Below are 72,089 nucleotides of genomic sequence, written 5' to 3'. Positions count from 1 at the left end.
GCTCTGACCTCTCATACTGATTCTGGCTCTGACCAGACTGATTCTGGCTCTGACCTCTCAGACTGATTCTGGCTCTGACCTTTCATACTGATTCTGGCTCTGACCTCTCAGACTGATTCTGGCTCTGACCTCTCATACTGATTCTGGCTCTGACCACTCAGACTGATTCTGGCTCTGACCTCTCAGTCTGATTCTGGCTCTGACCTCTCATACTGATTCTGGCTCTGACCACTCAGACTGATTCTGGCTCTGACTTCTCATACTAATGCTGGCTCTGACCTCTCAGACTGATTTTGGCTCTGACCTCTCAGACTGATTATGGTTCTCACCTCTCATACTGATTCTGGCTCTGAATTCTCAGACTGATTCTGGCTCTGACCTCTCAGATTGATTCTGGCTCTGACCTCTCAGACTGATTCTGGCTCTGACCTCTTAGACTGATTCTGGCTCTGACCTCTCAGACTGAATCTGGCTCTGACCACTCAGACTGATTCTGGCTCTGACCTCTCAGTCTGATTCTGGCTCTGACCTCTCATACTGATTCTGGCTCTGACCTCTAATACTGATTCTGGCTCTGACCTCTCATACTGATTCTGGCTCTGACCAGACTGATTCTGGCTCTGACCTTTTATACTGATTCTGGCTCTGACCTCTCAGACTGATTCTGGCTCTGACCTCTCATACTGATTCTGGCTCTGACCTCTCATACTGATTCTGGCTCTGACCACTCAGACTGATTCTGGCTCTGACCTCTCAGTCTGATTCTGGCTCTGACCTCACATACTGATTCTGGCTCTGACCTCTCAGACCGATTCTGGCTCTGACCTCTCATACTGATTCTGGCTCTGACCACTCAGACTGATTCTGGCTCTGACTTCTCATACTAATTCTGGCTCTGACCTCTCAGTCTGATTCTGGCTCTGACCTCTCATACTGATTCTGGCTCTGACCTCTAATACTGATTCTGGCTCTGACCTCTCATACTGATTCTGGCTCTGACCAGACTGATTCTAGCTCTGACCTTTCATACTGATTCTGGCTCTGACCTTTCATACTGATTCTGTCTCTGACCTCTCATACTGATTCTGGCTCTGACCTCTCAGACTGATTCTGGCTCTGACCTCTCAGTCTGATTCTGGCTCTGACCTTTCAGACTGATTCTGGCTTTGACCTCTCAGACTGATTCTGGCTCTGACCTCTCAGACTGATTCTGGCTCTGACCTCTCAGAGTGATTCTGGCTCTGACGTTTAATACTACTTCTGGCTCTGACTTCTCAGACTGATTGTGGCTCTAAACTCTCTGACCGATTCTGGCTCTGACCTCTCAGACTTTTTCTGGCTCTGACCTCTCATACTGATTCTGGTTCTGACCTCTCATACTAATTCTGGCTCTGACCTCTCAGTCTGATTCTGGCTCTGACCACTCATACTGATTCTGGCTCTGACCTCTCATACTGATTATGGCTCTGACCTCTCAGACTGATTCTGGTTCTGAACTCTCATACTGATTCTGGCTCTGACCTTTCAGACTGATTCTGGCTCTGACCTCTCAGTCTGATTCTGGCTCTGACCTCTCATACTGATTCTGGCTCTGACCTCTAATACTGATTCTGGCTCTGACCTCTCAGACTGATTCTGGCTCTGACCTCTCATACTGATTCTGGCTCTGACCAGACTGATTCTGGCTCTGACCTCTCAGACTGATTCTGGCTCTGACCTTTCATACTGATTCTGGCTCTGACCTCTCAGACTGATTCTGGCTCTGACCTCTCAGACTGTTTCTGGCTCTGACCTCTCAGACTGATTCTGGCTCTGACCTCTCATACTGATTCTGGCTCTGACCACTCAGACTGATTCTGGCTCTGACCTCTCAGTCTGATTCTGGCTCTGACCTCTCATACTGATTCTGGCTCTGACCACTCAGACTGATTCTGGCTCTGACTTCTCATACTAATGCTGGCTCTGACCTCTCAGACTGATTCTGGCTCTGACCTCTCAGACTGATTATGGTTCTCACCTCTCATACTGATTCTGGCTCTGAATTCTCAGACTGATTCTGGCTCTGACCTCTCAGATTGATTCTGGCTCTGACCTCTCAGACTGATTCTGGCTCTGACCTCTTAGACTGATTCTGGCTCTGACCTCTCAGACTGATTCCGGCTCTGACCTCTCATACTGATTCTGGCACTGATCTCTCAGTCTGATTCTGGCTCTGACCTTTCATTCTGCTTCTGGTTCTGTCCTCTCATACTGATTCTGGCTCTGACCTCTCATACTGATTCCGGCTCTGACCTCTCAGTCTGATTCTGGCTCTGACCTCTCAGTCTGATTCTGGCTCTGAACTCTCAGACCGATTCTGGCTCTGACCTCTCATACTGATTCTGGCTCTGACCAGACTGATTCTGGCTCTGACCTCTCAGACTGATTCTGGCTCTGACCTCTCATACTGATTCTGGCTCTGACCAGACTGACTCTGGCTCTTACCTCTCAGGCTGATTCTGGCTCTGACCTCTCATTCTGATTCTGGCTCTTACCTTTCATTCTGATACTGGCTCTGACCACTCAGACTGATTCTGGCTCTGACCTCTCAGTCTGATTCTGGCTCTGACCTCTCATTCTGATTCTGGCTCTCACCTCTCAGACTGATTCTGGCTCTGACCTCTCATACTGATTCTAGCTCTGACCTCTCAGACTGATTCTGGCTCTGACCTCTCAGACTGATTCTGGCTCTGACTTCTCAGACTGATTCTGGCTCTGATGTCTAATACTACTTCTGGCTCTGACTTCTCAGACTGATTCTGGCTCTGAACTCTCAGACTGATTCCGGCTCTGAACTCTCAGACCGATTCTGGCTCTGACCTCTCAGACTGTTTCTGGCTCTGACCTCTCATACTGATTCTGGTTCTGACCTCTCATACTAATTCTGGCTCTGACCTCTCAGTCTGATTCTGGCTCTGACCTCTCATACTGATTCTGGCTCTGACCTTTTATACTGATTCTGGCTCTGACCTCTCAGACTGATTCTGGCTCTGACCTCTCAGACTGATTCTGGCTCTGAACTCTCATACTGATTCTGGTTCTGACTTCTCAGACTGATTCTGGCTCTGACCTCTTATACCGATTTTGGCTCTGACCTCACATACTGATTCTGGCTCTGACCTTTCATTCTGCTTCTGGTTCTGTCCTCTCTGACTGATTCTGGCTCTGACCTCTCATACTGATTCCGGCTCTGACCTCTCAGTCTGATTCTGGCTCTGACCTCTCAGTCTGATTCTGGCTCTGAACTCTCAGACCGATTCTGGCTCTGACCTCTCAGACTGATTCTGGCTCTGACTTCTCTTACTGATTCTGGCTCTGACCAGACTGATTCTGGCTCTGACCTCTCAGACTGATTCTGGCTCTGACCAGACTGATTCTGGCTCTGACCTCTCAGACTGATTCTGGCTCTGACCTTTCATTCTGCTTCTGGTTCGGTCCTCTCATACTGATTCTGGCTCTGACCTCTCATACTGATTCCGGCTTTGACCTCTCAGTCTGATTCTGGCTCTGATCTCTCAGTCTGATTCTGGCTCTGAACTCTCAGACCGATTCTGGCTCTGACCTCTCAGACTGATTCTCGCTCTGACCTCTCATACTGATTCTGGCTCTGACCAGACTGATTCTGGCTCTGACCTCTCAGACTGATTCTGGCTCTGACCTCTCATACCGATTCTGGCTCTGACCTCACAGACTGATTCTGGCTCTGACCTCTCAGTCTGATTCTGGCTCTGACCTCTCATTCTGATTCTGGCTCTGACCTCTCAGACTGATTCTGGCTCTGACCTCTCAGTCTGATTCTGGCTCTGACCTCTCATACTGATTCTAGCTCTGACCTCTCATTCTGATTCTGGCTCTCACCTCTCATACTATTTCTGGCTCTGACCTCTCAGACTGATTCTGGCTCTGACCACTCAGACTGATTCTGGCTCTGACCTCTCAGTCTGATTCTGGCTCTGACCTCTCATACTGATTCTGGCTCTGACCTCTTATACTGATTCTGGCTCTGACCTCTCATACAGATTCTGGCTCTGACCAGACTGATTCTGGCTCTGACCTTTCATACTGATTCTGGCTCTGACCTCTCAGACTGATTCTGGCTCTGACCTCTCAGACTGATTCTGGCTCTGACCTCTCATACTGATTCTGGCTCTGACCTCACATACTGATTCTGGCTCTGACCTCTCAACCGATTCTGGCTCTGACCTCTCATACTGATTCTGGCTCTGACCACTCAGACTGATTCTGGCTCTGACTTCTCATACTAATTCTGGCTCTGACCTCTCAGACTGATTCTGGCTCTGACCTCTCAGACTGATTATGGTTCTCACCTCTCATACTGATTCTGGCTCTGAATTCTCAGACTGATTCAGGCTCTGACCTCTCAGATTGATTCTGGCTCTGACCTCTCAGACTGATTCTGGCTCTGACCTCTTAGACTGATTCTGGCTCTGACCTCTCAGACTGATTCCGGCTCTGACCTCTCATACTGATTCTGGCACTGATCTCTCAGTCTGATTCTGGCTCTGACCTTTCATTCTGCTTCTGGTTCTGTCCTCTCATACTGATTCTGGCTCTGACCTCTCATACTGATTCCGGCTCTGACCTCTCAGTCTGATTCTGGCTCTGACCTCTCAGTCTGATTCTGGCTCTGAACTCTCAGACTGATTCTGGCTCTGAGTTCTCAGACTTATTCTGGCTCTGACCTCTCATACTGATTCTGGCTCTGACCAGACTGATTCTGGCTCTGACCAGACTGATTCTGGCTCTGACCTCTCATACTGATTCTGGCTCTGACCTCTCAGACTGACTCTGGCTCTTACCTCTCAGGCGGATTCTGGCTCTGATCTCTCAGTCTCATTCTGGCTCTTACCTTTCATTCTGATACTGGCTCTAACCACTCAGACTGATTCTGGCTCTGACCTCTCAGTCTGATTCTGGCTCTGAACTCTCATTCTGATTCTGGCTCTCACCTCTCAGACTGATTCTGGCTCTGACCTCTCAGTCTGATTCTGGCTCTGACCTCTCATACTAATTCTGGCTCTGACCTCTCAGTCTGATTCTGGCTCTGACCTCTCAGACTGATTCTGGCTCTGACTTCTCAGACTGATTCTGGCTCTGAACTCTCAGACTGATTCCGGATCTGAACTCTCAGACCGATTCTGGCTCTGACCTCTCAGACTGTTTCTGGCTCTGACCTCTCATACTGATTCTGGTTCTGACCTCTCATACTAATTCTGGCTCTGACCTCTCAGTCTGATTCTGGCTCTGACCTCTCATACTGATTCTGGCTCTGACCTTTTATACTGATTCTGGCTCTGACCTCTCAGACTGATTCTGGCTCTGACCTCTCAGACTGATTCTGGCTCTGAACTCTCATACTGATTCTGGTTCTGACCTCTCAGACTGATTCTGGCTCTGACCTCTTATACCGATTTTGGCTCTGACCTCTCAGACTGATTCTGGCTCTGACCTCTCAGGCTGATTCTGGCTCTGACCTCTCAGACTGTTTCTGGCTCTGACCTCTCATACCGATTCTGGCTCTGACCTCACAGACTGATTCTGGCTCTTACCTCTCAGGCTGATTCTGGCTCTGACCTCTCAGTCTCATTCTGGCTCTTACCTTTCATTCTGATACTGGCTCTGACCACTCAGACTGATTCTGGCTCTGACCTCTCAGTCTGATTCTGGCTCTGACCTCTCATTCTGATTCTGGCTCTCACCTCTCATACTATTTCTGGCTCTGACCTCTCAGACTGATTCTGGCTTTGACCACTCAGACTGATTCTGGCTCTGACCTCTCAGTCTGATTCTGGCTCTGACCTCTCATACTGATTCTGGCTCTGACCACTCAAACTGATTCTGGCTCCGACTTCTCATACTAATTCTGGCTCTGACTTCTCATACTAATTCTGGCTCTGACCTCTCAGACTGATTCTGGCTCTGACCTCTCAGACTGATTCTGGTTCTCACCTCTCATACTGATTCTGGCTCTGAATTCTCAGACGGATTCTGGCTCTGACCTCTCAGACTGATTCTGGCTCTGACCTCTCATACTGATTCCGGCTCTGACCTCTCAGTCTGATTCTGGCTCTGACCTCTCAGTCTGATTCTGGCTCTGAACTCTCAGACCGATTCTGGCTCTGACCTCTCAGACTGATTCTGGCTCTGACTTCTCTTACTGATTCTGGCTCTGACCAGACTGATTCTGGCTCTGACCTCTCAGACTGATTCTGGCTCTGACCAGACTGATTCTGGCTCTGACCTCTCAGACTGATTCTGGCTCTGACCTTTCATTCTGCTTCTGGTTCTGTCCTCTCATACTGATTCTGGCTCTGACCTCTCATACTAATTCCGGCTCTGACCTCTCAGTCTGATTCTGGCTCTGACCTCTCAGTCTGATTCTGGCTCTGAACTCTCAGACCGATTCTGGCTCTGACCTCTCAGACTTATTCTGGCTCTGACCTCTCATACTGATTCTGGCTCTGACCTCTCAGACTTATTCTGGATCTGACCTCTCATACTGATTCTGGCTCTGACCTCTCAGACTGACTCTGGCTCTTACCTCTCAGGCTGATTCTGGCTCTGACCTCTCAGTCTCATTCTGGCTCTTACCTTTCATTCTGATACTGGATCTGACCACTCAGACTGATTCTGGCTCTGACCTCTCAGTCTGATTCTGGCTCTGACCTCTCATTCTGATTCTGGCTCTCACCTCTCAGACTGATTCTGGCTCTGACCTCTCAGTCTGATTCTGGCTCTGACCTCTCATACTGATTCTAGCTCTGACCTCTCAGACTGATTCTGGCTCTGACCACTCAGACTGATTCTGGCTCTGACTTCTCAGACTGATTCTGGCTCTGATGTCTAATACTACTTCTGGCTCTGACTTCTCAGACTGATTCCGGCTCTGAACTCTCAGACCGATTCTGGCTCTGAACTCTCAGACTGTTTCTGGCTCTGACCTCTCATACTGATTCTGGTTCTGACCTCTCAGTCTGATTCTGGTTCTGACCTCTCATACTGATTCTGGCTCTGACCTTTTATACTGATTCTGGCTCTGACCTCTCAGACTGATTCTGGCTCTGAACTCTCATACTGATTTTGGTTCTGACCTCTCAGACTGATTCTGGCTCTGACCTCTTATACCGATTTTGGCTCTGACTTCTCAGACTGATTCTGGCTCTGACCTCTCAGGCTGATTCTGGCTCTGACCTCTCAGACTGTTTCTGGCTCTGACCTCTCATACCGATTCTGGCTCTGACCTCACAGACTGATTCTTGCTCTTACCTCTCAGGCTGATTCTGGCTCTGACCTCTCAGTCTCATTCTAGCTCTTACCTTTCATTCTGATACTGGCTCTGACCACTCAGTCTGATTCTGGCTCTGACCTCTCATTCTGATTCTGGCTCTCACCTCTCATACTATTTCTGGCTCTGACCTCTCAGACTGATTCTGGCTCTGACCACTCAGACTGATTCTGGCTCTGACCTCTCAGTCTGATTCTGGCTCTGACCTCTCATACTGATTCTGGCTCTGACCTCTAATACTGATTCTGGCTGTGACCTCTCATACTGATTCTGGCTCTGACCAGACTGATTCTGGCTCTGACCTTTCATACTGATTCTGGCTCTGACCTCTCAGACTGATTCTGGCTCTGACCTCTCAGACTGATTCTGGCTCTGACCTCACATACTGATTCTGGCTCTGACCTCTCAGACCGATTCTGGCTCTGACCTCTCATACTGATTCTGGCTCTGACCACTCAGACTGATTCTGGCTCTGACTTCTCATACTAATTCTGGCTCTGACCTCTCAGACTGATTCTGGCTCTGACCTCTCAGACTGATTCTGGTTCTCACCTCTCATACTGATTCTGGCTCTGAATTCTCAGACTGATTCTGGCTCTGACCTCTCAAATTGATTCTGGCTCTGACCTCTCAGACTGATTCTGGCTCTGACCTCTTAGACTGATTCCGGCTCTGACCTCTCATACTGATTCTGGCACTAAGCTCTCAGTCTTATTCTGGCTCTGACCTTTCATTCTGCTTCTGGTTCTGTCCTCTCATACTGATTCTGGCTCTGACCTCTCATACTGATTCCGGCTCTGACCTCTCAGTCTGATTCTGGCTCTGACCTCTCAGTCTGATTCTGGCTCTGAACTCTCAGACCGATTCTGGCTCTGACCTCTCAGACTGATTCTGGCTCTGACCTCTCATACTGATTCTGGCTCTGACCAGAATGATTCTGGCTCTGACCTCTCAGACTGATTCTGGCTCTGACCAGACTGATTCTGGCTCTGACCTCTCAGACTGATTCTGGCTCTTACCTCTCAGAATGATTCTGGCTCTGACCTCTCATACTGATTCTGGGTCTGACCACTCAGACTGATTCTGGCTCTGACCTCTCAGTCTGATTCTGGCTCTGACCTCACATACTGATTCTGGCTCTGACCTCTCAGACCGATTCTGGCTCTGACCTCTTATACTGATTCTGGCTCTGACCACTCAGACTGATTCTGGCTCTGACTTCTCATACTAATTCTGGCTCTGACCTCTCAGACTGATTCTGGCTCTGACCTCTCAGACTGATTCTGGTTCTCACCTCTCATACTGATTCTGGCTCTGAATTCTCGGACTGATTCTGGCTCTGACCTCTCAGACTGATTCTGGCTCTGACCTCTTAGACTGATTCTGGCTCTGACCTCTCAGACTGATTCCGGCTCTGACCTCTCATACTGATTCTGGCACTGAGCTCTCAGTCTTATTCTGGCTCTGACCTTTCATTCTGCTTCTGGTTCTGTCCTCTCATACTGATTCTGGCTCTGACCTCTCATACTGATTCCGGCTCTGACCTCTCAGTCTGATTCTGGCTCTGACCTCTCAGTCTGATTCTGGCTCTGACCTCTCAGACTGATTCTGGCTCTGACCAGACTGATTCTGGCTCTGACCTCTCAGACTGATTCTGGCTCTTACCTCTCAGGCTGATTCTGGCTCTGACCTCTCAGTCTCATTCTGGCTCTTACCTTTCATTCTGATACTGGCTCTGACCACTCAGACTGATTCTGGCTCTGACCTCTCAGTCTGATTCTGGCTCTGACCTCTCATTCTGATTCTGGCTCTCACCTCTCATACTATTTCTGGCTCTGACCTCTCAGACTGATTCTGGCTCTGACCTCTCAGACTGATTCTGGCTCTGACCACTCAGACTGATTCTGGCTCTGACCTCTCAGTCTGATTCTGGCTCTGACCTCTCATACTGATTCTGGCTCTGACCTCTAATACTGATTCTGGCTCTGACCTCTCAGACTGATTCTGGCTCTGACCAGACTGATTCTGGCTCTGACCTTTCATACTGATTCTGGCTCTGACCTTTCATACTGATTCTGGCTCTGACCTCTCATACTGATTCTGGCTCTGACCTCTCAGACTGATTCTGGCTCTGACCTCTCAGTCTGATTCTGGCTCTGACCTTTCAGACTGATTCTGGCTCTGACCTCTCAGACTGATTCTGGCTCTGACCTCTCAGACTGATTCTGGCTCTGACCTCTCAGACTGATTCTGGCTCTGACGTTTAATACTACTTCTGGCTCTGACTTCTCAGACTGATTGTGGCTCTGAACTCTCTGACCGATTCTGGCTCTGACCTTTCAGACTTTTTCTGGCTCTGACCTCTCATACTGATTCTGGTTCTGACCTCTCATACTAATTCTGGCTCTGACCTCTCATACTAATTCTGGCTCTGACCTCTCAGTCTGATTCTGGCTCTGACCACTCATACTGATTCTGACTCTGACCTCTCATACTGATTCTGGCTCTGACCTCTCAGACTGATTCTGGTTCTGAACTCTCATACTGATTCTGGCTCTGACCTCTCATACTAATTCTGGCTCTGACCTCTCAGACTTTTTCTGGCTCTGACCTCTCATACTGATTCTGGTTCTGACCTCTCATACTAATTCTGGCACTGACCTCTCAGTCTGATTCTGGCTCTGACCACTCATACTGATTCTGGCTCTGACCTCTCATTCTGATTCTGGCTCTGACCTCTCATACTGATTCTGGCTCTGACCTCTCAGACTGATTCTGGCTCTGACCACTCAGACTGATTTTGGCTCTGACCTCTCAGTCTGATTCTGGTTCTGACCTCTCATAATGATTATGGCTCTGACCTCTAATACCGATTCTGGCTCTGACCTCTCAGACTGATTCTGGCTCTGACCTCTCATACTGATTCTGGCTCTGACCAGACTGATTCTGGCTCTGACCTCTCAGACTGATTCTGGCTCTGACCTTTCATACTGATTCTGGCTCTGACCTCTCAGACTGATTCTGGCTCTGACCTCTCAGACTGATTCTGGCTCTGACCTCTCATACTGATTCTGGCTCTGACCACTCAGACTGATTCTGGCTCTGACCTCTCAGTCTGATTCTGGCTCTGACCTTCCATACTGATTCTGGCTCTGACTTCTCATACTAATGCTGGCTCTGACCTCTCAGACTGATTTTGGCTCTGACCTCTCAGACTGATTATGGTTCTCACCTCTCATACTGATTCTGGCTCTGAATTCTCAGACTGATTCTGGCTCTGACCTCTCAGATTGATTCTGGCTCTTACCTCTCAGACTGATTCTGGCTTTGACCTCTTAGACTGATTCTGGCTCTGACCTCTCAGACTGAATCTGGCTCTGACCACTCAGACTGATTCTGGCTCTGACCTCTCAGTCTGATTCTGGCTCTGACCTCTCATACTGATTCTGGCTCTGACCTCTAATACTGATTCTGGCTCTGACCTCTCATACTGTTTCTGGCTCTGACCAGACTGATTCTGGCTCTGACCTTTTATACTGATTCTGGCTCTGACCTCTCAGACTGATTCTGGCTCTGACCTCTCATACTGATTCTGGCTCTGACCTCTCATACTGATTCTGGCTCTGACCACTCAGACTGATTCTGGCTCTGACCTCTCAGTCTGATTCTGGCTCTGACCTCACATACTGATTCTGGCTCTGACCTCTCAGACCGATTCTGGCTCTGACCTCTCATACTGATTCTGGCTCTGACCACTCAGACTGATTCTGGCTCTGACTTCTCATACTAATTCTGGCTCTGACCTCTCAGTCTGATTCTGGCTCTGACCTCTCATACTGATTCTGGCTCTGACCTCTAATACTGATTCTGGCTCTGACCTCTCATACTGATTCTGGCTCTGACCAGACTGATTCTGGCTCTGACCTTTCATACTGATTCTGGCTCTGACCTTTCATACTGATTCTGTCTCTGACCTCTCATACTGATTCTGGCTCTGACCTCTCAGACTGATTCTGGCTCTGACCTCTCAGTCTGATTCTGGCTCTGACCTTTCAGACTGATTCTGGCTTTGACCTCTCAGACTGATTCTGGCTCTGACCTCTCAGACTGATTCTGGCTCTGACCTCTCAGACTGATTCTGGCTCTGACGTTTAATACTACTTCTGGCTCTGACTTCTCAGACTGATTGTGGCTCTAAACTCTCTGACCGATTCTGGCTCTGACCTCTCAGACTTTTTCTGGCTCTGACCTCTCATACTGATTCTGGTTCTGACCTCTCATACTAATTCTGGCTCTGACCTCTCAGTCTGATTCTGGCTCTGACCACTCATACTGATTCTGGCTCTGACCTCTCATACTGATTATGGCTCTGACCTCTCAGACTGATTCTGGTTCTGAACTCTCATACTGATTCTGGCTCTGACCTTTCAGACTGATTCTGGCTCTAAACTCTCTGACCGATTCTGGCTCTGACCTCTCAGACTTTTTCTGGCTCTGACCTCTCATACTGATTCTGGTTCTGACCTCTCATACTAATTCTGGCTCTGACCTCTCAGTCTGATTCTGGCTCTGACCACTCATACTGATTCTGGCTCTGACCTCTCATACTGATTATGGCTCTGACCTCTCAGACTGATTCTGGTTCTGAACTCTCATACTGATTCTGGCTCTGACCTTTCAGACTGATTCTGGCTCTGACCTCTCAGTCTGATTCTGGCTCTGACCTCTCATACTGATTCTGGCTCTGACCTCTAATACTGATTCTGGCTCTGACCTCTCAGACTGATTCTGGCTCTGACCTCTCATACTGATTCTGGCTCTGACCAGACTGATTCTGGCTCTGACCTCTCAGACTGATTCTGGCTCTGACCTTTCATACTGATTCTGGCTCTGACCTCTCAGACTGATTCTGGCTCTGACCTCTCAGTCTGATTCTGGCTCTGACCACTCAGACTGCTTCTGGCTCTGACCTCTCAGTCTGATTCTGGCTCTTACCTCTCATACTGATTCTGGCTCTGACCTCTCGTACTGATTCCACTTCTGACCTCTCAGACTTATTCTGGCTCTGACCTCTCATATCGGTTCTGGCTCTGACCTCTCAGACTTATTCTGGCTCTGACCTCTCAGTCTGATTCTGGCTCTTACCTCTCAGACTGATTCTGGCTCTGACCTATCATACTGATTCTGGCTCTGAATTCTCAGACTGATTCTGGCTCTGACCCCTCATACTGATTCCGTCTCTGACCTCTCAGTCTGATTCCGGGCTCTGACCTCTCATACTGCTTCTGGCTCTGACCTCTCATACTGATTCTGGCTCTTACCTCTCAGGCTGATTCTGCCTCTGACCTCTCAGTCTCATTCTGGCTCTTACCTTTCATTCTGATACTGGCTCTGACCACTCAGACTGATTCTGGCTCTGACCTCTCAGTCTGATTCTGGCTCTGACCTCTCATTCTGATTCTGGCTCTCACCTCTCATACTATTTCTGGCTCTGACCTCTCAGACTGATTCTGGCTTTGACCACTCAGACTGATTCTGGCTCTGACCTCTCAGTCTGATTCTGGCTCTGACCTCTCATACTGATTCTGGCTCTGACCAGACTGATTCTGGCTCTGACCTTTCATACTGATTCTGGCTCTGACCTCTCAGACTAATTCTGGCTCTGACCTCTCAGACTGATTCTGACTCTGACCTCACAGACTGATTCTGGCTCTTACCTCTCAGGCTGATTCTGCCTCTGACCTCTCAGTCTCATTCTGGCTCTTACCTTTCATTCTGATACTGGCTCTGACCACTCAGACTGATTCTGGCTCTGACCTCTCAGTCTGATTCTGGCTCTGACCTCTCATTCTGATTCTGGCTCTCACCTCTCATACTATTTCTGGCTCTGACCTCTCAGACTGATTCTGGCTTTGACCACTCAGACTGATTCTGGCTCTGACCTCTCAGTCTGATTCTGGCTCTGACCTCTCATACTGATTCTGGCTCTGACCAGACTGATTCTGGCTCTGACCTTTCATACTGATTCTGGCTCTGACCTCTCAGACTAATTCTGGCTCTGACCTCTCAGACTGATTCTGACTCTGACCTCTCATACTGATTCTGGCTCTGACCACTCAGACTGATTCTGGCTCTGACCTCTCAGTCTGATTCTGGCTCTGACCTCACATACTGATTCTGGCTCTGACCTCTCAGACCGATTCTGGCTCTGACCTCTCATACTGATTCTGGCTCTGACCACTCAAACTGATTCTGGCTCTGACTTCTCATACTAATTCTGGCTCTGACTTCTCATACTAATTCTGGCTCTGACCTCTCAGACTGATTCTGGCTCTGACCTCTCAGACTGATTCTGGTTCTCACCTCTCATACTGATTCTGGCTCTGAATTCTCAGACAGATTCTGGCTCTGACCTCTCAGACTGATTCTGGCTCTGACCTCTTAGAGTGATTCTGGCTCTGACCTCTCAGACTGATTCCGGCTCTGACCTCTCATACTGATTCTGGCACTGATCTCTCAGTCTTATTCTGGCTCTGACCTTTCATTCTGCTTCTGGTTCTGTCCTCTCAGACTGATTCTGGCTCTGACCTCTCATACTGATTCCGGCTCTGACCTCTCAGTCTGATTCTGGCTCTGACCTCTCAGTCTGATTCTGGCTCTGAACTCTCAGACCGATTCTGGCTCTGACCTCTCAGACTGATTCTGGCTCTGACTTCGCTTACTGATTCTGGCTCTGACCAGACTGATTCTGGCTCTGACCTCTCAGACTGATTCTGGCTCTGACCAGACTGATTCTGGCTCTGACCTCTCAGACTGATTCTGGCTCTGACCTTTCATTCTGCTTCTGGTTCTGACCTCTCAGACTGATTCTGGCTCTGACCAGACTGATTCTGGCTCTGACCTCTCAGACTGATTCTGGCTCTGACCTTTCATTCTGCTTCTGGTTCTGTCCTCTCATACTGATTCTGGCTCTGACCTCTCATACTGATTCCGGCTCTGACCTCTCAGTCTGATTCTGGCTCTGACCTCTCAGTCTGATTCTGGCTCTGAACTCTCAGACCGATTCTGGCTCTGACCTCTCAGACTTATTCTGGCTCTGACCTCTCATACTGATTCTGGCTCTGACCAGACTGATTCTGGCTCTGACCTCTCAGACTGATTCTGGATCTGACCTCTCATACTGATTCTGGCTCTGACCTCTCAGACTGACTCTGGCTCTTACCTCTCAGGCTGATTCTGGCTCTGACCTCTCAGTCTCATTCTGGCTCTTACCTTTCATTCTGATACTGGATCTGACCACTCAGACTGATTCTGGCTTTGACCACTCAGACTGATTCTGGCTCTGACCTCTCAGTCTGATTCTGGCTCTGACCTCTCATACTGATTCTGGCTCTGACCAGACTGATTCTGGCTCTGACCTTTCATACTGATTCTGGCTCTGACCTCTCAGACTAATTCTGGCTCTGACCTCTCAGACTGATTCTGACTCTGACCTCACAGACTGATTCTGGCTCTTACCTCTCAGGCTGATTCTGCCTCTGACCTCTCAGTCTCATTCTGGCTCTTACCTTTCATTCTGATACTGGCTCTGACCACTCAGACTGATTCTGGCTCTGACCTCTCAGTCTGATTCTGGCTCTGACCTCTCATTCTGATTCTGGCTCTCACCTCTCATACTATTTCTGGCTCTGACCTCTCAGACTGATTCTGGCTTTGACCACTCAGACTGATTCTGGCTCTGACCTCTCAGTCTGATTCTGGCTCTGACCTCTCATACTGATTCTGGCTCTGACCAGACTGATTCTGGCTCTGACCTTTCATACTGATTCTGGCTCTGACCTCTCAGACTAATTCTGGCTCTGACCTCTCAGACTGATTCTGACTCTGACCTCTCATACTGATTCTGGCTCTGACCACTCAGACTGATTCTGGCTCTGACCTCTCAGTCTGATTCTGGCTCTGACCTCACATACTGATTCTGGCTCTGACCTCTCAGACCGATTCTGGCTCTGACCTCTCATACTGATTCTGGCTCTGACCACTCAAACTGATTCTGGCTCTGACTTCTCATACTAATTCTGGCTCTGACTTCTCATACTAATTCTGGCTCTGACCTCTCAGACTGATTCTGGCTCTGACCTCTCAGACTGATTCTGGTTCTCACCTCTCATACTGATTCTGGCTCTGAATTCTCAGACAGATTCTGGCTCTGACCTCTCAGACTGATTCTGGCTCTGACCTCTTAGAGTGATTCTGGCTCTGACCTCTCAGACTGATTCCGGCTCTGACCTCTCATACTGAGTCTGGCACTGATCTCTCAGTCTTATTCTGGCTCTGACCTTTCATTCTGCTTCTGGTTCTGTCCTCTCAGACTGATTCTGGCTCTGACCTCTCATACTGATTCCGGCTCTGACCTCTCAGTCTGATTCTGGCTCTGACCTCTCAGTCTGATTCTGGCTCTGAACTCTCAGACCGATTCTGGCTCTGACCTCTCAGACTGATTCTGGCTCTGACTTCTCTTACTGATTCTGGCTCTGACCAGACTGATTCTGGCTCTGACCTCTCAGACTGATTCTGGCTCTGACCAGACTGATTCTGGCTCTGACCTCTCAGACTGATTCTGGCTCTGACCTTTCATTCTGCTTCTGGTTCTGTCCTCTCATACTGATTCTGGCTCTGACCTCTCATACTGATTCCGGCTCTGACCTCTCAGTCTGATTCTGGCTCTGACCTCTCAGTCTGATTCTGGCTCTGAACTCTCAGACCGATTCTGGCTCTGACCTCTCAGACTTATTCTGGCTCTGACCTCTCATACTGATTCTGGCTCTGACCAGACTGATTCTGGCTCTGACCTCTCAGACTGATTCTGGATCTGACCTCTCATACTGATTCTGGCTCTGACCTCTCAGACTGACTCTGGCTCTTACCTCTCAGGCTGATTCTGGCTCTGACCTCTCAGTCTCATTCTGGCTCTTACCTTTCATTCTGATACTGGATCTGACCACTCAGACTGATTCTGGCTCTGACCTCTCAGTCTGATTCTGGCTCTGACCTCTCATTCTGATTCTGGCTCTCACCTCTCAGACTGATTCTGGCTCTGACCTCTCAGTCTGATTCTGGCTCTGACCTCTCATACTGATTCTAGCTCTGACCTCTCAGACTGATTCTGGCTCTGACCACTCAGACTGATTCTGGCTCTGACTTCTCAGACTGATTCTGGCTCTGATGTCTAATACTACTTCTGGCTCTGACTTCTCAGACTGATTCCGGCTCTGAACTCTCAGACCGATTCTGGCTCTGACCTCTCAGACTGTTTCTGGCTCTGACCTCTCATACTGATTCTGGTTCTGACCTCTCAGTCTGATTCTGGCTCTGACCTCTCATACTGATTCTGGCTCTGACCTTTTATACTGATTCTGGCTCTGACCTCTCATACTGATTCTGGCTCTGACCTCTCAGACTGATTCTGGCTCTGAACTCTCATACTGATTCTGGTTCTGACCTCTCAGACTGACTCTGGCTCTGACCTCTTATACCGATTTTGGCTCTGACTTCTCAGACTGATTCTGGCTCTGACCTCTCAGGCTGATTCTGGCTCTGACCTCTCAGACTGTTTCTGGCTCTGACCTCTCATACCGATTCTGGCTCTGACCTCACTGACTGATTCTTGCTCTTACCTCTCAGGCTGATTCTGGCTCTGACCTCTCAGTCTCATTCTGGCTCTTACCTTTCATTCTGATACTGGCTCTGACCACTCAGTCTGATTCTGGCTCTGACCTCTCATTCTGATTCTGGCTCTCACCTCTCATACTATTTCTGGCTCTGACCTCTCAGACTGATTCTGGCTCTGACCACTCAGACTGATTCTGGCTCTGACCTCTCAGTCTGATTCTAGCTCTGACCTCTCATACTGATTCTGGCTCTGACCTCTAATACTGATTCTGGCTGTGACCTCTCATACTGATTCTGGCTCTGACCAGACTGATTCTGGCTCTGACCTTTCATACTGATTCTGGCTCTGACCTCTCAGACTGATTCTGGCTCTGACCTCTCAGACTGATTCTGGCTCTGACCTCACATACTGATTCTGGCTCTGACCTCTCAGACCGATTCTGGCTCTGACCTCTCATACTGATTCTGGCTCTGACCACTCAGACTGATTCTGGCTCTGACTTCTCATACTAATTCTGGCTCTGACCTCTCAGACTGATTCTGGCTCTGACCTCTCAGACTGATTCTGGTTCTCACCTCTCATACTGATTCTGGCTCTGAATTCTCAGACTGATTCTGGCTCTGACCTCTCAAATTGATTCTGGCTCTGACCTCTCAGACTGATTCTGGCTCTGACCTCTTAGACTGATTCTGGCTCTGACCTCTCAGACTGATTCCGGCTCTGACCTCTCATACTGATTCTGGCACTAAGCTCTCAGTCTTATTCTGGCTCTGACCTTTCATTCTGCTTCTGGTTCTGTCCTCTCATACTGATTCTGGCTCTGACCTCTCATACTGATTCCGGCTCTGACCTCTCAGTCTGATTCTGGCTCTGACCTCTCAGTCTGATTCTGGCTCTGAACTCTTAGACCGATTCTGGCTCTGACCTCTCAGACTGATTCTGGCTCTGACCTCTCATACTGATTCTGGCTCTGACCAGAATGATTCTGGCTCTGACCTCTCAGACTGATTCTGGCTCTGACCAGACTGATTCTGGCTCTGACCTCTCAGACTGATTCTGGCTCTTACCTCTCAGAATGATTCTGGCTCTGACCTCTCATACTGATTCTGGGTCTGACCACTCAGACTGATTCTGGCTCTGACCTCTCAGTCTGATTCTGGCTCTGACCTCACATACTGATTCTGGCTCTGACCTCTCAGACCGATTCTGGCTCTGACCTCTTATACTGATTCTGGCTCTGACCACTCAGACTGATTCTGGCTCTGACTTCTCATACTAATTCTGGCTCTGACCTCTCAGACTGATTCTGGCTCTGACCTCTCAGACTGATTCTGGTTCTCACCTCTCATACTGATTCTGGCTCTGAATTCTCGGACTGATTCTGGCTCTGACCTCTCAGACTGATTCTGGCTCTGACCTCTTAGACTGATTCTGGCTCTGACCTCTCAGACTGATTCCGGCTCTGACCTCTCATACTGATTCTGGCACTGAGCTCTCAGTCTTATTCTGGCTCTGACCTTTCATTCTGCTTCTGGTTCTGTCCTCTCATACTGATTCTGGCTCTGACCTCTCATACTGATTCCGGCTCTGACCTCTCAGTCTGATTCTGGCTCTGACCTCTCAGTCTGATTCTGGCTCTGACCTCTCAGACTTATTCTGGCTCTGACCAGACTGATTCTGGCTCTGACCTCTCAGACTGATACTGGCTCTTACCTCTCAGGCTGATTCTGGCTCTGACCTCTCAGTCTCATTCTGGCTCTGACCTCTCATTCTGATTCTGGCTCTCACCTCTCATACTATTTCTGGCTCTGACCTCTCAGACTGATTCTGGCTCTGACCACTCAGACTGATTCTGGCTCTGACCTCTCAGTCTGATTCTGGCTCTGACCTCTCATACTGATTCTGGCTCTGACCTCTAATACTGATTCTGGCTCTGACCTCTCAGACTGATTCTGGCTCTGACCAGACTGATTCTGGCTCTGACCTTTCATACTGATTCTGGCTCTGACCTTTCATACTGATTCTGTCTCTGACCTCTCATACTGATTCTGGCTCTGACCTCTCAGACTGATTCTGGCTCTGACCTCTCAGACTGATTCTGGCTCTGACCTCTCAGACTGATTCTGGCTCTGACGTTTAATACTACTTCTGGCTCTGACTTCTCAGACTGATTGTGGCTCTGAACTCTCTGACCGATTCTGGCTCTGACCTCTCAGACTTTTTCTGGCTCTGACCTCTCATACTGATTCTGGTTCTGACCTCTCATACTGATTCTGGTTCTGACCTCTCATACTAATTCTGGCTCTGACCTCTCATACTAATTCTGGCTCTGACCTCTCAGTCTGATTCTGGCTCTGACCACTCATACTGATTCTGGCTCTGACCTCTCATACTGATTCTGGCTCTGACCTCTCAGACTGATTCTGGTTCTGAACTCTCATACTGATTCTGGCTCTGACCTCTCAGACTGATTCTGGCTCTGACCTCTCATACCGATTCTGGCTCTGACCTTTCAGACTGATTCTGGCTCTGACCTCTCATACCGATTCTGGCTCTGACCTCTCAGACTGATTCTGGCTCTTACCTCTCATTTTGATTCTGGCTCTGACCTCTCAGTCTGATTCTGGCTCTGACCTCTCATACTGATTCTGGCTCAGGCCTCTCATAATATTTCTGGCTTTGACCTCTCAGACTGATTCTGGCTCTGACCTCTTATATTATTTCTGGCTCTGACCTCTCAGACTAATTCTGGCTCTGACCTCTCAGTCTGATTCTGGCTCTGACCACTCAGACTGCTTCTGGCTCTGACCTCTCAGTCTGATTCTGGCTCTTACCTCTCATACTGATTCTGGCTCTGACCTCTCGTACTGATTCCACTTCTGACCTCTCAGACTTATTCTGGCTCTGACCTCTCATATCGGTTCTGGCTCTGACCTCTCAGACTTATTCTGGCTCTGACCTCTCAGTCTGATTCTGGCTCTTACCTCTCAGACTGATTCTGGCTCTGACCTATCATACTGATTCCGTCTCTGACCTCTCAGTCTGATTCCGGGCTCTGACCTCTCATACTGCTTCTGGCTCTGACCTCTCATACTGATTCTGGCTCTGACTTCTCATACTCATTCTGGTTCTGATCTCTCATGCTGATTTTTGCTCTGACCTCTTATATTGTTTCTGGCTCTGACCTCTCAGACAGCTTCTGGCTCTGACCTCTCAGACTGATTCTGGCTCTGAACTCTCAGACCGAATCTGGCTCTGACCTCTCAGACTGATTCTGGCTCTGACCTCTCATACGAATTCTGGCTCTGACCTCTCAGTCTGATTCTGGCTCTGACCTCTCATACTGATTCTGGTTCTGATCTCACAGACTGGTTCTGGCTCTGAACTCTCATACTGATTCTGGCTCTGACCTCTCAGACTGTTTCTGGCTCTGACCTCTCATACCGATTCTGGCTCTGACCTCTCAGACTGATTCTGCATCTGACCTCTCATACCGATTCTGGCTTTGACCTCTCAGGCTGATTCTGGCTCTGACCTCTCAGTTTGATTCTGGCTCTGACCTCTCATACTGATTCTGGCTCTCACCTCTCATACTATTTCTGGCTCTGACCTCTCAGACTGATTCTGGCTCTGACCACTCAGACTGATTTTGGCTCTGACCTCTCAGTCTGATTCTGGTTCTGACCTCTCATACTGATTCTGGCTCTGATTTCTCATACTGATTCTGGCTCTTAACTCTCATACTGATTCTGGCTCAGACTTCTCAGGCTGATTCTGTCTCTGACCTCTCAGTCTGATTCTGGCTCTTACCTTTCATTTTGATTCTGGCTCTGACCTCTCATACTGATTGTGGCTCAGGCCTCTCATAATATTTCTGGCTTTGACCTCTCAGACTGATTCTGGCTCTGACCACTCAGACTGATTCTCGCTCTGACCTCTCAGTCTGATTCTGGCTCTGACCTCTCATACTGATTCTGGCTCTGACCTCTAATACTGATTCTAGCTCTGACCTCTCAGACTGATTCTGGCTCTGACCTCTCATACTGATTCTGGCTCTGATCTCTCATACTGATTCTGGCTCTTACCTCTCATACTACTTCTGGCTCTGACCTCTCAGACTGATTCTGGCTCTGACGTCTAATACTACTTCTGGCTCTGACTTCTCAGACTGATTCTGGCTCTGAACTCTCAGACCGATTCTGGCTCTGTCCTCTCAGACTGATTCTAGCTCTGACCTCTCATACTGATTCTGGTTCTGACCTCTCATACTAATTCTGGCTCTGACCTCTCAGTCTGATTCTGGCTCTGACCTCTCATACTGATTCTGGCTCTGATCTGTCAGTCTGATTCTGGCTCTGAACTCTCAGACTTATTCTGGCTCTGATCTCTCAGTCTGATTCTGGCTCTGACCTCTCAGACTGATTCTGGCTCTGACCTCTCATAATATTTCTGGCTCTGACCTCTCAGTCTGATTCTGGCTCTGACCTCTCATACTGATTCTGGCTCTGATCTCTCAGTCTGATTTCGGCTCTGACCTTTCATTCTGATTCTGGCTCTGAACTCTCAGACTGATTTTGGCTCTGACCTCTCAGATTGATTCTGGCTGTGACCTCTCAGTCTGATTCTTGCTCTGACCTCTCATACTGATTCTGGCTCTGATCTCTCATACTGATTCTGGCTCATACCTCTCATACTGATTCTGGCTCTGACCTCTCAGACTGATTCTAGCTCTGACCTCTCAGTCTGATTCTGGCTCTGACCTCTCAGACTGATTCTGGCTCTGACCTCTCAGACTGATTCTGGCTCTGACCTCTCAGTCTGATTCTGGCTCTGACCTCTCATACTGATTCTGGCTCTGACCTCTCATACTGATTCTGGCTCTGACCTCTCAGACTGATTCTGGCTCTGAACTCTCATACTGATTCTGGCTCTGACCTCTCAGACTGATTCTGGTTCTGACCTCTCATACCGATTCTGGCTCTGACCTCTCAGACTGATTCTAGCTCTGACCTCTCATACCGATTCTGGCTCTGACCTCTCAGACTGATTCTGTCTCTGACCTCTCAGACTGATTCTGTCTCTGACCTCTCAGTCTGATTCTGGCTCTTACCTCTCATTCTGATTCTGGCTCTCACCTCTCATACTATTTCTGGCTCTCACCTCTCAGACTGATTCTGGCTCTGACCACTCAGACTGATTCTGGCTCTGACCTCTCAGTCTGATTCTGGCTCTGACCTCTCATACTGTTTCTGGCTCTGACCTCTAATACTGATTCTGGCTCTGACCTCTCAGACTGATTCTGGCTCTGACCAGACTGATTCTGGCTCTGACCTTTCATACTGATTCTGTCTCTGACCTTTCATACTGATTCTGTCTCTGACCTCTCATACTGATTCTGGCTCTGACCTCTCAGACTGATTCTGGCTCTGACCTCTCAGTCTGATTCTGGCTCTGACCTTTCAGACTGATTCTGGCTCTGACCTCTCAGACTGATTCTGGCTCTGACCTCTCAGACTGATTCTGGCTCTGACCTCTCAGACTGATTCTGGCTCTGACGTTTAATACTACTTCTGGCTCTGACTTCTCAGACTGATTGTGGCTCTGAACTCTCTGACCGATTCTGGCTCTGACCTCTCAGACTTTTTCTGGCTCTGACCTCTCATACTGATTCTGGTTCTGACCTCTCATACTAATTCTGGCTCTGACCTCTCATACTAATTCTGGCTCTGACCTCTCAGTCTGATTCTGGCTCTGACCACTCATACTGATTCTGGCTCTGACCTCTCATACTGATTCTGGCTCTGACCTCTCAGACTGATTCTGGTTCTGAACTCTCATACTGATTCTGGCTCTGACCTCTCAGACTGATTCTGGCTCTGACCTCTCATACCGATTCTGGCTCTGACCTTTCAGACTGATTCTGGCTCTGACCTCTCATACCGATTCTGGCTCTGACCTCTCAGACTGATTCTGGCTCTTACCTCTCATTTTGATTCTGGCTCTGACCTCTCAGTCTGATTCTGGCTCTGACCTCTCATACTGATTCTGGCTCAGGCCTCTCATAATATTTCTGGCTTTGACCTCTCAGACTGATTCTGGCTCTGACCTCTTATAGTATTTCTGGCTCTGACCTCTCAGACTAATTCTGGCTCTGACCTCTCAGTCTGATTCTGGCTCTGACCACTCAGACTGCTTCTGGCTCTGACCTCTCAGTCTGATTCTGGCTCTTACCTCTCATACTGATTCTGGCTCTGACCTCTCGTACTGATTCCACTTCTGACCTCTCAGACTTATTCTGGCTCTGACCTCTCATATCGGTTCTGGCTCTGACCTCTCAGACTTATTCTGGCTCTGACCTCTCAGTCTGATTCTGGCTCTTACCTCTCAGACTGATTCTGGCTCTGACCTATCATACTGATTCCGTCTCTGACCTCTCAGTCTGATTCCGGGCTCTGACCTCTCATACTGCTTCTGGCTCTGACCTCTCATACTGATTCTGGCTCTGACTTCTCATACTCATTCTGGTTCTGATCTCTCATGCTGATTTTTGCTCTGACCTCTTATATTGTTTCTGGCTCTGACCTCTCAGACAGCTTCTGGCTCTGACCTCTCAGACTGATTCTGGCTCTGAACTCTCAGACCGATTCTGGCTCTGACCTCTCAGACTGATTCTGGCTCTGACCTCTCAGTCTGATTCTGGCTCTGACCTCTCATACTGATTCTGGTTCTGATCTCACAGACTGGTTCTGGCTCTGAACTCTCATACTGATTCTGGCTCTGACCTCTCAGACTGTTTCTGGCTCTGACCTCTCATACCGATTCTGGCTCTGACCTCTCAGACTGATTCTGCATCTGACCTCTCATACCGATTCTGGTTTTGACCTCTCAGGCTGATTCTGGCTCTGACCTCTCAGTTTGATTCTGGTTCTGACCTCTCATACTGATTCTGGCTCTCACCTCTCATACTATTTCTGGCTCTGACCTCTCAGACTGATTCTGGCTCTGACCACTCAGACTGATTTTGGCTCTGACCTCTCAGTCTGATTCTGGTTCTGACCTCTCATACTGATTCTGGCTCTGATCTCTCATACTGATTCTGGCTCTTAACTCTCATACTGATTCTGGCTCAGACTTCTCAGGCTGATTCTGTCTCTGACCTCTCAGTCTGATTCTGGCTCTTACCTCTCATTTTGATTCTGGCTCTGACCTCTCAGTCTGATCCTGGCTCTGACCTCTCATACTGATTGTGGCTCAGGCCTCTCATAATATTTCTGGCTTTGACCTCTCAGACTGATTCTGGCTCTGACCACTCAGACTGATTCTGGCTCTGACCTCTCAGTCTGATTCTGGCTCTGACCTCTCATACTGATTCTGGCTCTGACCTCTAATACTGATTCTGGCTCTGACCTCTCAGACTGATTCTGGCTCTGACCTCTCATACTGATTCTGGCTCTGATCTCTCATACTGATTCTGGCTCTTACCTCTCATACTACTTCTGGCTCTGACCTCTCAGACTGATTCTGGCTCTGACGTCTAATACTACTTCTGGCTCTGACTTCTCAGACTGATTCTGGCTCTGAACTCTCAGACCGATTCTGGCTCTGTCCTCTCAGACTGATTCTAGCTCTGACCTCTCATACTGATTCTGGTTCTGACCTCTCATACTAATTCTGGCTCTGACCTCTCAGTCTGATTCTGGCTCTGACCTCTCATACTGATTCTGGCTCTGATCTCTCAGTCTGATTCTGGCTCTGAACTCTCAGACTGATTCTGGCTCTGATCTCTCAGTCTGATTCTGGCTCTGACCTCTCAGACTGATTCTGGCTCTGACCTCTCATAATATTTCTGGCTCTGACCTCTCAGTCTGATTCTGGCTCTGACCTCTCATACTGATTCTGGCTCTGATCTCTCAGTCTGATTTCGGCTCTGACCTCTCATTCTGATTCTGGCTCTGAACTCAGACTGATTCTGGCTCTGACCTCTCAGATTGATTCTGGCTCTGACCTCTCAGTCTGATTCTTGCTCTGACCTCTCATACTGATTCTGGCTCTGATCTCTCATACTGATTCTGGCTCATACCTCTCATACTGATTCTGGCTCTGACCTCTCAGACTGATTCTAGCTCTGACCTCTCAGTCTGATTCTGGCTCTGACCTCTCAGACTGATTCTGGCTCTGACCTCTCAGACTGATTCTGGCTCTGACCTCTCATTCTGATTCTGGCTCTGACCTCTCATACTGATTCTGGCTCTGACCTCTCATACTGATTCTGGCTCTGACCTCTCAGACTGATTCTGGCTCTGAACTCTCATACTGATTCTGGCTCTGACCCCTCAGACTGATTCTGGCTCTGACCTCTCATACCGATTCTGGCTCTGACCTCTCAGACTGATTCTAGCTCTGACCTCTCATACCGATTCTGGCTCTGACCTCTCAGACTGATTCTGTCTCTGACCTCTCAGTCTGATTCTGGCTCTTACCTCTCATTTTGATTCTGGCTCTGACCTCTCAGTCTGATTCTGGCTCTGACCTCTCATACTGATTCTGGCTCTGACCACTCAGACTGCTTCTGGCTCTGACCTCTCAGTCTGATTCTGGCTCTGACCTCTCATACTGATTCTGGCTCTGACCTCTCGTACTGATTCCACTTCTGACCTCTCAGACTTATTCTGGCTCTGACCTCTCATACCGGTTCTGGCTCTGACCTCTCAGACTTATTCTGGCTCTGACCTCTCAGTCTGATTCTGGCTCTTACCTCTCAGACTGATTCTGGCTCTGAATTCTCAGACTGATTCTGGCTCTGACCCCTCATACTGATTCCGTCTCTGACCTCTCAGTCTGATTCCGGGCTCTGACCTCTCATACTGCTTCTGGCTCTGACCTCTCATACTGATTCTGGCTCTGACTTCTCATACTCATTCTGGTTCTGATCTCTCATGCTGATTTTTGCTCTGACCTCTTATATTGTTTCTGGCTCTGACCTCTTTGACAGCTTCTGGCTCTGACCTCTCAGACTGATTCTGGCTCTGAACTCTCAGACCGATTCTGGTTCTGTCCTCTCAGACTGATTCTGGCTCTGACCTCTCATACTGATTCTGGTTCTGACCTCTCATACTAATTCTGGCTCTGACCTCTCAGTCTGATTCTGGCTCTGACCTCTCATACTGATTCTGGCTCTGATCTCTCAGTCTGATTTCAGCTCTGACCTCTCATTCTGATTCTGGCTCTGAACTCTCAGACTGATTCTGGCTCTGATCTCTCAGTCTGATTCTGGCTCTGACCCCTCAGACTGATTCTGGCTCTGACCCCTCAGACTGATTCTAGCTCTGAACTCTCATACTGATTCTGGCTCTGACCTCTCAGACTGATTCTGGCTCTGACCTCTCATACCGATTCTGGCTCTGACCTCTCAGACTGATTCTAGCTCTGACCTCTCATACCGATTCTGGCTCTGACCTCTCAGACTGATTCTGTCTCTGACCTCTCAGTCTGATTCTGGCTCTTACCTCTCATTTTGATTCTGGCTCCGACCTCTCAGTCTGATTCTGGCTCTGACCTCTCATACTGATTCTGGCTCTGACCACTCAGACTGTTTCTGGCTCTGACCTCTCAGTCTGATTCTGGCTCTGACCTCTCGTACTGATTCCACTTCTGACCTCTCAGACTTATTCTGGCTCTGACCTCTCATACCGGTTCTGGCTCTGACCTCTCAGACTTATTCTGGCTCTGACCTCTCAGTCTGATTCTGGCTCTTACCTCTCAGACTGATTCTGGCTCTGACCTATCATACTGATTCTGGCTCTGAATTCTCAGACTGATTCTGGCTCTGACCCCTCATACTGATTCCGTCTCTGACCTCTCAGTCTGATTCCGGGCTCTGACCTCTCATACTGCTTCTGGCTCTGACCTCTCATACTGATTCTGGCTCTGACCTCTCATACTGATTCTGGCTCTGACATCTCATACTCATTCTGGTTCTGATCTCTCATGCTGATTATTGCTCTGACCTCTTATATTGTTTCTGGCTCTGACCTCTCAGACAGCTTCTGGCTCTGACTTCTCAGTCTGATTTTGGCTCTGACCTCTCATTCTGATTCTGGCTCTGAACTCTCAGACTGATTCTGGCTCTGATCTCTCAGTCTGATTCTGGCTCTGACCTCTCATACTGATTCTGGCTCTGATCTCTCATACTGATTCTGGCTCTTACCTCTCATACTACTTCTGGCTCTGACCTCTCAGACTGATTCTGGCTCTGACGTCTTATACTACTTCTGGCTCTGACTTCTCAGTCTGATTCTGGCTCTGACCTCTCATACTGATTCTGGCTCTGACCTTTTATACTTATTCTGGCTCTGACCTCTCAGACTGATTCTGGCTCTGACCTCTCAGACTGATTCTGGCTCTGAACTCTCATACTGATTCTGGTTCTGACCTCTCAGACTGATTCTGCCTCTGACCTCTTATACCGATTTTGGCTCTGACCTCTCAGACTGATTCTGGCTCTAACCTCTCAGGATGATTCTGGCTCTGACCTCTCAGTCTAATTCTGGCTCTGACCTCTCAGACTGTTTCTGGCTCTGACCTCTCATACCGATTCTGGCTCTGACGTCTAATAGTACTTCTGGCTCTGACTTCTCAGACTGATTCTGGCTCTGAACTCTCAGACCGATTCTGGCTCTGACCTCTCAGACTGATTCTGGCTCTGACCTCTCATACTGATTCTGGTTCTGACCTCTCATACCAATTCTGGCTCTGAACTCTCAGTCTGATTCTGACTCTGACCTCTCATACTGATTCTGATTCTGACCTCTCAGACTGATTCTGGCTCTGACCTCTCATACTGATTCTGGTTCTTACCTCTCATACTGATTCTGGCTCTGACCTCTCAGTCTGATTCTGGCTCTGACCTCTCATACTGATTCTGGCTCTGACCTCTCATACTGATTCTGGCTCTGACCTCTCATACTGATTCTGGCTCTGACCTCTCATACTGATTCTGGATCTGACCTCTCAGACTCATTCTGGTTCTGATCTCTCATGCTGATTTTTGCTCTGACCTCTTATATTGCTTCTGGCACTGACCTCTCAGACTGCTTCTGGCTCTGACCTCTCAGACTGATTCTGGCTCTGACCTCTCAGTCTGATTCGGGCTCTGAACTCTCAGACTGATTCTGGCTCTGACCTCTCATACTGATTCTGGCTCTGATCATTCATACTGATTCTGGCTCTTACCTCTCATACTGATTCTGGCTCTGACCTCTCCGACTGATTCTGACTCTGACCTCTCAGTCTGATTCTGGCTCTGACCTCTTATACTGATTCTGGCTCTAATCTCTCATACTGATTCTGGCTCTTACCTCTCATACTGATTCTGGCTCTGACCTCTCAGAGTGATTCTGGCTCTGACCTCTCAGACTGATTCTGGCTCTGACCTCTCAGACTGATTCTGGCTCTGACGTGTCAGACTGATTCTGGCTCTGACGTCTAATACTACTTCTGGCTCTGACTTCTCAGACTGATTCTGGCTCTGAACTCTCAGACCGATTCTGGCTCTGACTTCTCAGACTGATTCTGGCTCTGACCTCTCATTCTGATTCTGGCTCTGACCAGACTTATTCTGGCTCTGACCTCTCAGTCTGATTTTGGCTCTGACCTCTCAAACTTATTCTGACTCTGACCTCTCAGACTGATTCTGGTTCTGACCTCTCATCCTAATTCTGGCTCTGACCTCTCAGTCTGATTCTGGCTCTGACCTCTCAGACTGATTCTGGCTCTGACCTCTCAAACTGATTCTGGCTCTGACCTATCATATTGATTCTGGCTCTGAATTCTCAGACTGATTCTGGCTCTGATCTCTCAGACTGATTCTGGCTCTGATCTCTCATACTGATTCCGGCTCTGACCTCTCAGTCTGATTCCGGGCTCTGACCTCTCATACTGCTTCTGGCTCTGACCTCTCAGACTGATTCTGGCTCTGACCTATCACACTGATTCTGGCTCTGAATTCTCAGACTGATTCTGGCTCTGACCTCTCATACTGATTCTGGCTCTGACCTCTCAGACTAATTCTGGCTCTGTCGTCTCATACTGATTCTGGCTCTGACCTCTCAGACTGATTCTGGTTCTGATCTCTCATGCTGATTTTTGCTCTGACCTCTCGTACTGATTCCAGTTCTGACCTTTCATACTGCTTCTGGCTCTGACCTCTCAGTCTGATTCTTGCTCTGACCTCTCTTACTGGTTCCGGCTCTGACCTCTCAGACTGATTCTGGCTCTGACTTCTCATACTAATTTTGGATCTGACCTCTCAGACTGATTCTGGCTCTGACCTCTCAGACTGATTCTGGTTCTCACCTCTCATACTGATTTTGGCTCTGAATTCTCAGACTGATTCTGGCTCTGACATCTCAGACTGATTCTGGTTCTGACCTCTCAGACTGATTCTGGCTCTGACCTCTCAGACTGATTCTGGCTCTGACCTCTCAGACTGATTCCGGCTCTCACCTCTCATACTGATTCTGGCACTGATCTCTCATACTGATTCTTGCTCTGTCCTCTCATACTGATTCCGGCTCTAACCTTTCATACTGCTTTTGGTTCTGTCTTCTCAGTCTGATTCTGGCTCTGACCTCTCAGTCTGATTCTGGCTCTGACCTCTCATACTGATTCCGGCTCTGACCTCTCAGTCTGATTCCGGCTCTGACCTCTCAGTCTGATTCTGGCTCTTACCTCTCATTCTGATTCTGGCTCTGACCTCCCAGACTGATTCTGGCTCTGACGTCTCATACTGATTCTGGATCTGACCTCTCATACTTATTCTGGTTCTGATCTCTCATGCTGATTTTTGCTCTGACCTCTTAGGCTGCATTCACACGGAGTAAACGCTGGCGTTTTTTGTGTGTTTTTTGCACATAGCGCCGCGTTTACGCCGCGTAGCGCCGCGTTAACGCCGCGTATACGCCGCGTTAACGCCGGGCAACGCCACCGCTAAATAGCGCGGCGTTAACGCGGCGTATACGCGGCGTTAACGCGACGCTACGCGGCGTAAACGCGGCGCTATGTGCAAAAAACACACAAAAAACGCCAGCGTTTACTCCGTGTGAATGCAGCCTTATATTGCTTCTGGCACTGACCTCTTAGACTGCTTCTGGCTCTGACCTCTCAGACTGATTCTGGCTCGGACCTCTCAGTCTGTTTCGGGCTCTGAACTCTCAGACTGATTCTGTCTCTGATCTCTCAGTCTGATTCTGGCTCTGACCTCTCATACTGATTCTGGTTCTGATCACTCATACTGATTCTGGCTCTTACCTCTCATACTGATTCTGGCTCTGACCTCTCAGACTGATTCTGGCTCTGACCTCTCAGTCTGATTCTGGCTCTGACCTCTTATACTGATTCTGGCTCTGATCTCTCATACTGATTCTGGCTCTTACCTCTCATACTGATTCTGGCTCTGACCTCTCAGAATGATTCTGGCTCTGACCTCTCAGACTGATTCTGGCTCTGACGTCTCAGACTGATTCTGGCTTTTACGTCTAATACTACTTCTGGCTCTGACTTCTCAGACTGATTCTGGCTCTGAACTCTCAGACCGATTCTGGCTCTGACCTCTCAGACTGTTTCTGGCTCAGACCTCTCATACTGATTCTGGTTCTGACCTCTCAGACTGATTCTGGTTCTCACCTCTCATACTGTTTCTGGCTTTGAATTCTCAGACTGATTCTGGCTCTGACCTCTCAGTCTGATTCTGGCTCTGACCTCTCATTCTGATTCTGGCTCTGATCAGACTGATTCTGGCTCTGACCTCTCAGTCTGATTTTGGCTCTGACCTCTCAGACTTATTCTGGCTCTGACCTCTCAGACTGATTCTGGCTCTGACCTCTCATCCTAATTCTGGCTCTGACCTCTCAGTCTGATTCTGGCTCTGACCTCTCAGACTGATTCTGGCTCTGACCTCTCAAACTGATTCTGGCTCTGACCTATCATACTGATTCTGGCTCTGAATTCTCAGACTGATTCTGGCTCTGACCTCTCAGACTGATTCTGGCTCTGATCTCTCATACTGATTCTGGCTCTGACCTCTCAGTCTGATTCCGGGCTCTGACCTCTCATACTGCTTCTGGCTCTGACCTCTCAGACTGATTCTGGCTCTGACCTATCATACTGATTCTGGCTCTGAATTCTCATACTTATTCCGGCTCTGACCTCTCAGTCTGATTCTGGCTCTGACCTCTCATACTGATTCTGGCTTTGACCTCTCAGACTGATTCTGGCTCTGACCTCTCAGACTGATTCTGGTTCTGATCTCTCATGCTGATTTTTGCTCTGACCTCTCGTACTGATTCCAGTTCTGACCTTTCATACTGCTTCTGGCTCTGACCTCTCAGTCTGATTCTTGCTCTGACCTCTCTTACTGGTTCTGGCTCTGACCTCTCAGACTGATTCTGGCTCTGACTTCTCATACTAATTCTGAATCTGACCTCTCAGACTGATTCTGGCTCTGACCTCTCAGACTGATTCTGGTTCTCACCTCTCATACTAATTTTGGCTCTGAATTCTCAGACTGATTCTAGCTCTGACCTCTCAGACTGATTCTGGCTCTGACCTCTCAGACTGATTCTGGTTCTGACCTCTCAGACTGATTCTGGCTCTGACCTTTCAGACTGATTCCGGCTCTCACCTCTCATACTGTTTCTGGCACTGATCTCTCATACTGATTCTTGCTCTGTCCCCTCATACTGATTCCGGCTCTGACCTTTCATACTGCTTTTGGTTCTGTCCTCTCAGTCTGATTCTGGCTCTGACCTCTCAGTCTGATTCTGGCTCTGACCTCTCATACTGATTCCGGCTCTGACCTCTCAGTCTGATTCTGGCTCTGACCTCTCAGTCTGATTCTGGCTCTTACCTCTCATTCTGATTCTGGCTCTGACCTCTCAGACTGATTCTGGCTCTGACCTTTCATACTGATTCTGGCTCTGACTGGACTGATTCTGGCTCTCACCTCTCATACTATTTCTGGCTCTGACCTCTCAGACTGATTCTGGCTCTGACCTCTTATACTGATTCTGGCTCTGACCACTCAGACTGATTCTGGCTCTGACCTCTCAGTCTGATTCTGGCTCTGACCTCTCATACTGATTCTGGCTCTGACCTCTCATACTGATTCTGGCTCTGACCTCTCAGACTGATTCTGGCTCTGACCTCTCATACTGATTCTGGCTCTGACCAGACTGATTCTGGCTCTGACCAGACTGATTCTGGCTCTGACCTCTCAGACTGATTCTGGCTCTGACCTCTCATACTGATTCTGGCTCTGAGCACTCAGACTGATTCTGGCTCTGACCTCTCAGTCTGATTCTGGATCTGACCTCTCATACTGATTCGGGCTCTGACCTCTCAGACTGATTCTGGCTCTGACCTCTCACTCTGATTCTGGCTCTTACCAGACTGATTCTGGCTCTGACCTCTCAGTCTGATTCTGGCTCTGACCAGACTGATTCTGGCTCTGACCTCTCAGACTGATTCTGGCTCTGACCTCTCATCCTAATTCTGGCTCTGACCTCTCAGTCTGATTTTAGCTCTGACCTCTCAGACTGATTCTGACTCTGACCTCTCAGACTGATTCTGGCTCTGACCTATCATACTGATTCTGGCTCTGAATTCTCAGACTGATTCTGCCTCTGACCTCTCAGACTGATTCTGGCTCTGATCTCTCATACTGATTCTGGCTCTGACCTCTCAGTCTGATTCCGGGCTCTGACCTCTAATAATGCTTTTGGCTCTGACCTCTCAGACTGATTCTGGCTCTGACCTATCATACTGATTCTGGCTCTGAATTCTCAGACTGATTCTGGCTCTGACCTCTCAGACTGATTCTGGCTCTGATCTCTCATACTGATTCCGGCTCTGACCTCTCAGTTTGATTCTGGCTCTGACCTCTCATACTGATTAAGGCTCTGACCTCTCAGACTGATTCTGGCTCTGACGTCTCATACTGATTCTGGCTCTGACCTCTCAGACTGATTCTGGTTCTGATCTCTCATGCTGATTTTTGCTCTGACCTCTCGTACTGATTCCAGTTCTGACCTTTCATACTGCTTCTGGCTCTGACCTCTCAGTCTGATTCTGGCTCTGACCTCTCTTACTGGTTCTGGCTCTGACCTCTCAGACTGATTCTGGCTCTGACTTCTCATACTAATTCTGGCTCTGACCTCTCAGACTGATTCTGGTTCTCACCTCTCATACTGATTCTGGCTCTGAATTCTCAGACTGATTCTGGCTCTGACCTCTCAGACTGATTCTGGCTCTGACCTCTCATACTGATTCTGGCTCTGAGCACTCAGACTGATTCTGGCTCTGACCTCTCAGTCTGATTCTGGATCTGACCTCTCATACTGATTCGGGCTCTGACCTCTCAGACTGATTCTGTCTCTGACCTCTCAGACTGATTCTGGCTCTGACCTCTCACTCTGATTCTGGGTCTTACCAGACTGATTCTGGCTCTGACCTCTCAGTCTGATTCTGGCTCTGACCAGACTGATTCTGGCTTTGACCTCTCAGACTGATTCTGGCTCTGACCTCTCATCCTAATTCTGGCTCTGACCTCTCAGTCTGATTTTAGCTCTGACCTCTCAGACTGATTCTGACTCTGACCTCTCAGACTGATTCTGGCTCTGACCTATGATACTGATTCTGGCTCTAAATTCTCAGACTGATTCTGGCTCTGACCTTTCAGACTGATTCCTGGCTCTGACCTCTCATACTGCTTTTGGCTCTGACCTCTCAGACTGATTCTGGCTCTGACCTATCATACTGATTCTGGCTCTGAATTCTCAGACTGATTCTGGCTCTGACCTCTCAGACTGATTCTGGCTCTGATCTCTCATACTGATTCCTGCTCTGACCTCTCAGTTTGATTCTGGCTCTGACCTCTCATACTGATTCAGGCTCTGACTTCTCAGACTGATTCTTGTTCTGATCTCTCATGCTGATTTTTGCTCTGACCTCTCGTACTGATTCCAGTTCTGACCTTTCATACTGCTTCTGGCTCTGACCTCTCAGTCTGATTCTGGCTCTGACCTCTCTTATTGGTTCTGGCTCTGACCTCTCAGACTGATTCTGGCTCTGACGTCTCATACTCATACTGGTTCTGATCTCTCATGCTGATTTTTGCTCCGACCTCTTATATTGTTTCTGGCTCTGACCTCTCAGACAGCTTCTGGCTCTGACCTCTCAGTCTGATTTTGGCTCTGACCTCTCATTCTGATTCTGGCTCTGAACTCTCAGACTGATTCTGGCTCTGACCTCTCATACTGATTCTGGCTCTGACCTCTCATACTGATTCTGGCTCTTACCTCTCATACTACTTCTGGCTCTGACCTCTCAGACTGATTCTGGCTCTGACGTCTAATACTACTTCTGGCACTGACTTCTCAGACTGATTCTGGCTCTGAACTCTCTGACCGATTCTGGCTCTGTCCTCTCAGACTGATTCTGGCTCTGACCTCTCATACTGATTCTGGTTCTGACCTCTCATACTAATTCTGGCTCTGACCTCTCAGTCTGATTTTGGCTCTGACCTCTCATACTGATTCTGGCTCTGATCTCTCAGTCTGATTTCGGCTCTGACCTCTCATTCTGATTCTGGCTCTGAACTCTCAGACTGATTCTGGCTCTGATCTCTCAGTCTGATTCTGGCTCTGACCTCTCAGACTGATTCTGGCTCTGACCTCTCAGACTGATTCTGACTCTGACCTCTCATACTATTTCTTGCTCTGACCTCTCAGTCCGATTCTAGCTCTTACCTCTCATTCTGATTCTGGCTCTGACCACTCAGACAGATTCTGGCTCTGACCTCTCATTCTTACTCTGGCTCTGACCTCTCATACTGATTCTGGCTCTTAACTCACATACTGATTCTGGCTCTGACCTCTCAGACTGATTCTGGCTCTGACCTCTCAGTCTGATTCAGGCTCTGACCTCTCATACTGATTCTGGCTCTGACCTCTCAGACTGATTCTGGTTCTCACCTCTCATACTGATTCTGGCTCTGAATTCTCAGACTGATTCTGGCTCTGACCTCTCAGACTGATTCTGGCTCTGACCTCTCATACTGATTCTGGCTCTGAGCACTCAGACTGATTCTGGCTCTGACCTCTCAGTCTGATTCTGGATCTGACCTCTCATACTGATTCGGGCTCTGACCTCTCATACTGATTCTGTCTCTGACCTCTCAGACTGATTCTGGCTCTGACCTCTCACTCTGATTCTGGCTCTTACCAGACTGATTCTGGCTCTGACCTCTCAGTCTGATTCTGGCTCTGACCAGAATGATTCTGGCTCTGACCTCTCAGACTGATTCTGGCTCTGACCTCTCATCAAAATTCTGGCTCTGACCTCTCAGTCTGATTTTAGCTCTGACCTCTCAGACTGATTCTGACTCTGACCTCTCAGACTGATTCTGGCTCTGACCTATCATACTGATTCTGGCTCTGAATTCTCAGACTGATTCTGGCTCTGACCTCTCAGACTGATTCTGGCTCTGATCTCTCATACTGATTCTGGCTCTGACCTCTCAGTCTGATTCCGGGCTCTGACCTCTCATACTGCTTTTGGCTCTGACCTCTCAGACTGATTCTGGCTCTGACCTATCATACTGATTCTGGCTCTGAATTCTCAGACTGATTCTGGTTCTGATCTCTCATGCTGATTTTTGCTCTGACCTCTCGTACTGATTCCAGTTCTGACCTTTCATACTGCTTCTGGCTCTGACCTCTCAGTCTAATTCTGGCTCTGACCTCTCTTACTGGTTCTGGCTCTGACCTCTCAGACTGATTCTGGCTCTGACGTCTCATACTCATTCTGGTTCTGATCTCTGATGCTGATTTTTGCTCTGACCTCTTATATTGTTTCTGGCTCTGACCTCTCAGACCGATTCTGGCTCTGACCTCTCAGACTGATTCTGGCTCTGACCTCTCATTCTGATTCTGGCTCTGACCTCTCATTCTGATTCTGGCTGTGAACTCTCAGACTGATTCTGGCTCTGATCTCTCAGTCTGATTCTGGCTCTGACCTCTCATACTGATTCTGGCTCTGATCTCTCATACTGATTCTGGCTCTTACCTCTCATACTACTTCTGGCTCTGACCTCTCAGACTGATTCTGGCTCTGACGTCTAATACTACTTCTGGCTCTTACTTCTCAGACTGATTCTGGCTCTGAACTCTCAGACCGATTCTGGCTCTGTCCTCTCAGACTGATTCTGGCTCTGACCTCTCATACTGATTCTGGTTCTGACCTCTCATACTAATTCTGGCTCTGACCTCTCAGTCTGATTCTGGCTCTGACCTCTCATACTGATTCTGGCTCTTTTCTCTCAGTCTGATTTCGGCTCTGACCTTTCATTCAGATTCTGGCTCTGAACTCTCAGACTGATTCTGGCTCTGATCTCTCAGTCTGATTCTGGCTCTGACCTCTCAGACTGATTCTGGCTCTGACCTCTCAGACTGATTCTGACTCTGACCTCTCATACTATTTCTGGCTCTGACCTCTCAGTCCGATTCTAGCTCTTACCTCTCATTCTGATTCTGGCTCTGACCACTCAGACAGATTTTGGCTCTGACCTCTCATTCTTACTCTGGCTCAGACCTCTCATACTGATTCTGGCTCTGATCTCTCAGACTGATTCTGGCTCTGACCTCTCAGTCTGATTCAGGCTCTGACCTCTCATACTGATTCTGGTTCTGACCTTTCAGACTGATTCTGGCTCTGACCTCTCAGACTGATTCTGGCTCTGACTTCTCAGACTGATTCTGGCTCTGATGTCTAATACTACTTCAGGCTCTGACTTCTCAGACTGATTCTGGCTCTGACCTCTCAGACTGATTCTGGCTCTGAACTCTCAGACCGATTCTGGCTCTGACCTCTCAGACTGATTCTGGCTCTGACCTCTCATACTGATTCTAGTTCTTACCTCTCATACTGATTCTGGCTCTGACCTCTCAGTCTGATTCTGGCTCTGACCTCTCATACTGATTCTGGCTCTGACCTTTTATACTTATTCTGGCTCTGACCTCTCAGACTGATTCTGGCTCTGACCTCTCAGACTGATTCTGGCTCTGAACTCTCATACTGATTCTGGTTCTGACCTCTCAGACTGATTCTGCCTCTGACCTCTTATACCGATTTTGGCTCTGACGTCTAATACTACTTCTGGCTCTGACTTCTCAGACTGATTCTGGCTCTGAACTCTCAGACCGATTCTGGCTCTAACCTCTCAGACTGATTCTGGCTCTGACCTCTCATACTGATTCTGGTTCTGACCTCTCATACTAATTCTGGCTCTGACCTCTTAGTCTGATTCTGGCTCTGACCTCTCATACTGCTTCTGGCTCTGACCTCTCGGACTTATTCTGGCTCTGACCTCTCAATCTGATTCGGGCTCTGAACTCTCAGAATGATTCTGTCTCTGATCTCTCAGTCTGATTCTGGCTCTGACCTCTCATACTGATTCTGGCTCTGATCATTCATACTGATTCTGGCTCTTACCTCTCATACTGATTCTGGCTCTGACCTCTCAGACTGATTCTGGCTCTGACCTCTCAGTCTGATTCTGGCTATGACCTCTTATACTGATTCTGGCTCTGATCTCTCATACTGATTCTGGCTCTTACCTCTCATACTGATTCTGGCTCTGACCTCTCAGACTGATTCTGGCTCTGACCTCTCAGACTGATTCTGGCTCTGACCCCTCAGACTGATTCTGGCTCTGAGGTCTCAGACTGATTCTGGCTCTGACGTCTAATACTACTTCTGGCTCTGACTTCTCAGACTGATTCTGGCTCTGAACTCTCAGACCGATTCTGGCTCTGACCTCTCATTCTGATTCTGGCTCTGACCAGACTTATTCTGGCTCTGACCTCTCAGTCTGATTTTGGCTCTGACCTCTCAGACTTATTCTGACTCTGACCTCTCAGACTGATTCTGGTTCTGACCTCTCAGCCTAATTCTGGCTCTGACCTCTCAGTCTGATTCTGGCTCTGACCTCTCAGACTGATTCTGGCTCTGACCCCTCAAACTGATTCTGGCTCTGACCTATCATACTGATTCTGGATCTGAATTCTCAGACTGATTCTGGCTCTGATCTCTCAGACTGATTCTGGCTCTGATCTCTCATATTGATTCCGGCTCTGACCTCTCAGTCTGATTCTGGCTCTGAACTCTCAGACTGATTCTGTCTCTGATCTCTCAGTCTGATTCTGGCTCTGACCTCTCAGACTTATTCTGACTCTGACCTCTCAGACTTATTCTGACTCTGACCTCTCAGTCTGATTTTGGCTCTGACCTCTCAGACTTATTCTGACTCTGACCTCTCAGACTGATTCTGGTTCTGACCTCTCATCCTAATTCTGGCTCTGACCTCTCATACTGCTTCTGGCTCTGACCTCTCAGACTGATTCTGGCTCTGACCTATCATACTGATTCTGGCTCTGAATTCTCAGACTGCTTCTATCTCTGACCTCTCAGACTGATTCTGGCTCTAAACTCTCAGTCTGATTCGGGCTCTGAACTCTCAGACTGATTCTGTCTCTGATCTCTCAGTCTGATTCTGGCTCTGACCTCTCATACTGATTCTGGCTCTGATCATTCATACTGATTCTGGCTCTTACCTCTCATACTGATTCTGGCTCTTACCTCTCATACTGATTCTGGCTCTGACCTCTCAGAGTGATTCTGGCTCTGACCTCTTAGACTGATTCTGGCTCTGACCTCTCAGACTGATTCTGGCTCTGACGTCTCAGACTGATTCTGGCTCTGACGTCTAATACTACTTCTGGCTCTGACCTCTCATTCTGATTCTGGCTCTGACCTCTCAGTCTGATTTTGGCTCTGACCTCTCAGACTGATTCTGGTTCTGACCTCTCATCCTAATTCTGGCTCTGACCTCTCAGTCTGATTCTGGCTCTGACCTCTCAGACTGATTCTGGCTCTGACCTCTCAAACTGATTCTGGCTCTGACCTATCATACTGATTCTGGCTCTGAATTCTCAAACTGATTCTGGCTCTGATCTCTCAGACTGATTCTGGCTCTAAACTCTCATACTGATTCCGGCTCTGACCTCTCAGTCTGATTCCGGGCTCTGACCTCTCATACTGCTTCTGGCTCTGACCTCTCAGACTGATTCTGGCTCTGACCTCTCATACTGATTCTGGCTCTGACCTCTCAGACTGATTCTGGCTCTGTCGTCTCATACTGATTCTGGCTCTGACCTCTCAGACTGATTCTGGTTCTGATCTCTTATGCTGATATTTGCTCTGACCTCTCGTACTGATTCCAGTTCTGACCTTTCATACTGCTTCTGGCTCTGACCTCTCAGTCTGATTCTTGCTCTGACCTCTCTTAATGGTTCTGGCTCTGACCTCTCAGACTGATTCTGGCTCTGACTTCTCATACTAATTCTGGATCTGACCTCTCAGACTGATTCTGGCTCTGACCTCTCAGACTGATTCTGGTTCTCACCTCTCATACTGATTTTGGCTCTGAATTCTCAGACTGATTCTGGTTCTGACCTCTCAGACTGATTCTGGTTCTGACCTCTCAGACTGATTCTGGCTCTGACCTCTCAGACTGATTCCGGCTCTCACCTCTCATACTGATTCTGGCACTGATCTCTCATACTGATTCTTGCTCTGTCCTCTCAGACTGATTCCGGCTCTGACCTTTCATACTGCTTTTGGTTCTGTCCTCTCAGTCTGATTCTGGCTCTGACCTCTTAGTCTGATTCTGGCTCTGACCTCTCAGTCTGATTCTGGCTCTTACCTCTCATTCTGATTCTGGCTCTGACCTCTCAGACTGATTCTGGCTCTGACCTCTCATACTGATTCTGGCTCTGACCTCTCATACTGATTCTGGATCTGACCTCTCATACTCATTCTGGTTCTGATCTCTCATGCTGATTTTTGCTCTGTCCTCTTATATTGCTTCTGGCACTGACCTCTCAGACTGCTTCTGGCTCTGACCTCTCAGTCTGTTTCGGGCTCTGACCTCTCATACTGATTCTGGTACTGATCACTCATACTGATTCTGGCTCTTACCTCTCATACTGATTCTGGCTCTGACCTCTCAGACTGATTCTGGCTCTGACCTCTCAGTCTGATTCTGGCTCTGACCTCTTATACTGATTCTGGCTCTGATCTCTCATACTGATTCTGGCTCTTACCTCTCATACTGATTCTGGTTCTGACCTCTCAGACTGATTCTGGTTCTCACCTCTCATACTGTTTCTGGCTTTGAATTCTCAGACTGATTCTGGCTCTGACCTCTCAGTCTGATTCTGGCTCTGACCTCTCATTCTGATTCTGGCTCTGACCAGACTGATTCTGGCTCTGACCTCTCAGTCTGATTTTGGCTCTGACCTCTCAGACTTATTCTGGCTCTGACCTCTCAGACTGATTCTGGCTCTGACCTCTCATCCTAATTCTGGCTCTGACCTCTCAGTCTGATTCTGGCTCTGACCTCTCAGACTGATTCTGGCTCTGACCTCTCAAACTGATTCTGGCTCTGACCTATCATACTGATTCTGGCTCTGAATTCTCAGACTGATTCTGGCTCTGACCTCTCAGACTGATTCTGGCTCTGATCTCTCATACTTATTCCGGCTCTGACCTCTCAGTCTGATTCTGGCTGTGACCTCTCATACTGATTCTGGGTTTGACCTCTCAGACTGATTCTGGCTCTGACGTCTCATACTGATTCTGGCTCTGACCTCTCAGACTGATTCTGGTTCTGATCTCTCATGCTGATTTTTGCTCTGACCTCTCGTACTGATTCCAGTTCTGACCTTTCATACGGATTCTGGTTCTGACCTCTCAGACTGATTCTGGTTCTCACCTCTCATACTGTTTCTGGCTTTAAATTCTCAGACTGATTCTGGCTCTGACCTCTCAGTCTGATTCTGGCTCTGACCTCTCATTCTGATTCTGGCTCTGACCAGACTGATTCTGGCTCTGACCTCTCAGTCTGATTTTGGCTCTGACCTCTCAGACTTATTCTGGCTCTGACCTCTCAGACTGATTCTGGCTCTGACCTCTCATCCTATTTCTGGCTCTGACCTCTCAGTCTGATTCTGGCTCTGACCTCTCAGACTGATTCTGGCTCTGACCTCTCAAACTGATTCTGGCTCTGACCTATCATACTGATTCTGGCTCTGAATTCTCAGACTGATTCTGGCTCTGACCTCTCAGACTGATTCTGGCTCTGATCTCTCATACTTATTCCGGCTCTTACCTCTCAGTCTGATTCTGGCTGTGACCTCTCATACTGATTCTGGGTTTGACCTCTCAGACTGATTCTGGCTCTGACGTCTCATACTGATTCTGGCTCTGACCTCTCAGACTGATTCTGGCTCTGACCTCTCAGTCTGATTCTTGCTCTGACCTCTCTTACTGGTTCTGGCTCTGACCTCTCAGACTGATTCTGGCTCTGACTTCTCAGACTGATTCTGGTTCTCACCTCTCATACTGATTTTGGCTCTGAATTCTCAGACTGATTCTGGCTCTGACCTCTCAGACTGATTCTGGCTCTGACCTCTCAGACTGATTCTGGTTCTGACCTCTCAGACTGATTCTGCCTCTGACCTCTCAGACTGATTCCGGCTCTCACCTCTCATACTGATTCTGACACTGATCTCTCATACTGATTCTTGCTCTGTCCCCTCATACTGATTCCGGCTCTGACCTTTCATACTGCTTTTGGTTCTGTCCTCTCAGTCTGATTCTGGCTCTGACCTCTCAGTCTGATTCTGGCTCTGACCTCTCATACTGATTCTGGGTTTGACCTCTCAGACTGATTCTGGCTCTGACGTCTCATACTGATTCTGGCTCTGACCTCTCAGACTGATTCTGGCTCTGACCTCTCAGTCTGATTCTTGCTCTGACCTCTCTTACTGGTTCTGGCTCTGACCTCTCAGACTGATTCTGGCTCTGACTTCTCATACTAATTCAGGATCTGACCTCTCAGACTGATTCTGGCTCTGACCTCTCAGACTGATTCTGGTTCTCACCTCTCATACTGATTTTGGCTCTGAATTCTCAGACTGATTCTGGCTCTGACCTCTCAGACTGATTCTTGCTCTGACCTCTCAGACTGATTCTGGTTCTGACCTCTCAGACTGATTCTGCCTCTGACCTCTCAGACTGATTCCGGCTCTCACCTCTCATACTGATTCTGACACTGATCTCTCATACTGATTCTTGCTCTGTCCCCTCATACTGATTCCGGCTCTGACCTTTCATACTGCTTTTGGTTCTGTCCTCTCAGTCTGATTCTGGCTCTGACCTCTCAGTCTGATTCTGGCTCTGACCTCTCATACTGATTCCGGCTCTGACCTCTCAGTCTGATTCTGGCTCTGACCTCTCAGTCTGATTCTGGCTCTTACCTCTCATTCTGATTCTGGCTCTGACCTCTCAGACTGATTCTGGCTCTGACCTTTCATACTGATTCTGGCTCTGACTGGACTGATTCTGGCTCTCACCTCTCATAGTATTTCTGGCTCTGACCTCTCACTCTGATTCTGGCTCTTACCAGACTGATTCTGGCTCTGACCTCTCAGTCTGATTCTGGCTCTGACCAGGCTGATTCTGGCTCTGACCTCTCAGACTGATTCTGGCTCTGACCTCTCATCAAAATTCTGGCTCTGACCTCTCAGTCTGATTTTAGCTCTGACCTCTCAGACTGATTCTGACTCTGACCTCTCAGACTGATTCTGGCTCTGACCTATCATACTGATTCTGGCTCTGAATTCTCAGACTGATTCTGGCTCTGACCTCTCAGACTGATTCTGGCTCTGATCTCTCATACTGATTCTGGCTCTGACCTCTCAGTCTGATTCCGGGCTCTGACCTCTCATACTGCTTTTGGCTCTGACCTCTCAGACTGATTCTGGCTCTGACCTATCATACTGATTCTGGCTCTGAATTCTCAGACTGATTCTGGCTCTGACCTCTCAGACTGATTCTGGCTCTGATCTCTCATACTGATTCCGGCTCTGACCTCTCAGTTTGATTCTGGCTCTGACCTCTCAAACTGATTCAGGCTCTGACCTCTCAGACTGATTCTGGCTCTGACGTCTCATACTGATTCTGGCTCTAACATCTCAGACTGATTCTGGTTCTGATCTCTCATGCTGATTTTTGCTCTGACCTCTCGTACTGATTCCAGTTCTGACCTTTCATATTGCTTCTGGCTCTGACCTCTCAGTCTGATTCTGGCTCTGACCTCTCTTACTGGTTCTGGCTCTGACCTCTCAGACTGATTCTGGCTCTGACTTCTCATACTAATTCTGGCTCTGACCTCTCAGACTGATTCTGGTTCTCACCTCTCATACTGATTCTGGCTCTGAATTCTCAGACTGATTCTGGCTCTGACCTCTCAGACTGATTCTGGCTCTGACCTCTCATACTGATTCTGGCTCTGAGCACTCAGACTGATTCTGGCTCTGACCTCTCAGTCTGATTCTGGCTCTGACCTCTCAAACTGATTCTGGCTCTGACCTATCATACTGATTCTGGCTCTGAATTCTCAGACTGATTCTGGCTCTGACCTCTCAGACTGATTCTGGCTCTGATCTCTCATACTTATTCCGGCTCTGACCTCTCAGTCTGATTCTGGCTGTGACCTCTCATACTGATTCTGGGTTTGACCTCTCAGACTGATTCTGGCTCTGACGTCTCATACTGATTCTGGCTCTGACCTCTCAGACTGATTCTGGTTCTGATCTCTCATGCTGATTTTTGCTCTGACCTCTCGTACTGATTCCAGTTCTGACCTTTCATACGGATTCTGGTTCTGACCTCTCAGACTGATTCTGGTTCTCACCTCTCATACTGTTTCTGGCTTTAAATTCTCAGACTGATTCTGGCTCTGACCTCTCAGTCTGATTCTGGCTCTGACCTCTCATTCTGATTCTGGCTCTGACCAGACTGATTCTGGCTCTGACCTCTCAGTCTGATTTTGGCTCTGACCTCTCAGACTTATTCTGGCTCTGACCTCTCAGACTGATTCTGGCTCTGACCTCTCATCCTATTTCTGGCTCTGACCTCTCAGTCTGATTCTGGCTCTGACCTCTCAGACTGATTCTGGCTCTGACCTCTCAAACTGATTCTGGCTCTGACCTATCATACTGATTCTGGCTCTGAATTCTCAGACTGATTCTGGCTCTGACCTCTCAGACTGATTCTGGCTCTGATCTCTCATACTTATTCCGGCTCTTACCTCTCAGTCTGATTCTGGCTGTGACCTCTCATACTGATTCTGGGTTTGACCTCTCAGACTGATTCTGGCTCTGACGTCTCATACTGATTCTGGCTCTGACCTCTCAGACTGATTCTGGCTCTGACCTCTCAGTCTGATTCTTGCTCTGACCTCTCTTACTGGTTCTGGCTCTGACCTCTCAGACTGATTCTGGCTCTGACTTCTCAGACTGATTCTGGTTCTCACCTCTCATACTGATTTTGGCTCTGAATTCTCAGACTGATTCTGGCTCTGACCTCTCAGACTGATTCTGGCTCTGACCTCTCAGACTGATTCTGGTTCTGACCTCTCAGACTGATTCTGCCTCTGACCTCTCAGACTGATTCCGGCTCTCACCTCTCATACTGATTCTGACACTGATCTCTCATACTGATTCTTGCTCTGTCCCCTCATACTGATTCCGGCTCTGACCTTTCATACTGCTTTTGGTTCTGTCCTCTCAGTCTGATTCTGGCTCTGACCTCTCAGTCTGATTCTGGCTCTGACCTCTCATACTGATTCTGGGTTTGACCTCTCAGACTGATTCTGGCTCTGACGTCTCATACTGATTCTGGCTCTGACCTCTCAGACTGATTCTGGCTCTGACCTCTCAGTCTGATTCTTGCTCTGACCTCTCTTACTGGTTCTGGCTCTGACCTCTCAGACTGATTCTGGCTCTGACTTCTCATACTAATTCAGGATCTGACCTCTCAGACTGATTCTGGCTCTGACCTCTCAGACTGATTCTGGTTCTCACCTCTCATACTGATTTTGGCTCTGAATTCTCAGACTGATTCTGGCTCTGACCTCTCAGACTGATTCTGGCTCTGACCTCTCAGACTGATTCTGGTTCTGACCTCTCAGACTGATTCTGCCTCTGACCTCTCAGACTGATTCCGGCTCTCACCTCTCATACTGATTCTGACACTGATCTCTCATACTGATTCTTGCTCTGTCCCCTCATACTGATTCCGGCTCTGACCTTTCATACTGCTTTTGGTTCTGTCCTCTCAGTCTGATTCTGGCTCTGACCTCTCAGTCTGATTCTGGCTCTGACCTCTCATACTGATTCCGGCTCTGACCTCTCAGTCTGATTCTGGCTCTGACCTCTCAGTCTGATTCTGGCTCTTACCTCTCATTCTGATTCTGGCTCTGACCTCTCAGACTGATTCTGGCTCTGACCTTTCATACTGATTCTGGCTCTGACTGGACTGATTCTGGCTCTCACCTCTCATAGTATTTCTGGCTCTGACCTCTCACTCTGATTCTGGCTCTTACCAGACTGATTCTGGCTCTGACCTCTCAGTCTGATTCTGGCTCTGACCAGGCTGATTCTGGCTCTGACCTCTCAGACTGATTCTGGCTCTGACCTCTCATCAAAATTCTGGCTCTGACCTCTCAGTCTGATTTTAGCTCTGACCTCTCAGACTGATTCTGACTCTGACCTCTCAGACTGATTCTGGCTCTGACCTATCATACTGATTCTGGCTCTGAATTCTCAGACTGATTCTGGCTCTGACCTCTCAGACTGATTCTGGCTCTGATCTCTCATACTGATTCTGGCTCTGACCTCTCAGTCTGATTCCGGGCTCTGACCTCTCATACTGCTTTTGGCTCTGACCTCTCAGACTGATTCTGGCTCTGACCTATCATACTGATTCTGGCTCTGAATTCTCAGACTGATTCTGGCTCTGACCTCTCAGACTGATTCTGGCTCTGATCTCTCATACTGATTCCGGCTCTGACCTCTCAGTTTGATTCTGGCTCTGACCTCTCAAACTGATTCAGGCTCTGACCTCTCAGACTGATTCTGGCTCTGACGTCTCATACTGATTCTGGCTCTAACATCTCAGACTGATTCTGGTTCTGATCTCTCATGCTGATTTTTGCTCTGACCTCTCGTACTGATTCCAGTTCTGACCTTTCATATTGCTTCTGGCTCTGACCTCTCAGTCTGATTCTGGCTCTGACCTCTCTTACTGGTTCTGGCTCTGACCTCTCAGACTGATTCTGGCTCTGACTTCTCATACTAATTCTGGCTCTGACCTCTCAGACTGATTCTGGTTCTCACCTCTCATACTGATTCTGGCTCTGAATTCTCAGACTGATTCTGGCTCTGACCTCTCAGACTGATTCTGGCTCTGACCTCTCATACTGATTCTGGCTCTGAGCACTCAGACTGATTCTGGCTCTGACCTCTCAGTCTGATTCTGGATCTGACCTCTCATACTGATTCGGGCTCTGACCTCTCATACTGATTCTGTCTCTGACCTCTCAGACTGATTCTGGCTCTGACCTCTCACTCTGATTCTGGCTCTTACCAGACTGATTCTGGCTCTGACCTCTCAGTCTGATTCTGGCTCTGACCAGACTGATTCTGGCTCTGACCTCTCAGACTAATTCTGGCTCTGACCTCTCATCCTAATTCTGGCTCTGACCTCTCAGTCTGATTTTAGCTCTGACCTCTCAGACTGATTCTGACTCTGACCTCTCAGACTGATTCTGTCTCTGACCTATCATACTGATTCTGGCTCTGAATTCTCAGACTGATTCTGGCTCTGACCTCTCAGACTGATTCTGGCTCTGATCTCTCATACTGATTCTGGCTCTGACCTCTCAGTCTGATTCCGGGCTCTGACCTCTCATACTGCTTTTGGCTCTGACCTCTCAGACTGATTCTGGCTCTGACCTATCATACTGATTCTGGCTCTGAATTCTCAGACTGATTCTGGCTCTGACCTCTCAGACTGATTCTGGCTCTGATCTCTCATACTGATTCCGGCTCTGACCTCTCAGTTTGATTCTGGCTCTGACCTCTCATACTGATTCAGGCTCTGACTTCTCAGACTGATTCTGGCTCTGACGTCTCATACTGATTCTGGCTCTGACATCTCAGACTGATTCTGGTTCTGATCTCTCATGCTGATTTTTGCTCTGACCTCTCGTACTGATTCCAGTTCTGACCTTTCATACTGCTTCTGGCTCTGACCTCTCAGTCTGATTCTGGCTCTGACCTCTCTTACTGGTTCTGGCTCTGACCTCTCAGACTGATTCTGGCTCTGACCTCTCAGACTGATTCTGGCTCTGACTTCTCATACTAATTCTGGCTCTGACCTCTCAGACTGATTCTGGTTCTCACCTCTCATACTGATTCTGGCTCTGACCTCTCAGACTGATTCTGGCTCTGACCTCTCAGACTGATTCCGGCTCTGACCTCTCGTACTGATTCTGGCACTGATCTCTCATATTGATTCTTGCTCTGTCCTCTCATACTCATTCCGGCTCTGACCTTTCATACTGCTTCTGGTTCTGTCCTCTCATACTTCATCTGGCTCTGACCTCTCATACTGATTCTGGTTCTGTCCTCTCAGCCTGATTCTGGCTCTGAACTCTCATACTGATTCTGGTTCTGACCTCTCATTCTGTTTCTGGCTCTGACCACTCATACTCATTCTGGCTCTGACCTCTCATACTGATTCTGGCTCTGACCTCTCAGACTGATTCTGGCTCTGAACTCTCATACTGATTCTGGTTCTGACCTCTCATACTATTTCTGGCTCTGACCACTCATACTCATTCTGGCTCTGACCTCTCATACTGATTCTGGCTCTGACCTCTCAGACTGATTATGGCTCTAACCTCTCAGACTGATTCTGGCTCTGACCTCTCATACAGATTCTGGCTCTGACCTCTCATACCGATTCTGTCTCTGACCTCTCAGACTGATTCTGGCTCTGACCTATCATACTGATTCTGGCTCTGAATTCTCAGACTGATTCTGGCTCTGACCTCTCAGACTGATTCTGGCTCTGATCTCTCATACTGATTCCGGCTCTGACCTTTCAGTCTGATTCTGGGCTCTGACCTCTCATACTGCTTCTGGCTCTGACCTCTCAGACTGATTCTGGCTCTGACCTCTCAGACTGATTCTGGCTCTGACCTCTCAGACTGATTCTGGCTCTGATCTCTCGTACTGATTCCGGCTCTGACCTCTCAGTCTGATTCTGGCTCTGACCTCTCATACTGATTCTGGCTCTGACGTCTCATACTGATTCTGGCTCTGACCTCTTAGACTGATTCTGGTTCTGATCTCTCATGCTGATTTTTTCTCTGACCTCTCGTACTGATTCCAGTTCTGACCTTTCATACTGCTTCTGACTCTGACCTCTCAGACTGATTCTGGCTCTGATCTCTCATACTGATTCTGGCTCTGACCTCTCAGTCTGATTCCGGGCTCTGACCTCTCATACTGCTTTTGGCTCTGACCTCTCAGACTGATTCTGGCTCTGACCTATCATACTGATTCTGGCTCTAAATTCTCAGACTGATTCTGGCTCTGACCTCTCAGACTTATTCTGGCTCTGATCTCTCATACTGATTCCGGCTCTGACCTCTCAGTTTGATTCTGGCTCTGACCTCTCATACTGATTCAGGCTCTGACCTCTCAGACTGATTCTGGCTCTGACGTCTCATACTGATTCTGGCTCTGACATCTCAGACTGATTCTGGTTCTGATCTCTCATGCTGATTTTTGCTCTGACCTCTCGTACTGATTCCAGTTCTGACCTTTCATACTGCTTCTGGCTCTGACCTCTCAGACTGATTCTGGCTCTGACCTCTCAGACTGATTCTGGCTCTGTCTTCTCATACTATTTCTGGCTCTGACCACTCATACTAATTCTGGCTCTGACCTCTCATACTAATTCTGGCTCTGACCTCTCAGACTGATTCTGGTTCTCACCTCTCATACTGATTCTGGCTCTGAATTCTCAGACTGATTCTGGCTCTGACCTCTCAGACTGATTCCGGCTCTGACCTCTCAGACTGATTCTGGTTCTGACCTCTCAGACTGATTCTGGCTCTGACCTCTCAGACTGATTTAGGCTCTGACCTCTCGTACTGATTCTGGCACTGATCTCTCATACTGATTCTTGCTCTGTCCTCTCATACTCATTCCGGCTCTGACCTTTCATACTGCTTCTGGTTCTGTCCTCTCATACTTCATCTGGCTCTGACCTCTCATACTGATTCTGGTTCTGTCCTCTCAGCCTGATTCTGGCTCTGAACTTTCATACTGATTCTGGTTCTGACCTCTCATTCTGTTTCTGGCTCTGACCACTCATACTCATTCTGGCTCTGACCTCTCATACTGATTCTGGCTCTGACCTCTCAGACTGATTCTGGCTCTGAACTCTCATACTGATTCTGGTTCTGACCTCTCATACTATTTCTGGCTCTGACCACTCATACTCATTCTGGCTCTGACCTCTCATACTGATTCTGGCTCTGACCTCTCAGACTGATTCTGGCTCTGACCTCTCAGACTGATTCTGGCTCTGACCTCTCATACCGATTCTGGCTCTGACCTCTCATACCGATTCTGTCTCTGACCTCTCCGACTGATTCTGGCTCTGACCTATCATACTGATTCTGGCTCTGAATTCTCAGACTGATTCTGGCTCTGACCTCTCAGACTGATTCTGGCTCTGATCTCTCATACTGATTCCGGCTCTGACCTTTCAGTCTGATTCTGGGCTCTGTCCTCTCATACTGCTTCTGGCTCTGACCTCTCAGACTGATTCTGGCTCTGACCTCTCAGACTGATTCTGGCTCTGATCTCTCGTACTGATTCCGGCTCTGACCTCTCAGTCTGATTCTGGCTCTGACCTCTCATACTGATTTTGGCTCTGACCTCTCAGACTGATTCTGGCTCTGACGTCTCATACTGATTCTGGCTCTGACCTCTTAGACTGATTCTGGTTCTGATCTCTCATGCTGATTTTTTCTCTGACCTCTCGTACTGATTCCAGTTCTGACCTTTCATACTGCTTCTGACTCTGACCTCTCAGACTGATTCTGGCTCTGATCTCTCATACTGATTCTGGCTCTGACCTCTCAGTCTGATTCCGGGCTCTGACCTCTCATACTGCTTTTGGCTCTGACCTCTCAGACTGATTCTGGCTCTGACCTATCATACTGATTCTGGCTCTGAATTCTCAGACTGATTCTGGCTCTGACCTCTCAGACTTATTCTGGCTCTGATCTCTCATACTGGTTCCGGATCTGACCTCTCAGTTTGATTCTGGCTCTGACCTCTCATACTGATTCAGGCTCTGACCTCTCAGACTGATTCTGGCTCTGACGTCTCATACTGATTCTGGCTCTGACATCTCAGACTGATTCTGGTTCTAATCTCTCATGCTGATTTTTGCTCTGACCTCTCGTACTGATTCCAGTTCTGACCTTTCATACTGCTTCTGGCTCTGACCTCTCAGTCTGATTCTGGCTCTGACCTCTCTTACGGGTTCTGGCTCTGACCTCTCAGACTGATTCTGGCTCTGACTTCTCATACTAATTCTGGCTCTGACCTCTCAGACTGATTCTGGTTCTCACCTCTCATACTGATTCTGGCTCTGAATTCTCAGACTGATTCTGGCTCTGACCTCTCAGACTGATTCTGGCTCTGATCTCTCGTACTGATTCCGGCTCTGACCTCTCAGTCTGATTCTGGCTCTGACCTCTCATACTGATTTTGGCTCTGACCTCTCAGACTGATTCTGGCTCTGACCTATCATACTGATTCTGGCTCTGAATTCTCAGACTGATTCTGGCTCTGACCTCTCAGACTTATTCTGGCTCTGATCTCTCATACTGATTCCGGCTCTGACCTCTCAGTTTGATTCTGGCTCTGACCTCTCATACTGATTCAGGCTCTGACCTCTCAGACTGATTCTGGCTCTGACGTCTCATACTGATTCTGGCTCTGACATCTCAGACTGATTCTGGTTCTGATCTCTCATGCTGATTTTTCCTCTGACCTCTCGTACTGATTCCAGTTCTCACCTTTCATACTGCTTCTGGCTCTGACCTCTCAGTCTGATTCTGGCTCTGACCTCTCTTACTGGTTCTGGCTCTGACCTCTCAGACTGATTCTGGTTCTCACCTCTCATACTGATTTTGGCTCTGAATTCTCAGACTGATTCTGGCTCTGACCTCTCAGACTGATTCTGGCTCTGACCTTTCATGCTGATTCTGGCTCTGAGCAATCAGATTGATTCTGGCTCTGACCTCTCAGTCTGATTCTGGATCTGACCTCTCATACTGATTCGGGCTCTGACCTCTCATACTGATTCTGTCTCTGACCTCTCAGACTGATTCTGGCTCTGACCTCTCACTCTGATTCTGGCTCTTACCAGACTGATTCTGGCTCTGACCTCTAAGTCTGATTCTGGCTCTGACCAGACTGATTCTGGCTCTGACCTCTCAGACTGATTCTGGCTCTGACCTCTCATCCTAATTCTGGCTCTGACCTATCATACTGATTCTGGCTCTGAATTCTCAGACTGATTCTGGCTCTGACCTCTCACTCTGATTCTGGCTCTTACCAGACTGATTCTGGCTCTGACCTCTAAGTCTGATTCTGGCTCTGACCTCTAAGTCTGATTCTGGCTCTGACCAGACTGATTTTAGCTCTGACCTCTCAGACTGATTCTGACTCTGACCTCTCAGACTGATTCTGGCTCTGACCTATCATACTGATTCTGGCTCTGAATTCTCAGACTGATTCTGGCTCTGACCTCTCAGACTGATTCTGGCTCTGATCTCTCATACTAATTCTGGCTCTGACCTCTCAGTCTGATTCCGGGCTCTGACCTCTCATACTGCTTTTAGCTCTGACCTCTCAGACTGATTCTGGCTCTGACCTATCATACTGATTCTGGCTCTGAATTCTCAGACTGATTCTGGCTCTGACCTCTCAGACTGATTCTGGCTCTGATCTCTCATACTGATTCCGGCTCTGACCTCTCAGTTTGATTCTGGCTCTGACCTCTCATACTGATTCTGGCTCTGACCTCTCAGACTGATTCTGGCTCTGACCTCTCAGACTGATTCTGGTTCTGACCTCTCAGACTGATTCTGGCTCTGACCTCTCAGACTGATTCCAGCTCTGACCTCTCATACTGATTCTGGCACTGATCTCTCATACTGATTCTTGCTCTGTCCTCTCATACTGATTCCGGCTCTGACCTTTCATACTGCTTCTGGTTCTGTCCTCTCATACTTCATCTGGCTCTGACCTCTCATACTGATTCTGGTTCTGTCCTCTCAGCCTGATTCTGGCTCTGAACTCTCATACTGATTCTGGTTCTGACCTCTCATTCTGTTTCTGGCTCTGACCACTCATACTCATTCTGGCTCTGTCCTCTCATACTGATTCTGGCTCTGACCTCTCAGACTGATTCTGGCTCTGACCTCTCTTACTGGTTCTGGCTCTGACCTCTCAGACTGATTCTGGTTCTCACCTCTCATACTGATTCTGGCTCTGAATTCTCAGACTGATTCTGGCTCTGACCTCTCAGACTGATTCTGGCTCTGACCTCTCATACTGATTCTTGCTCTGAGCACTCAGACTGATTCTGGCTCTGACCTCTCAGTCTGATTCTGGATCTGACCTCTCATACTGATTCGGGCTCTGACCTCTCATACTGATTCTGTCTCTGACCTCTCAGACTGATTCTGGCTCTGACCTCTCACTCTGATTCTGGCTCTTACCAGACTGATTCTGGCTCTGACCTCTCAGTCTGATTCTGGCTCTTACCAGACTGATTCTGGCTATGACCTCTCAGTCTGATTCTGGCTCTGACCAGACTGATTCTGGCTCTGACCTCTCAGACTGATTCTGGCTCTGACCTCTCATCCTAATTCTGGCTCTGACCTCTCAGTCTGATTTTAGCTCTGACCTCTCAGACTGATTCTGACTGACCTCTCAGACTGATTCTGGCTCTGACCTATCATACTGATTCTGGCTCTGAATTCTCAGACTGATTCTGGCTCTGACCTCTCAGACTGATTCTGGCTCTGATCTCTCATACTAATTCTGGCTCTGACCTCTCAGTCTGATTCCGGGCTCTGACCTCTCATACTGCTTTTGGCTCTGACCTCTCAGACTGATTCTGGCTCTGACCTATCATACTGATTCTGGCTCTGAATTCTCAGACTGATTCTGGCTCTGACCTCTCAGACTGATTCTGGCTCTGATCTCTCATACTGATTCCGGCTCTGACCTCTCAGTTTGATTCTGGCTCTGACCTCTCATACTGATTCAGGCTCTGACCTCTCAGACTGATTCTGGCTCTGACGTCTCATACTGATTCTGGCTCTGACATCTCAGACTGATTCTGTTTCTGATCTCTCATGCTGATTTTTGCTCTGACCTCTCGTACTGATTCCAGTTCTGACCTTTCATTCTGCTTCTGGCTCTGACCTCTCAGTCTGATTCTGGCTCTGACCTCTCTTACTGGTTCTGGCTCTGACCTCTCAGACTGATTCTGGCTCTGACCTCTCAGACTGATTCTGGCACTGACTTCTCATACTAATTCTGGCTCTGACCTCTCAGACTGATTCTGGTTCTCACCTCTCATACTGATTCTGGCTCTGAATTCTCAGACTGATTCTGGCTCTGACCTCTCAGACTGATTCTGGCTCTGACCTCTCAGACTGATTCTGGTTCTGACCTCTCAGACTGATTCTGGCTCTGACCTCTCAGACTGATTCTGGCTCTGACCTCTCATACTGATTCTGGCACTGATCTCTCATACTGATTCTTGCTCTGTCCTCTCATACTGATTCCGGCTCTGACCTTTCATACTGCTTCTGGTTCTGTCCTCTCATACTTCATCTGGCTCTGACCTCTCATACTGATTCTGGTTCTGTCCTCTCAGCCTGATTCTGGCTCTGAACTCTCATACTGATTCTAGTTCTGACCTCTCATTCTGTTTCTGGCTCTGACCACTCATACTCATTCTGGCTCTGACCTCTCATACTGATTCTGGCTCTGACCTCTCAGACTGATTCTGGCTCTGACCTCTCAGACTGATTCTGGCTCTGAACTCTCATACTGATTCTGGTTCTGACCTCTCATACTATTTCTGGCTCTGACCACTCATACTCATTCTGGCTCTGACCTCTCATACTGATTCTGGCTCTGACCTCTCAGACTGATTCTGGCTCTGACCTCTCAGACTGATTCTGGCTCTGACCTCTCATACCGATTCTGGCTCTGACCTCTCAGACTGATTCTGGCTCTGACCTCTCATACCGATTCTGGCTCTGACCTCTCATACCGATTCTGGCTCTGACCTCTCAGACTGATTCTGGCTCTGACCTATCATACTGATTCTGGCTCTGAATTCTCAGACTGATTCTGGCTCTGACCTCTCAGACTGATTCTGGCTCTGACCTTTCAGTCTGATTCCGGGCTCTGACCTCTCATACTGCTTCTGGCTCTGACCTCTCAGACTGATTCTGGCTCTGATCTCTCGTACTGATTCCGGCTCTGACCTCTCAGTCTGATTCTGGCTCTGACCTCTCATACTGATTTTGGCTCTGACCTCTCAGACTGATTCTGGCTCTGACGTCTCATACTGATTCTGGCTCTGACCTCTTAGACTGATTCTGGTTCTGATCTCTCATGCTGATTTTTTCTCTGACCTCTCGTACTGATTCCAGTTCTGACCTTTCATACTGCTTCTGACTCTGACCTCTCAGTCTGATTCTGGCTCTGACCTCTCTTACTGGTTCTGGCTCTGACCTCTCAGACTGATTCTGGCTCTGACTTCTCATACTAATTCTGGCTCTGACCTCTCAGACTGATTCTGGTTCTGACCTCTCATACTGATTCTGGCTCTGAATTCTAAGACTGATTCTGACTCTGACCTCTCAGACTGATTCTGGCTCTGACCTCTCAGACTGATTCTGGCTCTGACCTCTCAGACTGATTCTGGCACTGATCTCTCATACTGATTCTTGCTCTGTCCTCTCATACTGATTCTGGCTCTGACCTTTCATACTGCTTCTGGTTCTGTCCTCTCATACTGATTCTGGCTCTGACCTCTCATACTGATTCTGGCTCTGAGCACTCAGACTGATTCTGGCTCTGACCTCTCATACTGATTCTGGCTCTGACCTCTCATACTGATTCTGTCTCTGTCCTCTCAGACTGATTCTGGGTCTGACCTCTCATTCTGATTCTGGCTCTGACCAGACTGATTCTGGCTCTGACCTCTCAGTCTGATTCTGGCTCTGACTTCTCATACTAATTCTGGCTCTGACCTCTCCGACTGATTCTGGTTCTCACCTCTCATACTGATTCTGGCTCTGAATTCTCAGACTGATTCTGACTCTGACCTCTCAGACTGATTTTGGCTCTGACCTCTCACACTGATTCTGGCTCTGAGCACTCAGACTGATTCTGGCTCTGACCTCTCAGTCTGATTCTGGCTCTGACCTCTCATACTGATTCTGTCTCTGTCCTCTCAGACTGATTCTGACTCTGACCTCTCATTCTGATTCTGGCTCTGACCAGACTGATTCTGGCTCTGACCTCTCAGACTTATTCTGGCTCTGACCTCTCATCCGAATTCTGGCTCTGACCTCTCAGACTGATTCTGGCTCTGACCTCTCAGACTGATCCTGGCTCTGACCTATCATACTGATTCTGGCTCTGAATTCTCAGACTGATTCTGGCTCTGACCTCTCAGACTGATTCTTTCTCTGATCTCTCATACTGATTCCGGCTCTGACCTTTCAGTCTGATTCCGGGCTCTGACCTCTCATACTGCTTCATAATTCTTCGTGGCATAGATTCAACAAGGTGCTGGAAGCATTCCTCAGAGATTTTGGTCCATATTGACATGATGGCATCACACAGTTGCCGCAGATTTGTCGGCTGCACATCCATGATGCGAATCTCCCGTTCCACCACATCCCAAAGATGCTCTATTGGATTGAGATCTGGTGACTGTGGAGGCCATTGGAGTACAGTGAACTCATTGTCATGTTCAAGAAACCAGTCTGAGATGATTCCAGCTTTATGACATGGCGCATTATCCTGCCGAAAGTAGCCATCAGATGTTGGGTACATTGTGGTCATAAAGGGATGGACATGGTCAGCAACAATACTCAGGTAGGCTTTGGCGTTGCAACGATGCTCAATTGGTACCAAGGGGCCCAAAGAGTGCCAAGAAATTATTCCCCACACCATGACACCACCACCACCAGCCTGAACAGTTGATACAAGGCAGGATGGATCCATGCTTTCATGTTGTTGATGCCAAATTCTGACCCTACCATCCGAATGTCGCAGCAGAAATCGAGACTCATCAGACCAGGCAACGTTTTTCCAATCTTCAATTGTCCAATTTCGATGAGCTTGTGCAAATTGTAGCCTCAGTTTCCTGTTCTTAGCTGAAAGGAGTGGCACCCGGTGTGGTCTTCTGCTGCTGTAGCCCATCTGCCTCAAAGTTCGACGTACTGTGCAGCGTTCAGAGATGCTCTTCTGGCTACCTTGGTTGTAACGGGTGGCTATTTGAGTCACTGTTGCCTTTCTATCAGCTCGAACCAGTCTGGCCATTCTCCTCTGACCTCTGGCATCAACAACGCATTTCCGCCCACAGAACTGCCGCTCACTGGATGTTTTTTCTTTTTCGGACCATTCTCTGTAAACCCTAGAGATGGTTGTGCGTGAAAATCCCAGTAGATCAGCAGTTTCTGAAATACTCAGACCAGCCCTTCTGGCACCAACAACCATGCCACGTTCAAAGGCACTCAAATCACCTTTCTTCCCCATACTGATGCTCGGTTTGAACTGCAGGAGATTGTCTTGACCATGTCTACATGCCTAAATGCACTGAGTTGCCGCCATGTGATTGGCTGATTAGAAATTAAGTGTTAACGAGCAGTTGGACAGGTGTACCTATTAAAGTGGCCGGTGAGTGTATATGCGCTCATGCGGGTGTCCCATATATATATGTGCTCATGTATGTATGTATGTATATATATATATATATATATATATATATACACACACATACAGGGTGCTCGCATATATATACTGGGTGTCCCAAAAAAATGCGTGCGCACATGTGCGCGGGTGTCGCATATATATGCGCTCGCATATATATGGGACACCTACGCACATGTGCGCGCGCATTTTTTTGGGACACCCTCTATATATATATGCATATATTTATATATATACAGGGTGCTCGCATATATATGCGCTCGCATATATATGCGCTCGCATATATATGCGCCTGCATATATATGCTCTCGCATATATATGGGACACCTGCGCACATGTGCGCGCGCATTTTTTTGGCACACCCTATATATATATGCATATATTTATATATATAAATATGCGCGGGTGTCCCATATATATGCGCTCGAGAGCGCATATATATGCGAGCGCATATATATGGGACACTCGCGCATATTTATATATATAAATATATGTATATCTATAGAGGGTGTCCCAAAAAAATGCACGCGCACATGTGCGCAGGTGTCCCATATATATGCGAGCGCATATGCATGCGAGCGCATATGCATGCGAGCGCATATGCATGCGAGCGCATATGCATGCGAGCGCATATGCATGCGAGCGCATATATATGGGACACCCACACACATGTGCGCGCGCATTTTTTTGGGACACCCTGTATATATATATATATATATATATATATATATATATATATATATATATATATATATGTGCGCATATACAGGGTTCCCAAAAAAATGTATACACATTATAGCAGCTGATATCTCAATTATTTATTCTTTCTTTACAGACTGAACCCATTACACCGAGTGATGGCATGCAGACTTGACTTTGAAAAAAGGAAATTTATTCTAAAATGCTACTGGACGTATGAAAACGCAGTAGAAGTGCAAAGACAATTTAGGAGGGAGTTTAACAAAGAACCACCTACACGAGTTACCATCACTGGAATTAGAGATAAGTTTGCAGCTGATGGAAATGTTCAGGGCGTCCATAAGAAGCGTTCTGGAAGACCACGCACCTCGACAAGCCCCATAAAAGAAGAAAGATTACTGGAAACGTTTCAACGAAGTCCAAGAAATTCTTTGCGGCAAGCTAGTCGTGAGGTAGGGATTTCAAACTCATCAGTTCATCGCATCGTGAAACGTTGTCAGTGGAGAAGTTACATTCCAAGATTAGTCCATGCTCTTAATGACGATGATCCAGACCGAACAGTATTGCGAGTGGTACTTGGAACGATGTAACGAAGATGCACACTTTCCCACAGAGATTGTGTGGAGTGATGAGGCCACATTCAAATTAAATGGTTCGATTAACAGACACAATTGCACCTACTGGGGACCGGAGAATAACACATGGTAGTGTGGAGGTGCCCCATCTTTCTTCTTTTATGGGGCTTGTCGAGGTGTGTGGTCTTCCGAAACGCTTCTTATGGATGTCCTGAACATTTCCATCAGCTTCAAACTTATCTCTAATTCGAGTGATGGTAACTCATGTAGGTGGTTCTTTGTTAAAGAGGACCTTTCACCACTTTTGGGCACATGCAGTGTTATATACTGCTGGAAAGCTGACAGTGCGCTGAATTCAGCGCACTGTCGGCTTTCCCGATCTGTGCCCGGTGTGAAGAGCTTACGGTGCCGGTACCGTAGTGCTCTATGGTCAGAAGGGCGTTTCTGACCATTAGCCAGAGACGTCCTTCTGCCTCGCGGCGCCTATCGCGCTGTACTGTGGAGCCGGGAGGAACGCCCCCTACCTCTGCTCACACAGCTCGTCCATAGACGAGTATTATCAGGAGCGGGAGGGGGTGTTCCTTTCACCACTTTTGGGCACATGCAGTGTTACAGTCCTATGAAAAAGTTTGGGCACCCCTATTAATCTTAATAATTTTTAGTTCTAAATATTTTGGTGTTTGCAACAGCCATTTCAGTTTGATATATCTAATAACTGATGGACACAGTAATATTTCAGGATTGAAATGAGGTTTATTGTACTAACAGAAAATGCGCAATATGCATTAAACCAAAATTTGACCGGTGCAAAAGTATGGGCACCCTTATCATTTTATTGATTTGAATTCCCCTAACTACTTTTTACTGACTTACTGAAGCACAAAATTGGTTTTGTAACCTCAGTGAGCTTTGAACTTCATAGCCAGATGTATCCAATCATAAGAAAAGGTATTTAAGGTGGCCAATTGCAAGTTGATCTCCTATTTGAATCTCCTCTGAAGAGTGGCATCATGGGCTACTCAAAACAACTCTCAAATGATCTGAAAACAAAGATTGTTCAACATAGTTGTTCAGGGGAAGGATACAAAACGTTGTCTCAGAGATTTAACCTGTCAGTTTCCACTGTGAGGAACATAGTAAGGAAATGGAAGACCACAGGGACAGTTCTTGTTAAGCCCAGAAGTGGCGGGCCAAGAAAAATATCAGAAAGGCAGAGAAGAAGAATGGTAAGAACAGTCAAGGACAATCCACAGACCACCTCCAAAGAGCTGCAGCATCATCTTGCTGCAGATGGTGTCACTGTGCATCGGTCAACTATACAGCGCACTTTGCACAAATAGAAGCTGTATGGGAGAGTGATGAGAAAGAAGCCGTTTCTGCACGTACGCCACAAATAGAGTTGCCTGAGGTATGAAAAAGCACATTTGGACAAGGCAGCTTCATTTTGGAAACAAAAATTGAGTTGTTTGGTTATAAAAAAAAAAGGCGTTATGCATGGCGTCCAAAAAGAAACAGCATTCCAAGAAAAACACATGCTACCCACTGTAAAATTTGGTGGAGGTTCCATCATGCTTTGGGGCTGTGTGGCCAATGCCGGCATCGGGAATCTTGTTAAAGTTGAGAGTCGCATGGATTCCACTCAGTATCAGCAGATTCTTGAGAATAATGTTCAAGAATCAGTGACGAAGTTGAAGTTACGCCGGGGATGGATATTTCAGCAAGACAATGATCCAAAACACCGCTCCAAATCCTCAGGCATTCATGCAGAGGAACAATTACAATGTTCTGGAATGGCCATCCCAGTCCCCAGACCTGAATATCATTGAACATCTGTGGGATGATTTGAAGCGGGCTGTCCATGCTCGGCGACCATCTAACTTAACTGAACTTGAATTGTTTGTCCAAAATACCTTTATCCAGGATCCAGGAACTGATTAAAAGCTACAGGAAGCGACTAGAGGCTGTTATCTTTGCAAAAGGAGGATCTACTAAATATTAATGTCACTTTTCTGTTGAGGTGCCCATACTTTTGCACCGGTCAAATTTTGGTTTAATGCATATTGCACATTTTCTGTTAGTACAATAAACCTCATTTCAATCCTGAAATATTACTGTGTCCATCAGTTATTAGATATATCAAACTGAAATGGCTGCTGCAAACACCAAAATATTTAGAACTAAAAATGATTAAGATTAATAGGGGTGCCCAAACTTTTTCATAGGACTGTATATACGGTGTTGTGAGAAGCTTTACATAGTGACTTTGGGACAGAAGTATTTGAAGTTAACCCTTTCCCGCCGATGGCATTTTTTGATTTACGTTTTTCGTTTTTGACTCCCCTACTTCTAAACCCCATAACTTTTTTATTTCTCCGCTCCCAGAGTCATATGAGGTCTTAATTTTTCCTGGGACAAATTTTTCTTCATGATGCCGCCATTATTTATTCTATATAATGCACTGGGAAGCAGGGAAAAATTCTCAATGGGGTGGATTTGACGAAAAAATGCATTTCTGCGACTTTCTTACGGGCTTTGGTTTTACAGCGTTCACTGTGCAACCAAAATGACATGTCCCCTGTATTCTGTGTTTCGTTACGATGCTGGGGATACCAAATTTATATGGTTTTATTTACTTTTTGACCCTTTAAAAAAATCCAAAACTGTGTTAATTTTTTTTTTTGAAAAGTCGTCATATTCCGACAGCCGTAACTTTTTTATACGTCCGTGTACGGGAATGTATAGGGCGTCTTTTTTTGCGGGACCAGGTGTACTTTGTAGTTCTATCATTTTTGGGAAATGTTATTGCTTTGATCAATTTTATTCAAATTTTTATCAGAATCAAAACAGTGAAAAAACGGCGGTTTGGCACTTTTGACCATTTTTCCCGCTACGGCGTTTACCGAACAGGAAAAATATTTGTATAGCTTTGTAGAGCGGGTGATTTCGGACGTGGGGATACCTAACATTTATGTGTTTCACAGTTTTTAACTACTTTTATATGTGTTCTAGGGAAAGGGGAGTGATTTGAATTTTTAATCCTTTTTATTTGTTTTTATATTTTTTTTACTTTTTTTTAACTTTTTTTTTGCATTTATTAGACCGCCTAGGGGTATTGACATGGGTGGGTAGTGTCACGGATTGTCAGAGCGGTGGGGGTCGGCAAACATGGCTGCTCCGGAGGGTTAAAGAAAGCCTCCTGGAGTATCGTTAAGGTGAGGGGCAAAGTGGTAAAGTATATGTATATGTGATTGTGTGGGGTTAGGGGCGAGGCTGTAGAGGGCAAAGTGTGTGAGATTGCAGAGATGGTGGTGTGAGTTTGGGTTTTGTGGGGGTCCTGGCACAAATGTATCTGTGCTATTGTGACGAAAAGTAGCCTATTGCGCAATCGGGTGTATTAACTATGTTTGTGGAAACTTTCAGCCAAATCGGTCGAGCGGGTTTTGCGTGATTGAGTAACAAACATCCAAAACACACAAACCCACAAACATCCAAACTCACAAACCTTCACAGGATGTATCTATGTCCAGGAATGTGTATTTCCTATATTCTTATTGATAATCATATACATATACAATGTCTCTCTTGGCCAGTTATGGCTCCTTCCTATAGACACTCCACTCTACCGTAGCTGCTCCTGTAGTGAGGTGACTAGATTGGAGTTTCTGGTGGCAGCTCCTATTAGCAACTCCATTCTAGTCACTTCAGTACTGAACAGTCTATATTCGAGTTAATTCTAGTAGTTCCTGCCTCCAGCAACTCCAATCTAGTCACCTGACTAGTGAATTGTCTAGATTGGAGTTGCTCCTGGTAGGTCCTCCCTACAGTAACTCCATTCTAGCCCGTTCACTGTGACAGCTATCTCCGATTGACACTTCTCCGTTTACACAGTCATAGATGAGAGACAGTAAATCACTGATACCGCCTTCTTGATCTCTCAATATAGAAAGGGATGGGTAAATGACAGATTAGACTGACTCTTTCCCCACAAAATGACAGTATATCTTATGTATAGACAATTTGTTCAGATTGAACTGTATTTTCCATGTGATAGGTTTCCTTTAAGCCCAGATAATCCAGGAAAATATTATTCCTTACGCTATGTTCACACTGGCGTCCATTTCATTTGTCTTTTGAGTCTACATGGGGACGCAGAGGTAAATTAAATATTGGCAACTTATTTTGCTTTTTGATTGAAATCTTATTAAAAACAAGTATTACTGCACATGATGGGTGTAACTATCATTGAGTCCTAGTGTATGATGGTCCAATGGCTTCTCGGCCACCTAAAAGGACGTCAGTGTTATAATTTGCTCATAGTAGTTAAAAGACAACAGTATAAGTTGTACACAAGGGCCTAGGAGCTTTAAATGGTCACTAACGTTTCAACAAAATTTGCAGAACTCAATATCCTAAACAAGTATAAGAAACGTTGTAATATATTATCAGAGATGTGTTCTCCATGTATCAAACTAGATGTGCGCATATAAGTCTGCAGAGAAAGGAGAGCACAGGATGGTGAAGGGACAAAGTTAGAGAAAAGCAGAGACGGTCACATAGAGAATGCTGAAGCTAATAGTAAGTTTTGTATCTTACTCCAAGCGCTTTATTCAGTTCCATTCAACACTTGTCTTTAATGCCCTATTTGGTGTGATAGAATGAAAGAGAGCAGACTTTCCTATGTTCTCCATGTGCAGTGTATCAGACATGTTAGTAGCTACCCACTGTACAGTACACTAAGGGCCCCTTCACACGGTGTAAGCGCTCGGCTCATTTCGAGCCGTACACACGAGCGCTCCCATTGAAGTGAATGGGAAGTGTGGCTTCTGCTTCTTATACGCCATTGTTTGGGGAGACCATGAAGTACAATAGAAATATATTGCGTTTGGATTGGATAGGTTCAATTCATAACAAAACTGGAGGCTGAAAGTAACAAATAAATCCAGATCCTATGGACACCATAAAAGTAAGAGGCCTTAAAGAGGACCTTTCACCTCCTGGGGCACATGCGGCTTAATACACCCTTAGAAAGCCGACAGTGCGCTGAATGACCACGGTCAAGAGCTATCGATGCCGGTACCGTAACTCTTCACTGTCAGAAGGGCGTTTCTGACAGTCAGTCAGGAATGCCCTTCCTCACAGGAGCATCTATAGCGCTGTACTGTGAGAGGGGGCGTTGCTTACCACCCAGCTATGACGCTGAGCAGTGAGGAACGCCTCCCCAGTGCTCGTCTATGGACGAGTACTATCAGGAGAGGAGGGAGGCGAGGACGGTGTATAAAACCGCATGTGTCCCAGGAGGCGAAAGGTCCTCTTTAAGTTAATCCTCCTCTAAGAATATATTTGTGGGGAAGGTAGCTCGGTAGAAGCAGTGGTGCGACCCCAAACTGTGAAAGACAGGGACACAAAATATAAAGCAAACAGGTTTATTTAGAAAAAAACAACAGAAAAATAAATAAACCTTGACTTCAGGAACAAAATGAACAAAACAAAATACAGCCTTAATGTAAACAAAATAAAATCCTGCTCGTCTGAGCAACTAACTAAATAGAAATGTTAACCTAACTATGCATGTGGCTTACTACCAGCCATTTGAACAAAACAAGCCCAAATTGATCTAACCGGACTTGGGGTTACAGGATAGACCCAGCCGCCTCCTCTCATCCATGGATCTGCATTGGAGTGCAGGATCTGCAGCTTTTTTCTGGCTCAGTAATGAGCCAAGGATCTACACCTGGGCTGAGGCCTACTCAAGACCACTGGACCACAAATAAGTTAAAAACCTGGGGGAGATATAGCACGATTCCAGCACTCTGCCTGTCACCTTCTCACATATTGTAATATAAAATTGTATGTTCAAGGGGTTAAAAGGTAAGTTTCTGTTAAAAAGAGTTCATTAATAGACCAGAAAACATGAAAAAGTCCAAGGAAGATACTTTTTGTCACAATAAAAGGTTTTCCATAAACCTTTCTTTCTTGTTCCTTGAACACTGTGGAAATAAATAAAACCAGTATTTCTATTCACTAGGGGAACATTAAACATTAATGGGGTCACCTCTGCCTCAGTAAGCTAAATCACTGACCTTGTTACATATGATTCATAGATCTGCAAAGGATGTCACACAATAATTGCTGTATCAGAGCTACTGGAGCCATTGAACTTGTCGTTAAGAATAAGCAATGATTCCATAAGCAAATTTGCATTTACTGTACTAATTATTCCAGGTTGCCGCAGTAAATTAGTAGGAACTTCCCGTTCAGCTTTACTGGAAAAGAAGCAAATTTGCCATAAAAGTGAAACATGTTGACATTCACGATTCCGGTTTGTGCCAGGCTAACATTTACACAAAGAATAATGTTAACAAGTAGAAATCTGAAACACTGGCTAAATGCAGGAATATATACAACCTGGGCATATACATACACCTAAAGCAATAAATTAGTATATAGTATGGAGAGTCTGCTCTCTTTATATCCGAAACTGCACAAGACAGATGATCATCACAAAACAGGATAGGTCAACAGGTCGCACTCATCACCCTGCACTGATCAACCAATCACCATTAGGCCTGGTTCGGTGTAGGGTATTCCGTTCGGGGAGTCTGCTTGGGAACACCCTGAACAGAACACCGAACGCATTGACAAGTGATGAGCAATGAAAGCACATGGACCCCATAGACTATAATGGGGTCCATGTGTTTTCCACACAGTGTCCGCACGGTACATGTGGACAGAAAAGTACTGCTTGAAGTACTTTTCTCTCCGCATGATTCGTGCCGAAAACACAAGGACCCCATTTTAGTCTATGGGGCCCGTGTGCTTTCGTTGCTCACCGCTTGTCAATGCGTTCGGTATACAATTCAGAGGGGTCCCCAAGCGGAATACCGAACGCAGATATGAACCAGGCCTTAGTCTAACGTCCCACTTGTGAAAACACTGCATTTTACAATACCTACAGTGAATAAGATTCTGGTTAATCCCATCCACACATTGCAGAAAGAAATCTTCTGTGGAAAAACCGTGTTTTCAAAAAACTCCCGTGTTTTTGAAAATCACAGCATGTCAATTATGCCAACGGAAAAGCTGGCGTTTCCCTATAGGTGATGCGTTTGCATGACGTTTTTCACAGTCGTCTTACAATCAAGGAGCACCCATTTTCATGAATCTGCCATACAATTGAGTGTACACTTGGAGGAATCCGTCAAAACAGCCAAAAATATGACATGGGGCATCTGAATAGCCCCAGTTCACTGACATTGAATTTAATGCTGCCATGTGACGTCAGTTTAAAAACAAAAATAAAAAAAAATGGGATGTCTCTTGGCCATTAATCACTGTCATGTGAGTGTAACCTTACTTCTATTCAAGTGAATGGGAGCAGTGTTGCAGGGTTGTTCTAGGGGCCAGCGCTATAGTATATGGACCAGAAGCTGTATACAGAATATGGAGCACTACTGCTATCTACTTCAATAGGTGCAGGGCTGCTTCTGGCCACTGGCTGCTTATGTATAGCTTCCAGTGTCTGCATCAGTTTATTGGTGCAAGGTCTACATGTTGGACCCCAATCGATCTGAGACTGTTGACCTGTGGATAGGTTCACGAGTATCTGTCATGGGCAGTGAATAGTGTACTCTCTGTGCTACCAAACATGTTTTGCTTGGCACCATCACTATGGGAATCCCAGCAGATTCCTCAGTTTTCACCCTTTAAGATAAGATAAGATAATCCTTTAATAGTCGCACCATGGGTAAATTCAGTGTGTTACAGCAGCAAGGATAATACAGTAATATATTACAAGACAGAACACATACAAGCTCATAGCAGATAGAAAAGATACTAGGAGTCATAGCAACTAAGAAGAAAAAGAAAGACTCAGGATCATTTAGTTCTCTGTGCGGAGTGATCTTCGCTTAGCCTGATGTAGCTTATGTACCCTGACTGCGGTTGGGAGGAAGGATCTTCGATAATGCTCCTTCTCACACTTGGGGTGAAGCAGAGGATCTGGACTTTACTACAAGGAGTCTGCTAGGTTGCTACCTGCTGAGATAGCAACAGACTAGGCGGGTGGGATTTTAAAGGGGTTGTCCAGGCAGAAACGGACAACTCTTGTAATTTTAAATCAGCTGGGGGAGTGAAGAGAAAAAAAAAAAAAGCATATTCACCTGTCTCCGTTTTTCCGGTGTCATCCCACGCCTCCCGGTTCTTCTGCTCTCGGGTCCCTTCTGGCATTGTGCTGAAGCTTCTGATTGGCCTCAGCAGTGACATGATGACTGAGGCCTATTAGTGGCCTCAGCAGGTCTCAGAGGAACTGTGATGTCACAGGTAGTGGCTAGAGATGAGCGAGTGGTACTCGATCGAGTAGGTATTCGATCGAATACTACGGCATTTGAAATACTCGTACTCGATCGAGTACCACTTGCTGTTCGAATGTAAAAGTTCGATGCAGAACCAGCATTGATTGGCGGAATGCTATACAGTCGGTCAATCAACGCTGGTTCTTCTCCTACCTTTAGAAGTCTTCTCCGTGCAGCTTCCCCGCGGCGTCTTCTGGCTCTTCATTCACTCTGCCAGGCATCGGGCCTGGGCAGAGCCAACTACACATGTCCGCTTGTAGTGCGGGCATGCGCAGTCAGCTCTGCTCAGGCCCAATGCCTGGCAGAGTGAATCCAGAGCCGGAAGATGCCACGGGGACACTGCAAGGAGAAGACTTCTTGGAGGATCCAGCCCGACCCTCACTCGTGGACTTGGTAAGTATAATATGATCGAATGTTGCCTACCCCTGAAACGAGCATTTTCCCCCCATAGACTATAATAGGGTTCGATATTCGATTCGAGTAGTCGAATATTGAGGGGCTACTCGAAACGAATATCGAACCTCGAACATTTTACTGTTCGCTCATCTCTAGTAGTGACATTCAGGCCCTTTGATGATTGGTCACGTGATCACTGTGGCCAATGAGCACATGCTGCCAGAGCCAATGAACCCGGAGCCACGGTGACGGGTGAGTATATATTTTTGTACTTTTTTCATTGCATCCAGCTTAAAGGGGCTCTATCAGCAAAATCATGTGGCTAGAGCCCCACATATCCGTGCAAAGGCTATTCAGGCACCGTAAAAGTTATATTAAACTACCCCCCCGTTTTAAAATAATAACCTAAAAAAGAATGTGCTCTACTTACGGATCGTGCACGCTGGGCGGGTATTCTGGGTGTGTCTTCATCTTCTTCCACGCCTCTTCTTCCTCCGATGTCCTCCGGTCCCGTCTTCCTCCAGCGCTCGCGAACGGACAGTGATAGCCTGGGCGCACCAGCTGTAGTAGAAGAGGACGGGACCGGAGGACATTGGAGGAAGAAGAGGTGGGGAGGAAGATGAAGACACACCCTGAATGCCCGCCCAGGGTGCACGTTCCGTAAGTAGAGCACATTCTTTTTTAGGTTATTATTTTAAAACGGGGGGGGGGGGGGGTAGTTTAATATAACTTTTACGGTGCCTGAATAGCCTTTTTAAAGGCTATGCACGCATATGTGGGGCTCTAGCAGCATGATTTTGCTGATAGAGCCCCTTTAATCTAAACTTTAATAGGGTTGTCCATTTTTGCCTGGACAACCCCTTTCACCGCAAAAAAGTCCTCCTTAAAAAAAAAGGCAGACGATAAAAAAAATCACAAACGCAAAAAAGAAAAATATTTTATATTTCCATATTTCCATATGGAATTTCAAGGGAGGCTTTCAATGGAGCCTCTCTTGCGGATGTGAACTTGGTAGTGATGAGCGAGTAGCATTCGATCGAATACCTCGCCGGCATAGGCATGCGTGTCATCGGCCGAACACCAAGGGGTTAAACGCTTGGAATATTCGATGCATTTAACCCCTTGGTGTTCAGCCGACTACACGCATACCTATGCCGGCGAGGTATTCGATCGGATACTACTCGCTCATCACTAGAATTTGGCCTTATTACATTAGCTTCAGTAAATTTAAAGAGAGAACTTTTCTGGGAATCCTGCACGCTATCTCACAGGAGACTCCGGATTCAGCCATGCTCATCAGAACTACATTTTAATTACCCTCGTCTCAAAGAACTGCCATAGTGATTTAGCATCCTTTGTATAAAATCCTACACAAATCCCCTAAAATTGTGTTAATTCCTAACTAAAAGGGCTTTCAAAAAATATGTCATTGTAAAGAAAATGGAGGAGATACTGGAGATTAGCGTGCGCTAATTAGACTTATACAGCGCGATTCAATCATTTATATGGTTAGCAATTAGAGGATGTTTACACTTATCAAGGAACACTATGAGAATTCTGTGAAATATGACCGACAATGTTAATAAACATTTTAATGACCGTCAAAAGCTTTTGGGCTCGTTTGTCAAGTTACAGTCTAATGAATCCTAATATAATATGGATTTAAATGTGAGAAATAGAATATTGATATCGGAAGTGGAGAAGCAGAAATCTGAGATCCTTCTTTGCAAAGCGCAACGTGGTCAACTGCAGATTTACCATAACTCAATGACAGAATACAATTAGCAGTTTCGGATTTACGTCCGAGGAGCGGGTAGACGCATAAAGTCTCTTCCTAATCAAGTCACGACTTAGGTCGGGGATCCATGTGGCGTAAACTGTCCCTGCAAATTGGAGGGGATTCTAGTGAATCTTATCCATACATTGCAGAAAAATACGTGCATTGGACACACTGTGTTTTCCAAAAATGTTGCACTGTGTTTTCCAAAAGCCACCTGCGATTTCTCCATAGGTATAATTGAAGCAGAAAGTCTTCAGCAGAAACCTCTGCGAACTTTCTGTGAGAAGAACTGCACGAAAAACTGCAATTGCAGCGCTTTTTTGCTGCAGCCCGCTTAATGGGGCCTTGGCCTTAGGCTAAAGCCCCACATTGTGGAAACAAAACACATTTTGTTGCGGTTTTTTGAGACAAAGCCAGGAGTGGATTGAGCAGAAGGTAGAAGTATAAGAACTTTATATATATCTCCCATGCCTATGGTGACCATTCTTGGTTTTGGGTCAAAAAACTGCAACAAAATCTGCAACAAAAAAAGCTGCGTTTCCGAAATGTGAGCCTTAAAGTGTCTTCTGTGTTGGGTCCTCAATATCTGATCTGGGGGTCCTTCTGCTTCCAGCTCCAAGCACTGTAGTGTTCTGGTACCAGAGACTATGGAAGCATCTGATTGGTGGGGGTATCGGGCCACTACCGATATAATGGGGTCAGCAATATCAAGATATCCCAAAAGCCCAGAAAACTCCTTCAGGTTAAGGCCACACGTTGTGGAAATGCAACTTTTTTTGTTGCAGATTTTGCTGTGGTTTTTTGAGCCAAAGCCAAGAATGGCTACAAAAGGAATGGGAAATATATAGGAAGTTCTACTTCTACCTTCTGCTCAATCCACTCCTGGCTTTGGTTCAAAAATCCACAACAAAATCTGCAACAAAAAAAGTTGTTTCCGCAACGTGGGGCTCCAGCCCTTAAGTCATGTATGTCTTTAAAGCGATCCTATCATTCAGATGACATTTTTTCTAAGTACTATGTCAGAATAGCCTTAAGAAAGGCTATTTGTCTCCTACCTTTCGTCGTCTTCTCCATGCCGCCGTTTGCCTACAATCCCGGTTTCTCTCGGTATGCAAATTAGCTTTCTTGCAGCACTGGGGGTGGGCCCCAGCGCTCAGACAGCACTATGGGCATCCCCAATGCTGCGAGAGAACTCTCTCCAGCGCCACCTCCATCTTCGCCAGCAGCGTCCTCTTCAGCCTCTTCTTCCGGCTGTGTCTTCTTACTTATAGGACTTATTTATAGGCGAACGGCACCGCAGAGAAGACGACGAAAAGTAGGAGACGAATAGCCTTTCTTAAGGCTATTCCGATGTGGTACTTAGAAAAAATATCGTCTGAATGATAGGATCCCTTTAAAATGTTTGGATACACCATCTGTTCTATTATGGGGATGTCCACTTGACATGCTGAGAAATTGGCTTGGGATTTCACTAACAGAGAGGGAGTGGGTCACAGAGGAAACTACTGCATAATGCGAGGTTATAACCAAATCAATTTCTCAGCTACGGACGGCACCGTTTCTGTCTCTTTGGACTTCATCAGCGCAGCCTAGAGAGAATTGATTTGGTTTAAGTAAGAGGCTGAGAGACCAGATTATGGGGATAACGTCTATTATTGGGAGAGACCATATTCTCAAATCAATTCTCTCTAGGCTGCGCTGATGAAGTCCAAAGAGACAGAAATGGTGCCGTCAGTAGCTGAGAAATTGATTTGGTTATAACCTCGCGTTATGCAGTGAAGACTTCTGGGAAGTCGGGCATGATGTTCAGGGTGCTTGCTATAGAGGGCAGCATAACAGAGGGGCTGTCTCCCTCTTTACATCTTGGGAGACAGATTTGCATATTCCTCCCATGTTCCCTTGCGGTGGAGCAACTATGGCTGTATAAGTCTCCACACACCTGAGAAGGTGGTCTCTCCCTAAGGATAGACGTTATCTATTGAACTGGTGAATGAATTTAGTAAAAAAAATACACAAACAAATGACAAATTTCATTTAGCTTTTGTATCTCGGTCTTTACGCAAGATGGCCGTCCGCAAGACGTTGAGCTGCATTCTCTCTACGTGAAGCCGCAGCAGTTCTAGAACTTTGGTACAGACGTTAGATGGAAAATGAAATGAGTTTGTTTCTGAATCTGAGCAGGTGACAAACGCACTCACCCCTGTCTTATTTCTAAGTGAATATTATTCATGAGCTGAAGCACACATCTAAAGTAGGCAGAGCCACACCTGGATTATTTCTGCTTTCACCCTTCTGCATTTTGTATTTTTTCCCGCAGACTTGTTATTTTGATAAGTATTTAAGCTGCTTTGGGGGAAACATTTTATCTTAATAAGAATAACCCATCAAGCAAGAAAGCCAGCTGACTATAGTCATAATCACTCCGAATAGTCAAAAGTTTAGCTTTTTACTGCCAAAAATTAATTCCACACTTGGTAGCTTCAGAAAATGGTTCGTTTTTAGTGGGTGATTTTGATTGACAGCCGGAGTGGGCGACCAGCAGTCTGTCACAAAGTAATGATGGGATTAGTAGCAGCTGAATAAAGAGAAATGATGGGTTAAAGAGGTTTTGGAAACATTGTACTGACTGTTTGCATCATTTTTGAATATTAACATTCCCGGCGTGTAGCGCAAAGTCTTTAAAATGCCATTTGCATTTATGTTGGTGTAATTGACATTGCTCCCTTAGGAGCCCTAAGGATTGTGGGAAACAGAAATCACAGAAATGTCATCTGTTCTTGGTGTTCTCGGAGAGTCTACCAAGATAAAATCACTAATTATTGTATCCTCTATTTTAATAAATATGGAAGAGGCATCACAAAATCCCGCTTTCTTCTCCGTACTTCACTGATGTTTTCTATTTAATTAGACAATGGCTTCTTTAATTATCATTAGCAAAACTTCCAATTTATTTTCTGCCTTTTCTGTAATTTCAAAGTCCCTTTCTGATACTAAATAGTAATTATTGGTCCGAGTACGTTTGTGCTAGAAAGTATTTTTTTTTTCCTGCATAAAGTTTAGAATTTTAGATGTTTACTTAGAAGATTGTTTCATTTAAAGGGAACTTGTTGACTACAAAATTGTTTAGGCAGCCATTTTGTTGGGTTTCATTCTCTAGAGTGGGTTGGCAGGAAGAGGAC

Source organism: Leptodactylus fuscus, chromosome 5 (assembly GCF_031893055.1).
Source record: "Leptodactylus fuscus isolate aLepFus1 chromosome 5, aLepFus1.hap2, whole genome shotgun sequence".
NCBI lineage: Eukaryota > Metazoa > Chordata > Amphibia > Anura > Leptodactylidae > Leptodactylus > Leptodactylus fuscus.
This window is presented reverse-complemented; position numbering follows the sequence as displayed.